The sequence below is a fragment of the Mastomys coucha genome, unplaced genomic scaffold (genome assembly GCF_008632895.1).
Source record: "Mastomys coucha isolate ucsf_1 unplaced genomic scaffold, UCSF_Mcou_1 pScaffold9, whole genome shotgun sequence".
NCBI lineage: Eukaryota > Metazoa > Chordata > Mammalia > Rodentia > Muridae > Mastomys > Mastomys coucha.
In genome coordinates, this window is record NW_022196915.1 from 76,712,069 (window position 1) to 76,784,157 (window position 72,089).

The following is a 72,089-nucleotide window of genomic DNA, read 5'->3' on the forward strand; positions in this document are numbered from 1 at the left end:
ATTCAATAACAAGAAGACAGAGGCAAACCTGACCTTGACAGGGAATGGACAAACCATCCATGTAAGGAGATAGGACAATAGACAACAGCAACACTAGAAGGAGGTGAAAATTTCATCATGGAAGAATGCACTCCTTAGCATGGAGCCTTCTCAATGGGAGCCTGCAAAGGAAGCTGTAAGAAGTCAGCTGCACCCAAGTCACAAGCCACATTGTTATGAGTCCACAGAGCACTAGCATGAGAAAAAAAACATGAATAGAAATGAAAGGAAAGCCAGGCAGTGATGGTGCACGCCTTTAATCGCAGCACTTGGGAGGCAGAGGTAGGTAGGTGGATTTCTGAGTTCGAGGCCAGCCTGGTCTACAGAGTGAGTTCCAGGACAGCCAGGGCTACACAGAGAAACCCTGTCTAAAAAAAAAAAAAAAAAAAAAAAAAAAAAAGAAGAAGAAGAAGAAGAAGAAGAAGAAGAAGAAGAAGAAGAAGAAGAAGAAGAAATGAAAGGAAAAAGAAAAATAGTAAAATTATCATTTTTGGAGAAAGAAAAGGATTTGTTCAAAAAATATAGTGACTATGAACACATGTGGACACATGATGAAAAATGTTTAGAGGTTTTAGCACACATTTCTCAAAAAAGTAACTATGGGAGACAGAAAGTAATTCAATTATTCACTAATTTTATAATAACCTACAATTAAGAGATATGCATTTTTATCAGCAATAGTGTGAATTCATTCTTTCTGAACACATTTGCAAATTACAGCCTAAGTAATCATCAGTACATAATGGTACAAAACATAATTCTCTATAGAGTTTCATGAATGTGTAGGAAAATATAAAAATATGTCATGCCAACATTGAAAAATAAATGCAAATCTCCCTATTGTGAAACTGTAACAACTTACAAAAGTGAAATTCACAAATTCATGCTTACAGGATGTGCAGGTGTAAAATAAGATGAGGGATGTGACTGGCCCAGCTTGAGACCCATGGCATAACAGAGAATGACCACCCCTGATGCTATTAATTATATTCTTCTATACTTGCAGATAGGTTCCTAGGATAACTGATGTTATAAAGGCTTCAGTCATCAACTCATAGAAACTGATTCAGAGACCTGAGTCGAACATTAAGTGGAGATTAGGGAATTTTGTGGAAGAGGAGAAGGGAGGACTGAAGAAGGCTGGCTCTTCATGTGGAATTCCTACAGCAGGTTCAGGGGCTGTCTCGGACTGCATTGCCTGGCTTTGTATTCCTTTCCAAAAAAATTGAGTTCCTTGTCTCTTCCAATAGAAGATATTCCTAGTCTTACTGCAAGTTGCTATGCCCTGGTTGGTAGATAGCTATAAGAGGCCTCCCATTTTCTCATGAGAAGGAGACGAGCAGCAGGTTGTTGGGTAGGGGAGGTGATATGGAGAGAACGAGAGTAGAGGAAAGAGGGAAGCTGAGATCTGAATGTAAAGTAAATAAATAACTTAATTACTAAAAATAATTACTAATCCCTAGATTAAAGGGAAGAAAATGGAAGCAAGAAAATATCTTTTCCTAATAATCAAACTGAAAATCAATTCCATGAGCAAGCAAACATTTAGAAATTTATCATATTTAATCACAGAGTTTTTTTTTTTTAAAAAAGTTTGAGCAAGATGTGCTTTGCTTCTCTGACAACAGCCAGCCTGCCTTTGGGTTTTTTATTCCTTCACAGCAATAGCATCTTCTCATCAGCTGTTAGGTTTTCTCAAGATTACTCTCAGACCCTGTTCTCCTTGTTCTACCTACTGCTTTCTTCCACATGCTCACCCACTTGAATGTTTTAATTTAATAACATTTATCTATTCTTATACTTCTATCCCACACACATCTCCTGATGCCTGCCCTTGAAATTCAACATTCTATTTGTCTTCTCTGCCTGATTGTCTAAAGATATGTCAAACAAAAATCTGTAAGATACGTTATGTACATTTTACACTAAACCTACCTCAGTATTTTGATTCTGATATATAAACGTGTGAGTTTTATTGTGTGATAGCTTCTACTCCTGTGCTTGAACTCTTCATCCCCACTTGTTGACACTGCTTTGGAAGGCTGATGAAGTCACATGGAGGCTAGCTGGAGGAAGCTGGTTTCTAGGAAAGATATTTGAGGCTTTGTCGGAGACCCATTTCTTCTTAGCACTCTGCGACAACAAAGACAATGTGACCAACATTTTCATACCCTTGCTGGTATGCTTTCTCTACCTTGATGACTTACAACCCCTCATAGTCTATGTTAAAATAGATCTTAGGTCTTTTTAAGTACTTTTGTACTTGAAATTTAGGCATAGCAACAAGAAAATCCACTAATAAAAATTCAAATACCTAATGTGTCAATATATTATATTAATATTTGAGATAAATCATAATAGGATCTAGCCAATATAGGCTGAGCATACTACTAGTAATATGCTTACATATCTAGCTATTTTAGATGAATATTTATTGTGATTCCAATATATATATTTTGAAAATAAAACAGAAGATATTTACTGTTCTTCCTTTAATAGCTATGAAGTCAATACGGTAAAGAATTAACCCATGTTATTTGCTTCTGTAGCTCTCTCTAAGTTCCTATTTGTTATACATCTGCCAGTATTAATACCAAGCTATTGTCTTATCCTTATCCTATCTGCTATATTCATTAAATATCTCTATAGGATTAATCTGATGAAGACCATACAAGAGTTCCACTTGTTCTGGAACAGAAAAGTGGTGCGCTGTGTAATTATTAAAAACAGTCCATGCTATCTCTTCAGCTGTGGCAGTCTCCCATGGTTAGCTGGGGGTACACTCTCACCTTTCCAGTCGTCTGTTCCCTGTGGCTAGTCTGCCACAACTTTCTCTAAACCCAGAGCCCCTTTTAAAGAAAACTCCAGGGCTTGTAATTTATCAGTCAGATTTATAACAGTAAATTCTAAACCCACAAAAGATCTGCACAATGAACTTAAAACTCAGTTGATACAAACACAAGCTGCATAGGTAGATGGGGTAAATGTACCTGACATATTATTTAACGATCTAACTAAGAAATCCCCAATGCTTATGGCTCCCAGGATCTGGTGGTTCTGGTACCTCTTCCTCTCCCATAGCTTCTATCTTGTCTCCTTCTCTCTGTCTCTCTCTCTATCTATCTCTCCATCTCTCTGTCCTCATCTCTAAAACTTTCAGCCTGCCTTCTTTTTCCACTGCCCAATCACAGGCTCTAGCCTTACCTTTCACCAGCCCTCACCTGCTTACATACAGGAATCTACAATTCACAAGATATCTGAAAGTTCACATATAAAATTATCCTATTTTCATAGGTAATTTTTATTTGTTTCTCATATATTTAAGGTGCTCCTGTGTATCTTTTAGTGAATGTTTATGAATTTCAAACATTATTTATAAAATAGTGAATTTAATTTTGTAATAAAATGATAGACTACAATTCAATGAGGGAACCAAGAGAGAAGGTGAATAAACGCCCAGAAAATGTATAATTATCTGTGAGGAATGAGCCTTCACTCTATAACTATGTATAAGGCATTCCTGAGTGTAGACAAAGCAGATTTTCCACGTTGAACTACACTCAGAGAACTATAATTCAATTTCCAGGAATGGCAAAGCCAATGACAGGGAAAATATTCATCACTTATGATCCTGAAGACATCTTTATCCCAAAGCTTTTATTTTCTTTTTTTCTACTCTCTGATATAACAGAATGAACAAGAAAATGTGGACTATCTGGGTGGACCATTTCTAAGAAACTTGGGAAGTTATGCTGTAAAAGTTATACTGTGTGCTCCAATAACATTGTGAATCTGTTCCCTGTTACTCATATACAATCAGCACTTTTCCAGCAATGTTTCAACCAACATAATTGAATGAAAGAGATAAGTATTTTTGTGAGGGAGAGTAATATACTTCTTGAATAACAAATATTTTTGTTGTTGTTCAAGTAGTAAAATCTAAGAAATTTCAGGGTACATAGAAATGTTAATGTAGTTTTTAAACTGATTATCTCTGGTCCATGAAAAATGTGAAAGTGATTTTTACTTTAAAAAACAATTTTGTATAAAATGAAACTATTCGTGGCTGGAGACATGGCTCAGTGGTTAAGAGCACCAATTGCTCTTCCATAGGTTCTGAGTTCTATTTCTAGCAACCACATGGTGGCTCACAACCATCTGTAATGAGATCTGATCCACTTTTCTGGAGTGTCTGAAGACAGCTACAGTGAACTCATATACATAAAAATAAACAAATCCATTTTAAAAAGGAAATGAAACTATTCAATTTGAATGTATTCTATATACCAAGATATAAGGGGAACAGCAGTGGTCGCCTCTAAGGAAATGCTGGGTAGGGAGGGGGGCTGAAAAGTCACCTCCTGCAGGAGGAACTAATTGAGTACTGCTGAGAGACCAAGGATTGCTGACACAGACAATGCCAGCCAATTGGGGGTTGCAGTTTTGTAGAGATGCTTACTTGAGACCAATGGGATGCAGGTGGAGGGTATTAAAGGAGCTCACAGCAGCTTTCAGATGAGCTTTCTGTGGTATTTCTCACCTGCTCCTGGAGTCTGTGTTGTTGACTCCAAGCAACCTCACCTCCAACCCCCAAGGGTAAGTAGGGTCTGGTGGCTAGTAGTCTAGGGCACAGGTAGCACCAAGATTCCATATTTGAAGATGTTGCTAACACCATGACCATGATATGCAACAAGACAAACTACACAGCATTTCTTATAATGCTGGTTTAGTATTTCTTTGACCACATTGTTTCTGAGAATGAACATGCCTTTCTTATATGCCTAAGTTTTGTTGCAATCCACTCATTTATAAAGAGACTGAGTATATAATGATGAAGTGTTCATAATAGGGCAAGGTGTCTGAAATCTCAGACGTCTTAATTGTCACTGTTTTTCATTAGAATGTTTCATATAAAAACAGAATTTCTTTAAACATAAAAAGCATTAATTTGCCAAATATTCAGTTATTAGTGAGTATATACCATATGTGTTCTTTTGAAATTGGGTTACCTCACTCAGGATGTTATTTTCTAGTTCCATCCATATGCCTAAGAATTTCATGAAGTCACTGTTTTTGATAGCTAAGTAGTACTCCATCGTGTAAATGTACCACATTTTCTGTATCCATTCCTCTGTTGGGGGACATCCGGGTTCTTTCTAGCTTCTGACTATTATAAGTAAGTCTTCTATGATCAAATTGGAGCATGTGTCCTTGTTATATGTTGGAGCATCTTTTGGATGTATGCCCACTAGTAGTACAGCTGGGTCCTCAGGTAGTCTGGGGAACTGCCAAACTGATTTCCAGAGTGGTTGTACCAGCTTGCAATCCCACCAGCAATGGAGAAGTGTTCCTCTTTCTGCATGTCCTTTCTGGCACCTGCTCTCACCTGAGTTTTTGATCTTAGTCATTTTGACTGGTGTGAGGTGGAATCTCAAGGTCATTTAGATTGCATTTCCTTTATGACTAAGGATGTTGAACATTAAAGCTAAGAATACCCATAATATAACTCATAGACTGTATAAAACACAAGAAGAATGAAAATCCACAAAGTGTGTATGCTTCAGTCTTTTTTAGAAGGAGGAACAAAATACTCACAGGAGGTAGAGACTTGGAAGAAAGGACAGAGGGGAGTGGGAAAAGGGGGAGCAGGATCAGGTATGGGAGGGAACAGAGATGATATACAGAGGGACAGGAAATTGAACAGAGGTTCGTAGCAATGAGAGAGAGGGTAGTCACAAGAAAGTTCCAGATGCCAGGAAAGCAAGAGTCTCCAAGGATACAACTGGGATGAGATTAACTGAAATGCCCACAAAGGGGAGGGAGAACTTGTAGAAACCATAGTCAGAGGTTAGGCACAGCCCCTGGTTGATAGATGGGACCATCCACTCACCCCAAAATATTTATCCCAGAATTGCTACTGTCTAAAGAAAATATGAGGACAATTTGTGGAGCAGAAGCTGAATCAAAGGCCATCCAGAGACTGTTCCCCCTGGGGATCCATTCCATACACAGACACCAAACCCAGACACTATTGTTGATGCCAAGAAGTGCTTGCTGGCAGGAGCCAGATATATCTGTCTCTTGACAGGATCTGCCAGATCCTGAAAAATACAGATGTGGATGCTCATAGCTAGTTATTGAACTGAGCCCAGAGACCCCAATGGAGGAGTTAGGGAAAGGACTGAAGGAGCTGAAGTGAAGTGCTTTGTAATCCCATAGAAGAACAACAATATTAACCAACCATCCACCCCAGAGTTCCTAGGGACTAAAGCACCAAACAAAGAGTATACATGAGGTAACCCATGGACCCAGCTGCATATATAGAAGAGGATGGCCTTGTATGGCATCAATGGGAGGAGAGGCCCTTGATCCTCTGAAGGCTTGATGCCTCAGTGTAGGGGAAGTCAAAGTGGTGAGGAGAGAGTTGGGTGGGTGGGTGGTGGAGCACCCTAGTAGAAGCAGGGGGAGGGGAGATGGGATAGAGGGCTTGTGGAGGGGAAACCAGGAAAGCAGATAACACTTAAATTGTGACTAATTAAAATATCCAATAAAAAAGTTTTAAAGAAGATATTAAAAAACCTATTAATTTGTGTCATTTTTTATTAAGTTATGAGCATCTACAAATGCCTGGAACTTAAAATGAAATGATAAGCTCCATGCCCTTCAACCACATTACTTAGCAAACAGGAGAGAAGAAAGAGTGTGCAAACAGTGGGGATTTCATAAGTACCAGTGGCAAAGGCTGTAGAAGAAAGTCCCAAGCAGATGCTGAAAGATGAGGTGAAATCAGAAAGCCACAGGCATTTGGACAGAAGGTGCTCCTAGCACAACACAAGACAATTTCACATAGTCACGGGTGTTTGGAAAGTGAAAGCAGCAGACAGACCACCCTGTGTGTGATCATCTGAGATGCATTGGCTCTATTTCAGCAAAACTGTCATGCAGCCTCAGGGAAAGAGCCATAAAAGTTAGAGCTGAAATTAGGAGATAGGTTTTAGTTTTCCAAATCGTGTTTGGAAAGCAGGGAGAAAAATGTAGACAAACATAAACAAGGGTGTATACAAAAGGACATTCAATGTGGTTTTTTTAAATATGTACAAAAGTGAAAGCATCAACATCTTTAAGAAAACAAAAGCTATAAAGGTGTTAATGTTAGCCTTTTCATCTTGCTTAGAGCTGACTGTTAGATTGTGCATTCAGTAGAGCCGGGCCATGAAAGTTTACATTTGACATTGGTCTAGAACAGATGTCATTCATTTCTTCAATGGTCTTAAAACAAATTTCTGCCTCTTTTGCACCACAGAGCAGGGAAACATTCTGTTACTGGACCATATATCCCAGCCCTAGCTGGGCACTCCTAAAGCTTCTATTTACCAAGTCAGTTTTGCCAGTTTTAAGTTTGCAATTATCTTTTAAGTGTTCTAAAACTATAAGGAGCTTTGTGTGTATGTGTGTGTGTGTGTGTGTGTGTGTGTGTATGTGTGCATGTGTGTGTGCTTGTCCGTATACTATTTGTATCAAAGATTGGAATTACTAAAATTCCAAAATTGGAATTACTAAATGCCTATATATGATATTATATATACATATATATTAAAATTAATACCTTTAAAGACAATTGATTAATTTTATAATTTCTTTTATTTTTCTACATATGTTTTGTCTATATGTATCTAAGTGCATCACGTACTTGAGTGCATAGAAGGTAGAAAGTGGATTTATAGCCAGTGGTATCCTACCATGTGAATACAAGAAATCCAACACATGTCCTTGAAGGAAGAGTGATGGCTTGTAACTACTGAGCCATCTTAGCAGCCAACAATAAAACTACCTTTTAATTTAATATTTTTATTTTAAATATATATGAGACAGAGAGAGACAGAGAGTGAGAGGAGAGACAAAGAAACAATGACAGACAGAAAGACAAAGACAGAGATGGTAAAAGACAGAGATTTCAAGGTTGTATGGCAAGAGGGCAGCACTAGAAAGTTCCAGACATCAGGGAAGCTAGAGGCTTCCAGGACCCAATGGACACTACATTAACCAAAATACCCAACAAAGGGGATATAGAATATGTAGAGACCATCGCCAGTGGATATTTGAGGGAAGAGGCTACCCACCCACCTCAAAATTTTTAACCCAGAATTGTTCTTTATAAATGAAAGAAAGGGACAAAAAATAGAGCAGAGAATAAAGAAAAGGCCATCCAGAGACTGCCCCACCTAGGGGTCCTTCCTAACTGTAGACAGCAAATCCCTACACTACTGCTGATGCCAAGAAGTGCTTGCTGACAGGAGCCTGGTATGGCTGTCCTCAGAGAGGCTCTGCTAGAGTCTGACCAACCCAGATGCAGATACTCACAGCTATCCATCTGAGCCAGGGAACCTCAATGGAAGAGGCATGGGAATGATAGAAGGAGTTAAAGGGTATTGCAACCCCTTAGAAAGACCAATATCAACTCACCAGACCGCCTATAGCGACTAAACCACCAACCATAGAGTACACATGGAGGAATCAATGGCTCTGGATACGTATGTAGCAGAAGATGTCCTTCTCTGGCATCAATGGGAGGGGGAGGCCTTTCATTCTGTGGAGGTTTGATGCCCCAGTGTAAGGAGATATTAGAGCAGTGAGGCAGAGGTGGGTGAGTGGCTAGAGGAGCACCCTCACAGAGGCAAAGGGGAGGAGGGATGGGATGGTGGTGTTTGTGGAGGGTAAACAGGAAGGAGGGATATCATTTGAAATGTAAATGAATAAATGATTAATAAAAAATAAGTGGAGGAGGAAGAGAGGAAGAAGAAGAAGAAGAAGAAGAAGAAGAAGAAGAAGAAGAAGAAGAAGAAGAAGAAGAAGAAGAAGAAGAAGGAGAAGAAGGAGAGAGAACCATACCAAGACACACTTCTGTAGAAGAGGAAAACTTTCCCTCAAGTTGAGGGTTATCTTTTATTATTATTGGTACATACATGTATATATACATACATAATGAATATATATATAATATAATATTCTAAGGTTTTCTTTAGTATATTTATACAACATAAGATCTGAGCCTTTGCATTGCATAACTAATTAGGAGCCTGGGGAAAATAATTCAATTTCAGCTATCATACTGTGTGTAGCTCTTTATCTAGAGATGGGGTCCATGCTCTACATTTTTCCAAGTTAGCCTATCTATTGATGTTAACACTAATTTGTGTTTTGATTTATTGAACATACATTTCTTAACTACTATCAAGCACTGAAGGTACAGAAGTAAATCATATATTTTCACTACTAAGATATTTAAATAAAATTTAATTTTACTTTATCTTTAATATGAAGAATTAGTGATATGGATATGTAATCTCACATGTACATATAAACCAATGACTGATTAAACATTATAAATTAGTATCTTTTTAATCTTAACACCCTAATTTCTCTTTAGCCAATGATAATTATGTTTTGATCACATGAGTTTTAATTAATGCATAAAATTACATTTGTTTTTATGTATAAAATACATTATATACAATATATATACCTAATATATATATATTGAATAAAGACAAAAATAAAGATATTTAGCATATGGATGACAGTCATTGTTAGTAATAACATTACTATAGGTTGTAATCTCACTGAGCCAGGAAGAAAAATACAATTTCAAAGGTGGGCAAATCTATTCAATATCTTTCATTTCAGCAGAGAGTGAAGTTCTGTCTTTAAAATGTCTCATAATTTTCAAAAACGTACGTGAATGAAATGAGAGCCTTTGTTTATCTTCCTTTCCCAATTAATGTTTAAAAAACTTTATTTCTTACATATATACATATGCTCGATGTATTTAATATTTTATCCCTTAATTACTAAGTAGTTTCTACATGTACTGATATTCCAAACGTTGTTTATCCATTTGCCTATTGATGAACATATGGCTATGCTCAATATTTTGGAACTACAAATCCTATTATGAACATTTTTATACAAGTTTTGTTATGGGCATATGCTTTTATTAATCTTGGATGAATGCATAGAGGCAGAATGCCATGGTTTGTTCTCCAAAGTAAATATTTCATTTGCAGTCACAGTAGCTGTCTATGAAAACTCTAGTATTCATCAGGCTTGTCTGTCATTGGGAACAGTAGCCAGCTTCCATGAGACCAGGGTATAGGTAGAAATGATTCATTGGGCTTTTCTTTTTCAATTATATTTTGTAAATTTTGATATTAAGACTCTTCCTAATATCTTCACTTGTAATAAAATTTCTTACTGTAATATTAATATCTTCATATATAATTAACATTGGCATTTTCTCAGGAAAATAGATTCTTATAGTATACTTTGTATTAATATTTGATTTTTATAATAAATTGTACATTTGAAGTACTTAACATAATGATATATACATGCAATGTGTAAAGATTACCATGTTCAAGCTAAAGAACATATTCATGCCTCACTGCACACCCTTGATTTTTTGTTCATTTTGGCCACTTTAGATACAATTTCCATGCTATATGCACAATGTCTTAGAAATACACTTGTCCTAGAACATGACTAGAACCTCCTTGCCTTAGACTGCCATTATTTTAGAGTCTCTAGCTTCACTCCCTTAGTATCCTTCATGCAATATATTTTCTCTGAAAATTTGACAGTGTGGACTTGGCATGTATATGAGCTAGAATATTTTCCTTTGTAAACTTATAAATACTTTTATTTTATGCATATTAGTGATTTCCTTGTCTGAGTATGTGCGTGTGTGCATGTGTCATGCCTACAAGAGAATTCAGATCCCCTAGAATGGAGTTGCAAATGATTATAAGCAACCATGTGCATTCTAGGAACTGAACCCAGTGCCTTTGCAAGGACAGCATGTACACTTAACCTATGAGCTATTTCTCAGCGTCCCATTTTTCCTCTATATGACTAACTTCATTTAGCATAATTTCACCAGTGTTATCCTTATTAACATAAATTTGTTTCATAGCCAATAAGAACTTCTTATAAATCCATGCATCATCTTTGTGTTCAAAATATTTACAAAGTAGGCACAGTGTGTTATTGACCTTCTCCTCTATATACAATTCATAGATTTCTTTTTTTATTTTTGAAAAATATTCATTTCTTTGACTTTGCCAAGCAGAAATTAAGAATTCCTGTTAAATTTTGACTCCATTTTTATCCTCTGTCATGTTATATAATTATGATTAGCGTTTCAATGTGATAAGAAATGGTGGACAGTATATTATTGCTATATTGTTTTCTGTTTTTCAAGCATTATTGAGAAATAGTTTTTGCCAAATTTAATTACTTTGACATATATTTAAAATATTTTTCACCAATAAATATGTGAGTTTTGGTATGATATATGTGGGCATTTCCATTATGGATTTATGGAGAGTTTTAAAACTTATTCTTTTTTGACTTTTTCAACTTTTTCAACTCTTCAACAAGCATAAGTAAGCATACACTGTGTAGCCTGGGATTAAGTCAAACACGTACTTCAATTTGAATATGACTGACATCTTAACCATTTTGAGCATTCTGACCCACTTACATTTATATACTTGATTTTATATAAGTTTGATCTTCCTTAGCAAATTTTAGTCAAAAGTGTGCAAGTCTTAAGTGTCTTTTGTTACTATATCTCACTATATTTATTTATCATAATCCAAGAAATTATAAAACATTTATTGCTAATTTACATATTTTCAATTTTCAACAGTTCATTTTCTCAACCAGCTCACTATTGTTTTCATAAAATTATAGTAATTTCAAGTTAATTTTATAGTGACCTAAGGTTTCTTTTAAATCTGAAAACATTTGTAATTTTATGTTTAATGATGTACATTTTGGGGATAATGTATATCTGAATAATAAATTTTAATACATTTGATAGTTGTCTTAGAATTTGCAGCATCAAGAATTTATTTATAAAATAGTTGATGTAGTTCTGCATAAATATGTCATAGTATTTTTATTCATTTTTATTTCCTTTTTAATTTTTAATGTTTATTGCTGTTTAATTAAGTATATTAATTAAAAAATGACATTAAACTTCTTGTATGTACCAACTTTATACATCTATTCTTGAATGATTTTTACTTTTTTTGTGTTTCTTTGACAAGGTTAAATAAAACTGGATATAGAGCAACTTTAAATTAATTATCTCTTCTTAATAAATATTATATAAATCAAAACAGAACTACTTGATTCTCTTGATTATTATGTGGATTCTTGTGTAATAGTTTACCCATGTGTTTTTCCAAAACAATAACTTGCAAATTTTTGCTGTTTAGTCCATTGGTTGAGAGCCTCAAAACCTGATAACTTCAAATCTGGATCCTGTTCCTTCTGGTATTCTCATATTACAGGCATTTACCAATAATAAAAGCTTATTTATGTTAAAGCTATTTTTAAAATAATTTGTATTAATGAAAAATGTTACAGTTCTAAGTTCTTCAACCTCATTTTTGCCCAGAATTTCAAATCTTTTTTCTTGTCTCTACGTCCTTGAAAAACATAGACAATCGTTTAATGAAGAATGGCAGTGGCTGAAGAATTGTGCATTTTAACTTTATACCATACAATGTTCTCACTAACTTTTGCAAGGTATAGTATTTTAAGTTCACAGTCCTAATAAATTGAGATTTGCTTCATTTTCCTCTGATGTGAATGTGTGTGTGTGAGTTTTGTGTGTGTATTATGTTTTCTAACTTGTGTTACTTATTTTAACTCTTCTACTACCTAGTTTCTCTTTTGGCACTTTTTAACATGGTACCTTTTAATGTGATTTTAATAATTGTCTTAAAGTATGTCGATGTTTTGTTTCACTTACAACTATCTTAGAATGTATTGAAATGAACCTCTTTCTCTCTGACTCCCTGTCCCTATCTTTCAATCTCTCTCTCTCTCTCTCTCTCTCTCTCTCTCTCTCTCTCTCTCTCTCTCTCTCTCTCTCTCTCTCTCTCTCTCTCTGTCTCTCTGTCTCTGTCTCTCTCTCCACACACACACACACACACACCCATCTAATTAAAAATATTGATTTCTGTCAGTTTAGTCTTTTTCTTCCAAACTTCTATTTAACATATTCCTTTTGGTCCAAGCTTTTGCAAATGTAATCCTTTCAAATTTATTACATTATTCCTTATTTCATCTACTTCCTTTACCCTCTAGAATAGTTTTAAACTTATCACTTGATGATATAAGCTATTCATAACAGCTACTTGGGAGGTTGAAGAAGCAGCATATCAAGTTCAAGGCTAAACTGGACTAGAACATATATTGTATATACATTGTATCAGGGCCAATGTGAAAAGCTTTCCTAGATCATTATTATAAAAGTAAGGATGGTGGAAAATTGCCCACACTGCATAATTCTATGATATCAGTTCCCAGAACTTTAAAACAACTTCTTTAATATTGTTAGTTTCTTAATTCTTTACCCATCCAATTATGGATTTAATCCTATTATGGATTTAATATTATTTGGGACATTCCAAAAAATAGCCATCAGGAAAAAAAAAAAACTTTGGCATGAAGAAACTGCTTATTTGGGGACTATACTTGCAGACAGTTCACATTCACATTCTGCTTGGCCTAAAACTTACTCTGGTAATTTGTTCTTATCTTCTGGCTTCTTCTAATTTTGTGGCTTTAGCTGCGTCTGCTGACCTGCACTGAACTGCATGAACTCACAAACAAACTCCACTCCAGTGCACTGCATTCACTGTATTGACTCCCAACTGTCTCTGAGCAGCTATATGAAGCTTCTTCTCTTTCTGTCCTCCTCAGTGTTGGCATATAGTATCTCCTCTCTTTTCTTTCTGTTCTCCTCATTGTTGGCATATCCTATCTCCAGTGCATGCCTTTAATCCCAGCACTTGGGAGGCAGAGGCAGGTGGATTTCTGAGTTCGAGGCCAGCCTGGTCTACAAAGTTGAGTTCCAGGACAGGCAGAACTATACAGAGAAACCCTGTCTGGAAAAACAAAAAAACAAATCAAAACAAAACAAACAAACAAACAAACAAAAACCCCAAAAACCTATAAGTACATCATAGTATTTTATTCCAAGAATGATCTTGAGAATCTGTTGAATCATAATCTAATGAATTCAAAGAATATTTTTTGCCAGGCTATTATGTTTGAACAATTCAGATTAATCTTAACTGTGAGACTATATTTTCCCCTCTACTGTGACAGTATATTTTGAAGTATGCTTCCTAATACCTCATTAATGAAGATATTCTGGCCATAATTGAAATAAGTATAAACAACATATTGTCTTCATTGAGGTTTCAATATTTTATATCATTTAAAGGGGGCTTCAGCCAAATATGTAGCAGAGGATGGCCTTGTCAGGGATTAATGGGCAGAGATGTCCTTCATCCTCTAAAGGCTCGATGCTCCAGTGGAGGGGAATGCCAGGACAGTGAGGTGAGCGTGGGTAGGTGTGTGGGGAAACAACCTCATAGAAGCAGGGGGTAGTGGGATGGTATAAGGGGGTTGTGGAGGGGAAACCGGGAAAGGTGATAACATTTGAAATGTAAAATAGCTAATAAAAGAAAGAGAAAAAAGATGTTGTTTTTCTAAATGTATGTTTTCTTTCTTCAACCCATATGCTTAACAATGTGATTAAGTGGGTCCTAAGCAGATTGTTTTCTATGGCTCTTTCATACTTGGCAGTAGACTTGTGGACTGTATTCATCTTGTTATTAGCAAAAAAATCAAACAAACCCTACTTTGTTTTTGTTGTTGTTGTTGTTGTTTGTTTGTTTTTTCTTCTTCTCTACATCCTTCTTGGCTTCTATGACCTATAAGTTTCTACCTGGAAACTCTGCAGATAGAAAGCTGACACAATCATACGTTTCACCTTGTTAACTTCTCCCTTCTTAATCGTCAGTATCCTAATGCTTAATGTACACTATCTTTAAAATCTAGTCTAGTATCAGATTATTCATGTCAGTGAACATGGTCACTATTACCGCATGTTCTAGAACAACTATTAGTTTATTTACTATGCTTAATTTTACATTTTTTCTTTTTTTGCATATAAACACATATATGCATATATTATAGATGGCTATTAATAGATATTGACATAAAATGTTTTATTATTAAGATATAAACTAAATAGAGATTAATATGGCCTATATTTATTTATTTTTATTTTTATACATATAGCTAGTAATTCTGGCTATGTGAGTCAATGTTGACGTTTATGAATAATCTGAGGGACTAGAGAGATGAATCAGTGGCTAATAGCTCCTACTTCTCTTGGAGAGAAACTATGTTCCATTCTCAAAACCTATATGCAAACCCACAACCTCCTATACCACCATTCCCAAGCATTATATTCCTTATGCATCTGATAAGCATATCACATACTCATATTAAAAAACAAATATAAATAATAAAAGGGAATAATCAAATGTAGATGGTATTTGATAAGATAACTCATCTCAAGTGAGGGAACATGTCTCTAAAATAATAAATCTATAATCTCCTTTAAATATATGTATGCACAACTATGCACCATATTTATAAAACAAATAAAATATCTAAGGATATATTTACATGATTGGTGGGGCCATAAACTAAGGTGATAAATATGGCTGAAATGTATAATTACTGGGCACTGTCAATCATCTAAATCAAAGAGCAAATCAGAGTGTTCTGGTTTCGTCTAAAATTCGTAAGTTGATGTCAGAAATCTAGGTTAGTTATAATACATAGAATTAAATCTTAGTATATGATGAAACTATCAAAGTGGACATAAAATGAAGACAAATTTAATATAATGGCATGATTTTTTGAAAACTAAAGTACATAGGCGCCAATTAGAAACTGAATCATGTAAGAAAAGAGAATGAGATAATGTTTCTAAAGTTTTATTGCATTATTGAATTATACAAAGCAAATTGAAAGTTATTCTACTAATGCAGACCATGGGAATGGAAGGACATATCTCTTTGTATGTCATGAAATACTTAAGGGCATTTAAATCAGTCTAGACAGTTAATAAATTTAATAGCTAATTATCAAATGCCACCTGCAGTGTTGTCATTGTTTTGATGACCAAAATAAATCAGTAAATGAAGAAAAATAATCTCTAAATGGATTGTTAGAAAAGACTTTAATTGCAAAGCTTGAGTGAAAAATGAATATACAGGAACTGCTTTAAAAAACACAATAAAAATATAGTGGCAGTATATTATTAAATTAAGCAACTTCACTTAATACACACACACGCACATACACACAAACAAATGCACACACAAAAAGACACATATTTTGAGAGATCAATACATGTGATCAAGGCATTTTGATCATACCTACTCTCCCCAACCAACCTTTCAAGGGCTCTTGTGTCAACCACACAAATATTCCCACTAAAGTTTATCATCTTTATTACATAAATGATTGAGTTCAATTAATGGAGCCCATAGGTTCATGGGGGCAAAACAAAAAACTTATCATGTAATGAAGTAAATTGAATTTTTTCTCCTTTAGCAGCCATCACCTGTATGCAGCTTCTGATCTAGGAGTAGGATCTTGGGATCCTTTCCTTCATTCAGGCTAGGATATTATGTGATATGGTCTAGTTTATTTACACAGATTATTGGTTGAATGTGGAGATATTTATCATTCCAATAAGATAAAGCCATTAAATTATTATATTATTGATATTGTTTCTATACAAACTATAAGAAAACTAATATATATTATATAATTCATTATGTATATTAGTATTATCTTTGCAAATGAAGGCATTATCTAAATTAATCTTATCTCATGAAATATGAATTTTAATTTACTTATAAACAGATAATATAAATATGTCTTTAAATTGGATATAGATATTTGATTACCTCTTTAAATGTAGATTTTCTTTAAAATAGTTAATTTATACATATATTGATTTACATGGTAATTAAATTCAAAGGGGATCACTCTATTTGCAGACATCTTTGTGTCAATTGTTTCTGCAAGGAAGAGAACACTGAGAACCATTTTACTTAATTAACAACCTATGTTTAGGACATGTCACAAAAATGTAACAGGCCATAAATAATGTTATGTGTTCTATGACATTTGACAAAATTTTGTTTGTGTGTCTACATATACGTTCATGGCTTTGTGTGTAGGCATATGCGTGGTCAGGTTTGTGAACATATGTACATGTTCACATTTGGAGGCTACAGATTAGTTCATTATCTCACTTAATTTTTCTTCATATTGTTTCAATAGACATAAATTTTAACTCAGCCTCAAACTCACTGATTCAGCTTATCCCAAGAATTTTACTTTCTCAATTACAAAACTTTGTTATAGACATATAGTGCATCGTTGTAATGTTTTAGAAAAGTGTTCCAGTTAGAAACAAGATTCTTGTTATTGGGTGGCAAGAATGCTACCAAATAAGCTAGCTCCGTAGCTAATTTGGTAATTCTTTAAAGGCAGATTTTCATGAATTATGGACATCCCGGAACTCTGTAAAACCTGACATGACCATGAACATCTAAGTCTGAGGCTTCTCCTTCCCAAATCATGGTATGTTCCTTATCACATATGACATTATTTAGCTGAATTTTCAAAGTTTTATAGCTATAAATTTAAACATACTGATCACATATAAAAAGGTGTCTACTTTTCTTAGCATTCTTTATAATTCATACAGTTTAACTTTAAATTTGACTGAAATTTCAGAATTTGAGTTTTTTTTAAGCAAAGCTGTAGGAAACATAATAAAAAGTGCAGTTTGTACTTTTAATCAAAAGTCTAGATAAGGTCTTTTCTTTTGTACCACTCTTGACCCATTTTGATCCAAGATCATTTTAAACAGTCCAGAGCACATGAGTTATATAAACACAATGCCCAGATCAAAGATTTACTGAGAGTAGACTATAAACAATTAAAATAATTATACTACATATAGTCTTTTTTATATCCAAAAAGAATAAAGCATGTGTGCAGATCCACGAGATGAATTATGTTTGTTTTACATATTGATTTAATATATGACTTGGAATATCATAGATTATGTTCAATATTTTCCAGAGCTAACTATTTTGATTTTATATATGTCAATGATAGAAACATCACTTGCATAACCAAAGTATGTTTACTCTCTTTTCAGAAAACTTTAATAATTTATTTCTATTTACGCAAACCAAAATTTGTTTTAAAATATCTTTTTTATTTCATCATTTTTATTTATTTTTATTAGACATTTTCTTTATTTACATGTCATACGATATTTCCTTTCCCAGTTTCCCTCCAACAAAAAGAAAAATAATAAAAATCAAAAAAATCAAAAATTAAAACAAACCCCTGTTTCCTCCCCCCTCCCCAGCTTGCCACTCCAACCTCTCCTGCTTCCTGGCACTGGCATTCCCCTACACCAGGGCATAGAACCTTCACAGGGCCAAGGGCCTTTCCTCCCATTGATGACCAACTTGGCCATCCTCTACTATACATATGCTACTGGAGCCATTAGTCCCACCACGTGTACTCTTTGGTTGGTGGTTTAGTCTCCGGAAACTCTAAGGCTACTAGTTAGTTCATATTGTTTATCGTCTTTAGGGGCTGCAAACATTTCAGCTCTTTGGGTCCTTTCTCTAGTGCCTTCATTGGGGACCCTGTGCTCAGTCCAATGGATGGCTGTGAGCCTCTACTTCTGTATTAGTCGGGTACTGTCAGAGCCTCTTAGGAGACAGCTATATGAAACTTTAGCAATCGATTCAAATAATATTTTTGATTGCACATACTACCAATAAAATCTATAGAAAATTAATTTTTTACTTAACAGTGGGATTGTTAAAGATAAGAGAACATTTTTGTTTTCAATAAGAAAACAATTATTCTTCACTAAAAATTCAACTTTTTACATACAGTAAAATATTATATTTCATAGCATACTGTAGAATTCAGTGGTACATAAGATACTTTTAGAAACCTTTAGCTGTTACTGTATAGTACAAAGTTTAACTAGTTTCTATAAGTTGCAAAGAATTCATACAATACACATAAATTGTTGATGTCAGAAACACCTCTGATTCATTATATATTTTTTTCTTGAAAAATATTTCATTATTGTAGGTTCAGAAAATCATTTGTTGGTACTAAATTTCTATAGCCTGACAATAAGTGATATGAGTCTATATGCAACCATGATCAAATTAAGAAATTAGGTCCTAGAGAAACATAATCATCAGCAGGTTTCTTAAATATATTTCATAGGTGTAGTTCTTTAGAACTACAAGTGCTAGGTACTCTAACAGTGGTATCTGTGTACTGGAGAAGTAGAAAAAAAAACATGACAACTCATTTGAAAAAAGGGACTCATGACTCCAGATGCATATGTAACAGAGGATGGCTTAGTTGGTCATCAATGGGAGGAGAGGCCCTCCTTCCTGTGAAGGCTTTATGCCCCAGTGTAGGGGAGCCAGTAAGCAGGAGAGGGTGGGTTAGTGAGCAGGGGAAGAGGGAGGGAATAAGTTTTTTTTTTTTTTCCAGAGGGGAAACTGGTAAGGGTATATCATTTGAAATGCAAATAAAAAATTCCAATAAAAAAAAGAAGTAACTAATGACTAAAAAAAAAAAAAAAAAAAAGAAAGAAAAAAAAAACTGAACATTTAGGTAAGCCCAGTCTAATGTTTAAGAAAACTTTGATGTTTTTCCAAAGACTTACTGGAATAAAGTTCCCATTAGATGGTCAAAGGACTAGGTACTGATGTCATTAGAGGACAGCAATAGCAGAAGAATCGTTTTAGTCAGGAAGCAGTAGTTATAGGCAACATGTTGAATGCAGCCAAGCATACTGTAAACAGAGCTTTAGCTCCCAGCTAATCATCTCAGAAAAAAATCTTCATAGACAAACACAAAGGCATGTTTCCAAGAACTCTCTACTGTTAGGCAAATTGACAATCAAAGCTTACTATCATATATTTCCTTTGCAACAAATTACAATTATTACTGTCCCTGCCTAAAGACTATACTATACAGCAGTAGTAATAAAAACTCAATGGTATTGGGAAAGAAACAGACAGGTTGATCAATGGAATCAAATTTTCTTTGTATATAATATGTAATTTCTCTTTTCATATTGAATAATTAATATCTATCATTTGAAACTTAAGTTCTAATAACATCAAACTGGAGGTTCTTCATATAATTTGAACTCTTATATGTAATATACAAAATATAATAATCATATCAGAATAATAAACATTGACCAAATATCTTATATTGGGGATATAATATTTAGGTCATATTTTTAAATAAGCAAAAAGGAGCACATTTTTATGGTATGTGGCAGTATGTACAGAAATATGGAGGCATTGATGCAGAACATATATTATATAATTAAATATCCTTTGCATTTGAAGTCAAAAAATGATTTAAACCAGTTCATCCTTGAAAATACAAGCTCATGCTTCCAGTTATTTTTAAATACTTGGTATGATATCCAGGAATTGCATTTGTATATATCATTGATCAAAGTTGAATGAATGTATTCTTCAATTAATATGTCTAGTCAAATCTGCCTTTTGAATATTCATTTAACCACCTTCATAATTTTCTCTTTGGGATAATATATTTGCAGCTTTTCCCAGTTAAACATATTCAACACTAAATTTTCAGCTCCTGAATTAGGAATATTTGATATAATCCCAACTATTGACAGGCTATATCCTCTCTTTGAAGAAATACCACTGATCACAGCATCAAAATATAATATATTCTATTTGTTTATAAAACATAATGGTTCTGCTGGGCACAGCAAGTGGAGGTAAGTTATACAGGGTTCCCTGACCTCCATTGTCTTGCTCTCAGCTTGCCCTTCAACCCTCAGGGGGCCAGTGGTACCCAAATAGAATTGAGCTTCCTCATGGAGGTCTGTGGTCAAGACTAACCAGCAGAAAACCATATCTCACCAATCTCTTCCCAGTGCGGTTCATCTGAGGCACAGCCAGCAGACGCAGGTACCCATACATGCATTGTCTGGCAAAAGTTTTCCCCTGCCATTCTGAGAAGTCTTCTTACCATCAGGATTATCCAGCCAAAACCAGAAAAACCTGGATGCCAGAAGGACAGCATCAAAACACAGTCAGTAAGGCCCAAGGCAATATTGCACCATCAGAGCCCAGCTATCCTACTACAGCAAACCCAGGATATTTTATTGAAACTGAACCTCAATTAAATGTTCATTAACCCAATCTTATAAAGATGATAGAGCCATTTAAAGAGGAAATGAATACAACCCTTAATATAATACTGGAAAATACATTCACACAAGTAGATGCATTAAAAGAAGAAGCTCATATATACAGAAAGTCAAGATAACACAATCGAACAGCTGCAGGATATGAATGAAACTTTCCAAAACCTGAACATGGAAGTAGAAGAAATAAAGGAACTATGAACTAAAGTAATCCTGAGGATGGAAAACCTAGGAAAGAGAAAAGGAAATATAGACATAAACACTACCAACAGAACACAAGTGATTGAAGACTGAATCTCAGGCAGAGAAGATATGATAGAAAAAATTAATACATTAGTTAAGAAAATGCAAACTCTAAAAAATATATATATAGAGAGAGAAGAGACAGGCTTACCAGAATTTCTCCCCATTTTTCAACTGAGACTCTAAAAATTAGAAGGGCCTGGGTAGAGGCATTGAAGACTGGAAGAGACCAAAGATGTCAGCCCAGACTACTATAACCAGTAAAATGTCAATCACTGTAGATGGAAAAACCTAGATATTCCATGACAAAACCAAATTTAAACAAAATCCTTCCACCAACCCAACCCTACAGAGGATGCTAGAACAGTTTCACAACATTAAATCCAATAGAAGACACACACACGCACCCACTATTACTACTACTACTACTACTACTACTACTACTACTACTACCATCAAAATAACCTGATATAACAATCATTGCTCATTTTAACTCTTCTCATCAATGGCCTCAAATATTTCAAAAAAAAAAAAAAAAAAAAAAAAAAAAAAAAGACACAAGCTACCATAATGGATTCATAAACAGAGACAATCATTCAACTCTACACAAGAAACACATGGTACAATAAATGATTGATATCCCAGAATAAAGGGCTGAGAAAACATCTTCTATAAAAATTATCTAAGAAAGGAGCTTGGGTAGCAATTTTAATATCTAATAAAATAGACTTTCAACCAAAAGTAAATGAGAGAGACAGGGAAGGACACTTTATACACATTAAAGTTACAGTCCATCAAGAGGACAATTCAATTCTGAGCACCTATGCCCCAAATGCAAGATCACTCATATTTATAAAAGAAACATTACTAAACCTTAAATTAAAGATAGAACCACACATATGAATAATGGGAGACTTCTCCAATTCACTCTCACCAAAGGCAAGTCATTAATAAAGAATCTTAATGGAAAAATATTGAAACATGTTATGGTTCCAATGTACCTAACAAATATCTCTAGAACACTTCACCCAAGCCCAAAAAGCATACTTTTAGCTCAGCACCTCATAGTACATTCTCCAAAACTGACCATGCAATTGGTCACAAAGCAAGCCTCAAAAGGAACAAGATAATTGAAATAACTTGTTGTCTTTTATCAGATTACTATGGATTAAAGTTGGCCTTCAACAGCAATAGTATCTTCAGAAAGCATACTTATTCAGGGAAACTGAATACTTCTCTACAAAAACATCACTGGGTCAGGGAAGAAGGAAAGAAAGAAAGTCAGAATGGACAAGATCAAAATCTCAGGTGACAGCAGATTCTGGAGAACATGTGGAGAAAGATGAAAACTCTTCCATTATTGGTGGGATTGCAAGGTGGTACAATCACTCTGATATTAGTCTGGCAGTTTCTAAGAAAATTGGTTGTAGTATTAACTAGGACTCAGCTATACCACTTCTAGGCTTATACCCAAAAGATGTTCTAACATATAACAAAGACACATGTTCCACCATGTTCATAGCAGCCTTACTTATATTAGCCAGACACTGGAAAGAACCCATACATCCTTCAACAGAGGAATGGATACAGAAAATGTGGTACATTTACACAATGGAGTACTACTCAACTATTAAAAACAATGACTTCATGAAAATTTAAGGCAAATGGATGGAACTAGAAAATATTATCCTAAGTGAGGAAACCCAATTACAAAAGACCACACATGGTGTGCACTCATTGATAAGTGGATATTAGCCCCAAAGCTCGGAATACCCAAGATACAATTCACAGGCCACATAAAACTCAAGAAGAAGAAAGACAAAAGTGTGGGTGCTTCATGTCATTCTTAGACAGGGGAACAAAGTACTCACAATGTGACAATGTGTGGAGCAGAGAATGAAGGAAAGGTCATCCAGAGATATCTCCCTGGGGATCCATCCCATATGCAGTCATCAAACACCAACACTGTTGTAGATGCCAAGAAGTGAATGCTGACAGGAGCCTGATATAGCTGTCTCCTGTGAAGCTATGCCAGAGCCCGACAAATATAGAGGTGGATGCTCACATCCAAGCATTGGACTGATCACAGGGTCCCCAATGGAGGAGTTAGAGAAAGGACTGAATGAGCAGAAGGGGTGTGCAACCCCATAGGAAGAACAACAATATCATACCAGCACACAATAAATACAATATACAACAAGCCAGTAGTCAACAATAAATTAAATGAAAAGAAAAAATAGGGATTTTACTAAAGTCAGGAGACAAGACACAAGGTAGTCTACTCTATCCCTATCCCTTCAATATAGAACTTCAAGTTCAAGCCAGAGCAATAAGACATTGAAAGGAGATCAATAGGCACAAATTGGAAAGGAAGAAGTCAAAATATTGGTACTCACAGAAGACATAATAGTATACATGAATGACCCCAAAAGTTCTACCACAGAACTTGTACAGTTGATAAACAACTTCATAGCAGTTGCTGGATATAAAATTAACTCTAGCCCAGCAGTGTTGGCACATGCCTTTAATCCTAGCATTTGGGAGGCAGAGACAGGCAGATTTCTGAGTTTGAGGCCAGCCTGATCTACAGAGTAAATTCCAGGAAAGCCAGGGCTACATAGAGGAAACCTTATCTTGAAAAAAACAAACAAACAAAAAAATTAACTCAAGACATTAATATCCCTCATTATACACGAATAAACAGACTGAGAAAGAAGTTAGGAACTCAATACCCATCATAGTAGCCATAAATAAAATAAAATAACTTGGTGTACCTCTAACAAAGCAAGTGAATGACCCATATAAGAATAACTTTAATGTCTGAAGAAAAAAATTGAGGAAGATATCAGAAGATGGAAAGATCTCCCATGCTCATGGATGGGTAGGATTAACATAATGAAAATGACCATGTTACCAAAAGCTTCAATGCAGTCCCCACCAGAATTCCAGCACAATGCTTTACAGATCTTGAAAGAGCAAATCTCACATTCATGTGGAAAAACAAAACAAAAAAGAAATCTATCTTGAACAATCCAGAACAATAAAACAACTGCTGGAGATAGTACTATCCCTGATCTCAGAACTATAGAACAGAAGTAATAAAAGGTGCATGGTATTGGGACAGCAAAAGACAAGTTGATCAACAGAATCAAATAAAAGAATAACAAATATGCCCACACCCTACAGAAACTTTAATTTTTATAAAGAAGCAAAAACTATATAATGGGTAAAAAAAAGGCTCTTCAACAAGTGGGTGCAGGTCTAACTGAATGTCTTCATGTAGAAGAATTAAAATAGATCCTGGCTTATAACCCTGATCCTCAAATCCAAGTGAATCAAGAACCTCAAAATAAAATTGGATACACTGAATAGAAGAGAAGAGAAAGTGGAAAATAGCCTTGAATGCATTGCTACAGGAGACAATTTCCTAGCAGTGAGGGATATGGATCCTGAAGTGGCTATTTCCTGTAATCAAGCAGGACTCGCAGTGGAGGGGTAAGGACAGCAACCCATCCACAAATCTGTGACCCAAAGTGTGCTCTGTTTAGAAGATGTGGAGGGAAAAAGACAGAGGAGAAGCGGAGGAAATGCCAACTAATGACTGTCTCAAATTGAGGCCCATCCTGTGGGTAAGAATCAGCCCTGTCACTGTTAGGCTTGCAAACAGAAACAGGCCTAACTGTCCTCTGAAAGGCTACACTCAGCTGCAATGGAAAGAGATTCAGAGCCCACAGCCAAACATTTTATGGATCTGGGGAATCTTATTTAAAATTTGGAGGGATCTGACCAGTACAGAACCTCTATAGTAATTTCAACGGAGTCGATGACACGTGAGGACTCCTAGAAACAGAATCACCAACCAAAGAGTGAGCAAGGGTTGAAACTAGGCTCCTACACATATATAGCAGATGAGCGGCATGGTCTTCATGTGGGGATGCCAACTATTTAAAATTCCTCCTGAATTTGTTGCCTGCCTGCCTGCCTGCCTGAGGATCCCATTTCCCAAAATTGGATGCCTTTTTTTGCCTCCATAGTAAAGAATGCACGTAGTCTTGCAGTAACTTGATGTGCCCGTAGAAGGGGATGAGGTCAGGGTGTGTGATGTTGGGGAGAAAGTAGGTGGGATAATACCTATAGGGGAGCTCCCTATTCTCAAGGGAAAAGAGGAAGGTGGAGTTTCTGGGTGAGGGTGTGCTGGAAGGAGAGGGGATGTGATATTAGGATGCAAAGCATAAATTTAATAAAACAGATAAACAATATGGACAAAAATAAATAAAATTATCTTAATTAAAAATACATAAATATTTTCTAGAAAAGCCCCATAAAATACATGAAAATGTATATATTCAAGGCAAGATGACATTAATATATAAGTAGAGCATAAGGAGTTAAGGTTCCAACAATAAACAATGAACACTTGTGATAATCTTTTTATTGCTTTTGTTGTTTCTCTGTTCCCTCTGTTTTATTTCTAGATGTGGTGATGACAAGGCATAGTGTGGAGAAGAGAAAGGAAAGGGGATGGGGTGGGAAGGGGAGAGACAAAGGGAGGAAAGGTAGGGGGGAAGAGAGAGAAAAGAAAAAGCAGAGATTCAACTAAAAAAATATTAAAATTCAAGTTTCGGTTTGTAAATTAAGCCAGGCTGCAAAAGAGAAAATCAAACAATTTTCCAGAAAAAGAAATGACATTTAGAGAAAAGGGAAAATGATATTGAATTTCTTACTTCAAATAATTAATGGCTCTATAAACTGACCATGGCAAGAAACTAAAAAGTTGTGCAGAGTGGCCTACAAATGCTCTGCAGTTCAAGATGGAGTGAGTAATCAGAATCATACTTATGTTGGAGTGAAAATGTCAGTTGCTCTTAAAGAGATGAAGAGATAATTTTCAAAAGTTCTTAGATTACATAGTTAATCTCTGATAATAATCATAGCTTCTATTTTACTTACTTTTCTGTTGCTATGGTAAAATGCCACACAGGGTTTATTTGAGGTCCTAGTCTAAGGCATTTGCCATAGTGATATGGAAGTCAAAGCATAGGGAGCTTACAAAAGCTGCTCACACTGTATCCATATAAGGAGTAAGAAAGGAATGAATGATTTAAAGAGCTATATTTTCCTCTTTGTACAGTTCATGATCCAGCCCAGAATAAATAATGCTGTTTACCTAGGGATAGTCTTCCATATTAATTAAACAAATTAAGAAGCTCTCCGTAAGTTGACCAAAATCCTATCTTATGGGTGATTCAAAGTTTTAACACTGAGTTTAGCCATTACAATTTACTCATCTATATACATGGGACAAATTATTGCTGTACTTTTGTTCCCTATGGCTGATAACAATTTTCTCTCAACTCTTAATTTATATTTATGGCCCTCTTATCATTTCATTTTAAAATACTAGATAGTAATGAAGTGCCTCCATTGTATAATCTTCCCTTGAAATCACTATCACTACTTAATAAATATTGTTGGGTTATATATATATATACATATATATATACTTGTATGTATGTATGTATGTATATATATATTTGTAAAGGGTTGGCTTAAAAGGGTTCTTAGATATTGTACATGGGTTGAAGTACCATTGTCCTTAGGCATTGTGAGCAGCTGAATAGAGGACTGACTCACAAATGCTATGGTAAAGGTCTACATGTATGTGAACACCACTGACTAACTCTGTGTTCAGCTTTGTTCACATGTGTAAGATCACCACTTCTTCAATACTGTTTTTTATGAATTTTAAACATATAATTATAAGCTTAGCTAAATATTTCATTCTTTAAAACTTAGAAATAACAATAGATGACAAATGAATCTTGTCTATTTTGCACATAGAATTATGCTATATTGGCATGTAAAGTAATTCAAAATTGATATTTAAGTTTAAATAGGAAATACCTGAAAATTTCTAACGGTATTATTTCAATAGGTGTCCTTGGTATTTCATATAATGGACATCAAATATCCTAGAAAACAGCCTACTGCATTTGTTTACAAATAAGAGGCCTATTTTCTCACCTTGTGGAATGTTTAAGATAGAGGAAGCCAAAAGAAATCTCTATTACAAGCTCAAAAATGAGACATTCTTTCTAAATCTATTCCATTGTACTATACTTTGCTTACTTTATTATTATATATCCATAAATGTATAAGATGACAAAAGTACAATTTTGAACCTTATAATATTAATACCTAAATATGAATGAAGTTGAACTATTATATCTCTATAAGATACAATCAAAAGAAAATTAATATGTTAAATATAAAATGTATAAGTATAATAAAACTCTATACATTAAGCCTTCAGTCATCATAATTATAACTAGGTTATATACTAATCACAGGGAAAAAGTATGTATTTTTCATTTAGTTGGATGTAATTCAATGTTTACTTCTGATTCTTATATCATAATATAAATGAGATAGCCATGGACATATCCTTTTCCAGATGAAGAAATCACCAAAATGTTAGAAAGTCATATGGAGGTTGTGAAGAACAAAAGTAAATATAAGTTGATATGAGAATGTTAAAATAAGTAATTATGGAATAAGAAAGTATTACTAACTGAATCGTACATGTGAGAAGTCTTTTATACTATTTTCAACTTTTAAAAATAATTATGTAAGAAGTTCATGCAGTAGAAAAGAGACATTGACAACTAGAAGAGATAAAAATGTTGAAATAAAAGTCATTGATGCCAGAAGAAATCAGGGCTTAGAACATCTAAGTATAGTTCTCAAACTACTCCTTGAGGTTAGGATGAGAATCTAAGTTCAGGCAGCTTTCAGATTCTATATGAGCATTTCATCCTGTATAAACTTACAAAGGCAATGCTATGTTGAACATTTTTGGAGCTCCATCTGTGAGAATACATCATAAATCTGTAGTTTCTCATATCAGAAAAGGGAAGAGAGAATGATGTAATATTGTAATCTTAAATTTTTTAAATATTATTTTTTAATTACTCAATTCTTTGCTGTTTGATGTTCATGACCCAATGAATTTTTATCATTTTACAATCATATATCTATATATTTATAAATACAGCCTATTGAGTTTCTATAGACATAAATGCACTAGATAATTTAAAAGAGCTATTTAATAAAATCTGAAGTTCAAGTCTAGTCTATCAAACAGCATGTCTCACAACACTAAAAGCCATTATGATTTTAAATATAAAGACTTGAGGTTGTGCCTTCTAGTCTGAGCTAGTGCCCTGAGCAGATCATGGGTTGTAGATCCTCACCCATTCTCACAAAGTCCAGAAAAAGCTTGACTCCCAGGTGCTCTAACATGCCACAATATCTGCCCCAACACCCCAACACTGGGAATAACTGGGACCAGTGGGATCCAGGGATGTGGGAATCTCAAGTTGGCCAGTGGCATGGGTACCTAAAGGTCTGAGCCTGTGTCCTTAATAGACCTTGGACACTAGCTCCACAACCAGTCCCACAACATCCAGAAGAAGCTTGACTCTTAGCTGCTCTAACACACCCAGGATCATAGGATCTCAGGAGCTTTGTCACACCAGAATTTCAGGGTCCCAGAGGCAGTTTGACTCTCAGGAGCTCTGACATACCCAGGATCTCAGGATCACTGAATCCCAGAATCACAGGATCACAGAAACAGTTGGTCTCTGAAAAGTTCTGACACAGCCAGGATCATGGGAGAGAAAGAATCCAGTCAGAGACATCAAGGTCAGGTAGCACTAGAAGTAACCAGATGGTGAGAGGAAAGCATAAGAGCATAAGCGACAGAAACAAAGGTTACATGGCATCATCAGCACCCAGTTCTCCTAACATAGCACCATCACACAGGAAAAGCAAGATTCAGATATAAACTCACTTCTCATGATGATGATAGAGGACGTTAAAAGGTCATAAGCAACTCTCTTAAAAAAAAAATACAGGAAAACTGAGGTAAACAGGTAGAAGCCCTTAAAGAGGAAACACAAAAACATCCCTTAAAGAATTACAGGAAAACACAACCAAACAAGACAGGGAATTGAACAAGACCATTCAGGATCTAAAATCAGAAATAGAAACAGTAAAGAAAACACAAAAGGAGACAACTCTGGAGATAGAAAACATAGGAAACAGATTGGGAGTCATAGTTGCAAGCATCACCAACAGAATACAAGAGATAGAAGAGAGAATCTCAGGGGCAGAAGACACCATAAAAAACATTGGCACAACAGTCAAAGAAAATACAAAAAGCAAAAAGCTCTTAATGCAAAACATCCAGAGAATCCTAGACACAATGAGAAGATAAAAACCTAAGGATAAAAGGTAAAGAAGAGAGCCAAGATTCCCAGCATAAAGGGCCAGCAAATATCTTCAACTAAATCATAGAAGAAAACTTCCCTAACCTAAAGAAAAATATGCCCATAAACATAGAAGAAGCCTACATAACTACAAATAGACAGGACCAGAAAAGAAATTCCCCCTGTCGCATAATAATCAAAACACAAAATGCACCAAATAAAAACTGAATATTAAAAACAGTAAGGGAAAAATGTCAAGTAATATACAGAGGCAGACCTATCAGAATTACACCAGACTTCTCACCAGAGACTATGAAATGAAAGCTAGAAAATCCTGGGCAGATATTATACAGACCCTAAGAGAACACAAATACCAGCCCAGGCTCCTATATCCAGCAAAACTCTAAACCACCATAGATGGAGAAAAAAAGATATTCTATGACAAGTTGAAATTTACACAATATAGTTCCACAAGTCCAGCTCTACAAAGGACAATAGATGGAAAACTCCAACATAAGGAGGGAAACCAAAAGCTAGAAAAAGCAAGAAAGAAATCCTCTTTCAACAAACCCAAAAGAAGATAGCCACACAAGCATAATTCTACCTCTAAAAACAAAAATAACAGAAAGCAACAGTCACTTTTCCTTAATACCTCTTAACATTCGTTGACTCAATTTCCCAATAAAAAGGCAGAGACTAAAAGATTGGATACATAAACAGGTCCCAGCATTTTGCTGCATACAGGAAAACATGTTAGTGACAAAGACAGACCCTACCTCAGAGTAAAAGGCTAGAAAAAATATTTTCTAAGCAAATGGTCCCAAGAAACAAATTGTAGTAGCCATTCTAATATCAAATAAAATTGACATTCAACCAAGTGTTATCAAAATAGATAAGAAAGTATACTTCAAATTCATCAAAGGAAAAATCTACCAAGATGAGCTGTCAATTCTGAACATCTTTTCTCCAAATGCAAGGGCACCCACATTCATAAAAGAAACTTTACTAAAGCTTAAAACACACATTGCACCTCACACAATAAAAGTAGGAGACTTTAATACCCCACTCTCAGCAATGGACATATTAGGTGAAGAGAAACTAAAGCGAAACACATTGAAACTAACACAAGATATGAAACAAATGGGTTTGACATCATTCTAAAACAAAAGAACATATCTTCTTCTTAGCACCTCATAGTACCTTCTCCAAAACTGACCATATAATTGATCACAAAACAGGGCTCAAGGAATGCAAGAAGATTGAAGTAATTCCATGCATTTTATCAGATCACCAGGGACTAAATCTAGTCTTCAATAATAAGAGAAATAATGGAAAGCAAATATAAACATGGAAGCTGAAGAATGTACTACTCAATGGTAACTTGGTCAATGAAGAAATAAAGAAAGAAATGAATGACCTTATAGAGTTTAATGAAAATGGAGCCACAACATACCTAATCTTGTGGGGCACTATGAAAGCAGTCCAAAGAGGAAAACTCATAGCTCTGAGTGTCTTAAAAAAGAAACTGGAGACAGCATACACAAGCATCTTGACAGCACATCTGAAAACATAGTACAAAAAGAAGCAAATTCACCCAAGAAGAATAGACCATAGGAAATAATCGAATTCAGGTCTGAAATCCACCAAGTAGAAACAAAAAGAACTATACAAAGAATCAACCAAATAAAGACCTGGTTCTTTGAGAAAATCATCAAAATAAATAAACCCTTAGCCAGACTAACTACAGGGCAAAGAGGTAGTATCCAAATTAATAAAATCAGAAATGAAAAGGGAGACATAATAACAGAAACTGAGGAAAAATTAAAAAATCATCAGATCCTACTACAAAAACCTATATTCAACAAAATTGAAAAATTGGGTTGAAATGGCCAATTTTCTAGATAGATACCAGGTACCAAAGTTAAATTAGGATCAGATAAATCATCTAAACTGTCCTATATCCTATAAAGAATTAGAAACAGTCATTAATAGTCTCCCAAACAAAAGAAGCCCAGGACCAGATGGGATTAGTGTAGAATTTTATCAGACCTTCAAAGTAAACCTAATACCAATACTCTTCAAACTGTTCACAAAACAAAAACAGAAGGAACACTAAGCAATTCTTTCTATGAAGCCACAATTATGCTTACCTAAAATCCACAAAGACACAAAAAAAGAGAACTTCAGACTAATTTCCCTTATGAATATTGATGCAAAAATTCTCAGTACAATCCTCACAAATTGAATCCAAGAATACATCAAAATGATCATCCACCATGATCAAGTAGGATTCATCCCAGGGAAGCAGGGATGGTTCAATACATGGAAATCCACCAATGTAATCCACTATATAAACAAACTCAAAGAAAAGAACATATAATCATTTCAAGAGATGCTGAGAAAACATTTGACAAAATCCAACACCCCTTCATGATAAAAGTCATGAAAAGACCAGGAATTCAAGGTCCAGAACTAAACATAGTAAAAGTAATATACAGGAAACCAGTAGCTGACATCAAACTAAATGGAAAGAAACTTGAAGCAATCCTGTTAAAACCAGGGACTAGACAAGGCTGCCCACTCTCTTTTTATTTATTTTCATCAATGAGAGGAGGCCCTTGGTCCTGTAAAGGCTTGATGCCCCAGTGTAGTGTAAGTTGAGGGCGGGAAACAGGAGTGGGTGGGTGGTTGTTTGGGGAAATACCCTCATAGAAGTAGGGGAGAAGAGGTGGGGTAGAGGGTTTTGTGTGTGTGGGGGGGGACCAGGAAATCAGATAAAATTTTAAATGTAATTAAAGAGAATATCCAATAAGAAATAAAGAAAAGACTTGAGGTTATAAATCCAAATTTCTTCACAAAATCTTAGCAATAGACAATCTCTCTTTCTGTCTCTGTCTGTCTGTCTGTCTGTCTTTCTGTCTCTGTCTCTTTCTGTCAACAGATCTTTTCAACAGACCATTTATGCTGTTCTGACTGTCCTGTGATTGAACCTGCTATACAGTGAAGGCTAATCTAAAATTCAATTACAGAAAATATATAAATCTGCACTCTGAAAGCAAGATGGTAAATCCAAAGATTCTACTTCATGAGATAATACATTAGCAGAAACTAGAGATCTTATATCAACAACTTGAAATTCTTGAAAACTATATGCCAAGAAGGAATGATAAAAACTGTTCCATATCTGTGGACTCAACCTGGCGTCATTTGCCTGGGAATAACTATGAGCATAATTATAATAATAATTGAAATTTTACATGTGTATGTATGGATGCGTTTAACAAATTGTGTGTAACCAATGCTAAGTGTTATATTCAGTGAATTTGCAACAAGATATTTTTACTAGATAAAAGAAGGCTGAAGTAAAAATATGAAAATAGATCTAGAGACTAAAGTGTTCTAGATAAGCAAATTTTTATCTGGTAATTTCTAAGGGTATTTATTGTTTATAAAATACCTTGATAGGCTTGTGACTTCATCCTGCATTTGATCATTATAATCAGTCACACAATTTTACTCTTCACTTTGAGGACTGAACTGAGCCATCAACACAGATGTCTGACCATTAGAATACTCAATGAACATAATGGTCCTCGTTTACTAGATCAATGATCTGTGACCAGAAAAAATTATTTAAATCTATGTTGACAGCATTTATCCCATGAATAATTTCCTTTAGCCATTATTTTTTCTTAAATGATAAAGAACTAAAGAAAATGGAACATCTTTTCAAAGCTTTGCTTATACTGTAATTACTGGATAGGCAGTAAAATAAATAATTACCCATTTACGGTAAGTCACTAGCTAATAATTGTTTGATGACACAGAAATTAATTTCGGGTCATAAGGTACTTCAAACTGCTCATTGCTTAGATTTTTGTAAGAGAATATAATATGCCTGCTTACAAGTAAAAACAAAAAAAACATGCAACTGAGAGTACGCAACATAAATATTTCATACATGTATACATACTTGAGATTTGCTTTCTGTCTAAAACATAATATGTAAGAAAATACTGAGAAAGGATACTAGTCAACTAAATGCTTAATTAAATTGGACAAATGAAATTTAATTAAGATATTTGAACGTTTTTGATAATGTCACAATTTTTTGTATTGTACATAATGCAATTTGAGTTATTTTAAGTGCAAATTATATATAGAACTAACATAGGAATTCTAAGTGTTTATTATATGAAAACACTAGATCCAAATTGAACAGTATATTACTACCCAAATTTAGTAGTTCATAAGCTTGAATATCCTAATTCCTTTTAGAAGAATTCAAGGACTTCTTTATTAGTATAATTTTTATATGACAGTTTTCACATATATCAAAATTGGCAGGAGAGTTTAGGAAGACATCTTAGTGAAGTTCATACTTATAAATAAGAAGATGTGAACTTATGTACCATAACGCACGTGAAAGAAATGCAGACAGAGATGTTTGTTTGTCATCCAAATACTAGGGAGAAGGGAACATGACCTAGGGTAGAATCATAGGCCAGCTCACTATCCAATTCATCTTCCTTGATGAGATTCAGACCAGTGAGATATTGACTCCAAATATAATTGAACCCAGTGTTTGAGAAATGACACCTGAGAATTCTGTCTCTAAATGTATACATACACTTCATTATGCACAGAACACACATACACAAATCAGAAAATTATTCTGTTTTGCTTGTTTTGTTTTCTTCAAAGACAATGTTTTTCAGTGTAATGCTGGATATCCAGGAACAGGCTCTGTAGACCAGGCTAGTCACAAATTCAGAGATCTCCTTCCCTCTACCTCCTGAGTACTGGGATTAGTGTGTGCTAGGATTAGCTAGGTGCATGGCTCAGAGGACTCTTTTTTATGATTGGAGCAAGAAAAAGATGATGACCTATACTATACTAGCTTTGTCACTGAAGACTGTAATCAGTTAAATAGGTAAAGTAAAGAAGAGGAAGAAAATTATGGAAGATTTTGGCTGATGGCAATTATTAGATTTTAGCCAATTACAGTATGTTTGAATGTGCTATATTACAGGACAGGAACAACTTTATTCATATAAGTCAGAATTTACCAGAATTGTATTAGGGAATTTATGACTATTTTAGTGGGGCAAACGAAATCATATAAACTCTCCAAAGCAAATGTTAAGAAGAGCATCAACAGTGATTAGGGCAGTGTGTGCGTATACTGGCTTGATTGTGGAGGAGCATGTGGAGAGATATTGGCAGCTTTATCCCTTATGGTGTGGAAGCCTTATTACCACTATCATACAAAGTAGATTTATGCTAACCGATGAAATGAGATTGGCAATACATCCTTTCCATGCAGCCTCCAGATCACACCTGAGGCTCCATTTCACTGTGACTTCGGCATTCAGAGACTCAAAGCATACATATGAGAACCCTACACTCATGATCTATATGGATGTAAGGTAAAGAGTAGTGAGTATTATTCTCAAACGTGGTGGGAATAGCCGGGTGGTGGTGGCGCACACCTTTAATCCTAGCACTTGGGAGGCAAGGGAAGGCAGATTTCTGAAATTGAGGCCAGCCTGGTCTACAGAGTGAGTTCCAGGACAGCCAAGGCTATACAGAGAAAACCCTGTCTCAAAAAACCACACACACAAAAAGGTGGTGGGAATAGAATGACTATTTGGAAAAAAGAGGAAAGGAGTTGCAGTGTTAGAAAATGAAGAACAAACAGATAATAAGAGTGAATAGGGCCAGAAATTATTATATGCTAAAGTATAATAAAAGACATTTGAATAAATAATACATTAATAATTTATTCAAGGGTTTTTAATATTAAACTGAAGTTGTAATGATATTACATATAAATATATACATTCTAAAAAAATCACAAAAATATGATGAGTTAATTAATATTTTAAATTAAAAATTAATATCAACATATATTCTATTGCAACAGTGGTCAGATATAAATAATATACCACTGCCTCAGTTTAAGGGCATGCTTGTAGTCCAAAGACTATTTATAGCAACTAGAATTACTCACAAAGAAAATGGCTGGACACCTTAGCCACATTCATAAAATTTGATCTGTTTAAAAACAATATAGTTTATTCTTCATGCTTCTAATATGCAGCATGTTAATCCATATATATAAAACCAAAGAAATTATATAATAAATAAAATAAACATAGCTGTCATCTAACCTCACTGTCTCATCTGCTGTGTCAGGAGAAAATTACAGTGTAACATTTGGTGAGAATTCGGAACATGATGCAGAAGTATTAACTATAGTCCTTGAGTAGTATGATATATCTTTTGAATATTTCATCCTATATATTTGCAAATGTTTTGTCCAGTGATTAACATCTCTTCATTTTCTCCACACTTCATGACTCTAATACCCAGTTATTTTACATTTATGTTATTATTTTTATAACATTATATATGAGTATTATACTGAGTATAATTTCCACCCATCACTCCCTCTCAAGTTCATGATCACTTCTTCTCAATTATTGTTAGTACAAACTTATGTATACATCACAGAATATCTAAAAGCTACCTGACTTCCTGAGTCCATTTAGTGTCTCTCCTAGGTGTCTATACCTGACCTTGTATAACTAGGTAACTTATTGGAGGTGGGTTTCTCTTCTGGAGACAATCCTTCCTTGCTTAATTGATTACAGCTCTTTATCTATGGCTGGAAGCTTCTGTGAGATTTTCCACATCCACTATAGAATGCCAACTGGTCATATAAGACAGACCTTATTTATGTGACAACTTTCTTAATATTTAAGTCATGAAACTCCTTGTAACATACAGATGACACTAATTTTGCAGATTTCATTATACTCCAGATCTTACATTCTTTCCATGGCTACAGTTGTGTTTTTTACTTCTGTGTAGTTGGCTTTTTTTTCAGATTCCAATGTAGGTGAGATTGCATAGCATTTTTCTTTCTGTGTTAGGCTTATATTTCTCAGAATAATGTCTATCTTTAGGAACATGCTTTCCGCATCAAGAAACAAAATTTACGGAAGCTAATCTTTCTTTACCGTGCCTTCATAGAGTTGACCACACTTAACTTCATTTATGGTCTGAATTGTTTTTCTAGCTTGTGTAATATGCTTGAAATGTGGGGGCTTAAATTGAAAGACAAACCATAGCAAGGATTGGAAAGTTTTTGTAGAGTATTTCTTCTTTACATTTGCCAGAACATTGCAGAGATTCTGGAGGGCGTTTTGAAGGATAGTATAAGTGATATATTAAATATGCTAGCTTCATATTCCAATATATACCCTATAGTTTGCTTTGTTAACTACTTTATAATGTTAAATGATGATAATTTCCGCACCAAGAAGAGTGATAAGTTCTTGACAGCCTTATTTGTCATGACTTGGGTTGGTGCCTAAACTCTAAAGACTTGGCTGTCGCTAGTGTGTATCCAAATCTGTATAACAAATAAACTGCTCAAATTTGTACTTAGAGCCAAGGTCAAGGCGAGGACTTTCACCTAGGTGAGAACACATATGGCGAGCAATGTGATTTCTGTTCCCAGAACAGAAAAAAATTTTCCAGTAATATATTCAGTGTCAATGATAGCTTCAAATATGTACATAATGCTCATAAAAGAAATTTATTTTGTCAATTTTCAATCATTTAACAATAAATGATTTTCTCTGGCAAATTATATGATTAATTTTTCAAAAGTCTGAAACTTTGGGTTACTTATATAAAAATCTTTTATTTTGTGAATTTGAAATATATTGATGAAAATATAATTAGGTTATTGGTTTTGTTAGTAAGTATTGAGTTAATGTTTTCCTTATAAATCCAAATTTCCTTATTTGGGTGGAAATGGGTATTTACAGTCATAGCAATAGTGACAGATAGAAGGAAGAACTGCTGATATTTCTGACTATCAAAAAACTTAATAGAGGAAGTAAAATAAATTGTATTATTTTACTATTCTTTGGATTATTTTTCCTGCACTCATGAAAAAACAACATGAACTTTATAAACCAACAATTACAGAATTGAAAATGAGGGCTTGTTCATTGATGGCTCATTAGAAAAAATAAAATCCAAACTCCTAATTGAGTATTATCTCTTAGCCTCCTACATATTTACTTGTTTGATTATGCTTTTATTTTGTGTGATATTATGCTGTTGTGTTGTCTTGATTTGACATAAATCCATTCAATTTTAGGACATTTTAACTATCTATTGTAATATTGTTGAATACATTTAAATAAATAATAGAGTATAACCAGTAACACACTTTAGACTTGAGTAGAAATCCTTCTCTTCCAATTAGTAGGAATATGACTTTTTTCTACAACTTTATCCACAAAGAGACAGAGAAGAACAAGTTATTAGATTTTAAATATGGAACTAGAAGTTTAACTGTAATACAATTGAAGCTAAAATAAAACATACAATATACTAGAGCACAGAAGAACGTATTTATATTTCAATATATGTGTTTTCTTTTCCTGATGTGTTAATGTGAGCAAGATGGTAATTGTGAAGTCTAATGTTTATTGTTTTTATTAATTAGTAGTAAATATTACATAGAATATTAGAGAAGCACCAATACAGTCAATTCTTGATGGATTGACTACTTCAGACCTGCTTTGTATCAATGTAGTAACATTATAGTAGTACAATTATACGTTTTTTATACATGCAGTTATTTTATTTAACTTTCCAACTATTCAATGCTGTTACATAAAGGAAGGTAGATTTAATCAGCCTGTGTCCCATGATCTTACTGAACTTGGTAGGAGCTTTTGTGGTTGTCCAAGGATGCTTTAGGAATCTTTTTCTTTTTTTTTTTTTCTTTCTTATTAGATGTTTTCTTTGGGCTCACAGCCATCCATAGGACTGAGTACAGGGTCCCCAATGAACCAGCTAGAGAAAGGACCCAAGGAGCTAAAGGGTTTGCAGCCTCTTAGGACGAACAACAATATGAACTGACTAGTACCCTCAGAGCTCCCAGGGACTAAAACTCCAATCAAAGAGTACAAATGGGGCGACTCATGGCTCCAGCAACATGTGTATAGCGGAGGATGGCCAAGTCGGTCATCAATAGGAGGAGAGTAACTTGGCCAGGTGAAGGTTTTATACCCCAGTGTAGGGGAATGCCAGGGCCAGTAAGCAGGAGAGGGTGGGACAGTGAACAGGGAGGAGGGAGGAGGGAGGAGGGAACAGCAGATTGTTTTAGGTTTTGTTTATTTTATTTTATTTTATTTTATTTTATTTTTTTATTTTTGGAGGGGAACCTGGGAAAGGAAATAATGTAAATAAAGAAAACAGTTATACATATTTTGTTGTTATTTTTGCTTTGTTTACATGGACTGCAACAATGTAGCTAGAATTTATAAAATATCTGGATTAATACGTCAGAACCTACAAAGACTTCAGGACATGAAGGTTCAATTTGAGAATATTTTAAAAGAAAAGAAAAGAGCTGTGATTCAAAAAGTCTCAAAAATTAAAAGTTTATCATTAATCTTGCATGTAGCAGGGACGGTTTATATTTTTATTAAGACATTGAAAAACTTCATGATCTAAGATCAATTTGAATATATACCAAAGGTGTACATGTGTATGTATTACAATATCACACTTATAGCATACAAAACTATATAATCTGATTAAAATACTGAAAATTGTTAACATTTGTCTTATTGTAGACAACTTAAGGTTATTCCCATTAAAACACTTCATATATATATATAAATGCATATTCTGTGGTGATCATTTAGTAATTACAGATGAGCATACTGTTGTTATAACTCAGGTTGTCGGCTTAAAGAGAAGAAAGGGAGGAAGCAACACAGGAAGAATGACTTGATCTATAGCAAAAAGAGAAGAGCATATAGAATTCTTAATTCTCAATAAATTGTGGTTATTTCTAAATGTATTTATAATTTAATAAATGTGAGCTGATAAAAGTAGAAATTTATTTTAGATATTATCACAATACATATATTTTAAATATGTCATTTATGCTCATGGACTCAAATATTAATATATTTTCCAATTGATTTAGTTTTAGTACACAAAATTATAAATTTTGTTAGTTTGTAGACCTATCCCCAAACTAAGTATATTAAAATAGCTCTTCTTTAAAATTGAAAGTTAAAATATATCAGTTAGAAACTTTCTAAATAATTGCCATTATAGTAGAGCAAATGACAATAAACATGGTAAATTTTGGCAATTAATTGATATCCAATCAACTCACTAATGGTGTTTTGTTAAATACCAGTTAATTGTTTGAATCTTTTCAAGTTTAACATATTAACTAAGGTAATAAAACACATTTATTGTTTTCTTTGTTGACATAATTATATGGCAACTAAATTAACTCATTGTTATTCATTTAAGTTTATTACAATATCATGTATTTAGTGTACAATAACTGTGTAATCTAATTAAATACTGAAAATGTGTTAATGTTTATGTTATTCTAGACTAGTTAAGAATAGTCTCATTAAAAAGTTTCCTAGAAAGAATGGTGTGATCTTTTTCATTATATTTAATTTATGTATGTATATCCCTGCATATGAAGATATATTTACAATAGTACATTTTGTATATTATATCTTCTATAAATTTTAAAGTCTTAAATTGATTTGAACTGTTTAGTCATGAATTTAAAAATAAACAGCATAGTCCATGCTAGTAAATTTAGAAATTCACCCATGAAATACATAGGTTCACTTTCTTTATAAAGTATACTCATCTAGATTTTCATAAGTGACCTTCAATAAACTATGTATTGCTTTAAGCTTATTACCACAAAAGAGTGATTAAAATTTAAAAAGTCTGGCATAGTAACATGTCCATAACTCTACTTCTGCCATTACTGATGAGGGCAGTGGAAAGAGGGATCTCAGAGCTTACTGGCCCAGCAGTCTAACCAGTCAGTGAGCTACAGGTTCATTGGGAAACCTTGTGTCAAAAAATAACTGGAGGAAACTGGCATTTGTTTCTGGACCCTACTCAAAATGACACACATGTTCCCACATATTATACATATGCACATATGCATCATACATAAAAGAGAAAAAACTTAGATGTTAAACATATATCAACATTAAAGGAATAGTCTCTTCTTTTTTAATTTTTGAATGTATATTTTCAAAGTTCTTTTAAGAAGACCTTTTTCTTTCCTTTTAAACTTTATTTAATCTTTTTTTTTTACACTCCAGATTTTATCCTCCTCCCAGTCCACCCTCTGACTGTTCCACATCCCATACTTCCCCTTTACACTGTCACCGCAATGATGGATAATGTCCCCATGCCCCCCACACCCTACCAGACTTGCTGCTCCCTGGGGCCTCCAGTCTCTTGAGGGTTAAATTCATCTTCTCTGCGTAAACCCAGACCCAGTTGTCTTCTGCTGTATATGCATTGGGGGCCTCATATCAGCTGGTGTTTGCTGCCTGATTGGTGGCCCAGTGTCTGAGAGATCTAGGGGGTCCAGGTTAGTTGAGACTACTGGACCTCCTACAGGGTTGCCCTCCTCAGTTTCTTCCAGTTTTTCCATAATTCAATTACAGGTGTCACCAGCTTCTGTCCATTGATTGGGTGTATATCTGTATCTACAGCTTGTTGGGTCTTTAAGACCTTTTGTTTTGTTTGCTTGTTTGATTTTGATTCTTTATATTTTTAGTTCCTGAACTTTTTGACCTAAGACCAAATTGAATAGTAAACCTTTTTGTAATGGCTCCTTTTGGACTTTTGATTCATTTATTTGCTTCTTTGAAGTACCACACATACAAACAAAAACCCTAACAATGACATCATCTCTACACAGTCATTCTATTTTAACATTGCTTAATCAATAGACCCCTATGTAATTTATAATATAAATATTCAAGATTTTAACATTATTTTACAAATCATGCCTATAAATATAGCTTTATCTTAGTTCATTAAGAGTCCACATCAGGGCCTGCAAAGGTGATGACAAGCACTTTAAAGATGTACTGCTCTTGAAGACGAGAGTTCAATTCTCAGCACCTGCTTTTGCCATTCACAATAATCTTAAGTATTGCATTCAGAGTTCTGACATACTCTTCTTCCCAGGGAGAGTAAGAACAAGCAAAGAGGAGCAAACGCTTCTCCATGTCCTTTGCTGTGGCTTCCAGCATGGCTCAGATTTAAGGTTGGAATTCTCACTTCAAAGATGGTATCAAGAAAAATCCACAACAGGTGCTTTGATTTCAGTTGTTTGATTAACCTTAGCGTGTGTATTTGTATGGATTAACAACCTTTGCATTTATTAATAATTATATACAGTCTTTGTTACTTTTATGTCATGGAACATTGGTATGCATTGCCTTCTGTAGTGATAAAATATTGATCAAACTAAGAAGGTAAGGGTTTATTTCATCTTACAGCTTATAGTTCATTGCAGAAAGAAACGAGGTAGGAACCTAGAAGAAAGAACAAAGATGTAAAGCAAAAATAGAAGCAAAGACTAGATGGTAATTTTGTATTTTTTTTTTGCTCGTGTTTTGCTTATACCACCCAAGATCAGTTGTCCAGTTGTGACACTTTTCTTCCAATCATTCTGATGCTAATAGTATTGTCTGCAGTGATAGACTCTATCATCTCAGTTTGCATGCTTAAGTTTTCTACACCATTGACTGGGGCTGCTAGGGAGAGAAACACAAGGCCCTCAGTACAGTTAACTCTTTGCCACTGGCCATTTCCAGGTAGTGAATTGGAAAAAAATATATAAGCTAATGTTAAGATATGAAAACACTGTGTTTGACAAGCAAACATTGGAATATGGTCAGAGAACACATAGAGGGTGTACTTTAGACATAAAACCTGCCAAAACATTGACTGAATGATGATAGTATTGTGATATACTGATAACAGTTCTTAGAAGTATGATGTGGAACTTATTTTGTGTAAAGTTTCATTGTCTCTAAAATGCTATTTCAACTATTCTGTAGGAATAAACTAACAATATATCAAAAAAATCACTTAACAGATAAAATAAGTTATTAGGAATATTTACGTGAACTTAACTGTCATAGTGTTAGATTGACTAACAAAAAGAAGAGGCTATGCTATAATGATGATACAGCTTTTAAAAATGCACATTAAGACACAGAGGCTTGTCTCATGCCATATCATAAGGTTCTGGGGAGAGAAACTGTACAGAGACCAGCCTGCCTCCACATCACAAGAAGTTACTCAGGGACAGGAGGTCTCCCAAGGATCCACAAGTTGCCTTAGTGACATCCTCTATGATGTGCAAGTATGTGGTGGACAGAAAGGAGAGAAAGAGAAGCAGAACAATTTGAGCACTGTGAAGAGAGATGGAACTGAAGACATATGGGTAGAGAAAAATAGCCTGATGTAATTAGCTTGCCCTGATCGCTGAGGTCATGGTGAAATCCCAGCCCATGGTACCACTGAAGGCCATGTCTATATCCATGACTATGTAGTGACTGGGGTCTGCATTACTTTTTGGCTTATATTGTTACTAGAAACCCTGATCAGGGCAGCTACTTGGGGCCATGAAGAGGTCTAAGAACTGCTCAGAACTGCCCTGCTCCTGTACATTTGTAGTCTGGCCACCAGCACCTCTCATTTAATGGGAGCACTGATATTAGGCACTGCACCTCACAAGGGCAATATAGTAAAGCTGGTTCTGGTAGCAATGGTGCAGTTGAGCCAGCCTTAGGGGCTTGAGCATGAGAGAGCCTGTCCTGCTCTTTGTAGGTTTAAGCACTCAGGATAGAAGGGCCTCTCCTTTCTTAGTCAATACAATGGAGCTGGTCTTGATGGTGAAGTTACAGGTGAGCCAGCCCTGAGAGTGTGAGACCTGAAGATCTGGCCCAGCCTCTCACTAGCTGTAGCACTTGGGAGAGTAGGCTTCATGATTCCACTGGAGAGCAGAGTAGAGCTGCCTCTGGTAATGTGGATGAGCTGGATGTGACATCATGAGAGCTAGAAAGCTCTCTCTGCCTCTTAATTGTTGCAGTATTTGGTGTTCTCATCCTGAGAATGCTGGAGAGCTCGCCCTCATGGTGTAGGTGTGGGTGAGCCAGTGGTGGGATATTGATAATTTCAAATAGCAAATTTAAATGTATGTGTGTTTTTCTCTACACTATGACCTTACCTATTTGCATTGTTTGTTTACTTAAATATGAAAATGAAGATAAGATATAAAAAACAGATAAATAGAAATAAAAGAATCTACCCTATAATAAAAGCAAGAGTGATATTTTAATTTCTTGGCTCTTTATCAACACTAAATGAGAAAAGTATGATGATATTTTTACAAATATATCAGAAATACATCATATGGAATAGTCCAATAAAATGTCACATATATTAACTAATTAATTTTTATTTCTTCTAAACAGTTTTGTTCCACTATTGTGAAATTATGAAACTTAAAATCCTCAATGTAAATAAAATGTTATTGAATACTAGATATAAACCTAGAGGGAAGGCAGACAAGCATGATGATGACTGTTAGTGTAGAGCTCTATAGGAGGAGGTCCGTAAGAAGAGATGGGAGAAAGTTACACTGGAGAACCAACTCAAAATACACAAGGTATCAAGGGATGAAAATATTAACACCTCCTTAAAAGTTAGCAGGATAGAGAGGATATTTTTTTAAACTGCTTCCTCAGACATGGATGAACATAAGTCCCAACTGAATGTTTAAGTAACAGGACAAAATTCCCTGTATAGAATTTGTTTTCCCATGATTACTAGTCTAGAATTCTATATTTATAAAATTGACAATGAGGCATGCTATGATTTTTTTTCAAGAATTCTAATATTGTTTGCAGCCATGCCCCCTACATTCACCCAAACAAAGTTTGGCAAGCATTATTTTATTCCTCAGTCTCTTGAATGTGCCTTTAAGCAACAAACGTCCATGAGGTAGCAAGTATTCTCTTGTATCTGGGATTTGCTTTGTGTTCTTTTCATTGGTACATTGAGAAGATTTCTTTGATGAGAAGATTCTTTGAAACAGGAAGATTTTAGGTATCTTCTCTTATGTGATCTTTAACTTACAACATTTATCAAGGCTCGTGCTTGACTATTGTAAAATTTTCATTTTACATTCACATAATTCCATACAATATTTATACTGCTTTTCAAGTTAAATTCACTGTCCAGAAACCTTTATATTTCAGAACCATAGATTCAAATACTCAGTGATTATCCCCAGTAGGTACCTTTGCCGACATGATTAGAGATACCCTCTCAATATTTTCACTTCTCTTACTTTGAATTGAAGAAAAATTATATATGTCTCTTGACATTGTCATTATTTTGGTCTAGTTTACTAGAAGGGATAATTTTAACTCAGACTTTCAGGAATTCTCTCTTACAGCCTTTCTATTCCATCTTCTATGATATCCCTGAGCCATAACTGCTATATAGATGTTATATAGTTGTATACATTCGAGCTAGTCATCCTGTACCTCATTGATCTTTTCATTGCCTTTGGATGCTGCTTTCTCTAATGTTCTCCATTTGCTGTAAAGAGAAGCTTCTTTGATGAGAAATGGTACCTACAGTTACTTCTGAGTATATGGATAATATTTGGGATATAGTAAGGAATTATACTGTCCTATCAAGGTGACAATAGCAGATTATTGCTAATGTCTATGACCTCTCTTACCCTAGGAAGTTGCCTATGTTTTCAGTATCAGGCATGATTTACCATCTGTTGAGTGATACTTAATTTTTTTGGACAGCTTTGGTTATCACAACTAGTGAGTACCAATTATTGAGCCTTTGCAGATATCCAATGTAGAGGGGTCATCCTTGAAATCACATACATGAAAATAATAAGAATAACCTCTGTAGATTGGGTTTTATATCTGTACCTGAATCCAAACATGCACACACACACATAGCAATAATAATCAAACATAAAGAAGGAAAAACTATCAACTTGAGATTAGGGGGAGTACAGGAGGAATACATGGGGGTTTGGAGGGAGAGCATCTGAGAAGGAGTAGAGAAGTGAAATGTCATGGGGAATTGCCATACTTGAATTAAAAACACATTTTAAAATATGTTGCATAGAACCCAACTGAATTTTGGTTCTAGAAACTAGAAATTACTTTGAAAGCTCAATGTTCCTCTAGTGTTCATTGTCATTGCTAGGTAATTATGATGCAAGTATTCACACAAATTAAATTTCTACGATTTCTACTTCCTACTGTTTTATTGTTTGGATTTTCATATATGTTTAAATTAATTTCTGTCTTTACTACTCCCAACCTGAAAAACAAATCAAATATTTTTTCTTCAATATCTTGAATAGATTTTGTTTACTGTTATCATCATTTATCTTTAACTGATAATTATTTCTCTATTTTAATAGAAACATAAAATCTTTATTCTTTAATACTTTCTCTGTTTTGTGTGAGTAATAAGTTGTTTTTTTTATGACACTGAATTAGTCTTTCTAAAAACATGCTTATTCTCATCTTCCTTGTAAATGACTGCTAATGTTACAAGTGTCACTAAAGAATTATTTCTTAAAATACCTGTTTATCAGTACAATATAAATTCACAAACCTCACTCAAGTTTTTAACAAAATCTGCAAAATCATGAGATATTAGTGCATATACTATCAAATGGACAGTGACAGGGTGCTGCTCTTAAGACATTTGCATATGTTAGTGTTTTACTCATAGAGTTATCTTGAATCCAGCATCTTCAAAAATATTTTTCTTTTATTTTTTGAGAATTTTACACATATATACAATGAAATATAGCCATATCTACTCCTGATTATCTTCTTCAACTCCCCTCAAACCCTGCCGTTATACCTCCTACCAATTTTTCTATTTGTTTTCGATAACTTTTGAACTCCAGTTAATATTGCTCATATTCACCATCTGTGGAACTGGAGTGTAACTATTTAGCAAAATGACAATAAGAAGCCCTGCTTTTGTTTTTTTGACCTCTAATCTATTGACTTTGACCACGAATATATTACCAGGAATGGAATCTTCTCCAGTGAATCAGGCCTCAAATCCAATAAGAATGCAGTTAATTTTGCTCAAACAGTCATGCTAATGATGTAAAAGTAGGGAAATTGTGCCTGGAAGAGAGGACTTGAAGCATGCATGCCTAAGCTCAAAATAAGTTTATTCTCCAAGAACAGAGTTTATAGAATCTTCTAATTTAACTCCAATTTCTTAAACTATGATTCACAACATTTAAAGTGTCACATGCCTGAATGTGGGTTTGGATAAAACTCAAAATAATGCTAGGTTTCTGAATGTATAATGACCAAATATGAACTAAAGCTTAACTATGAAATGAATTTGAACCTGACATTCTTCTGGAAGAACAAATCCATCATTTGTTGTGTGATTTCATTGCAAGCTTGATTAAGAACACACAGCATACAGAATTAGCACCACTCACTGGCTATGAGTGCCACTGAGCTTTACTGAAACACCTACGCTTCTGTATGTTTGAATTACAGTTTCAACAGGACACATACAATTTTTGCTCTAAGAGAAAATAAATAGTATGTTATGGAAAGCAAAATATTAATGATCTTCTATCACCATTCTACAACCTATAAATATTAAATAATTATACAGTTGAAGTATATTATATTAGAATGATTACTTTTTTAAAATTGCAATATCTGATCTTGACCTGAGTTTCTAAAGTGATGATAAACATTCTTCTGTCATAGTGGATATTTACATGAGAAAATGTTCTCAGCATGTATGATTATAAAACCTAAATAATTAAAATGCTAAAGATGCCCAGTACACCAAGTATTAAAGATTCAGCCAATATTTAATTATGTATGTAAAATATATATCTATATCATTTGCTTTTATCTTTAATAAATGATAAATATGATTTGTATATTAAAGAATAATTTTAAATTATTTTATTTATTATCAATAATCTGAAACTTGTATTTCAGTCTTATATATAAGGGGTCTCCTAAACCATTCTTTGGCATAAAGCATTAACAGCTGAAAATATTTTAAGCAGTTTATTTGGAAATACTACATTGTCAAAATAATGGTAAGATCCTTATAATATTAAATTAGTGTTATTCAAATTTCTTCATAAAAATACTTCTATAACATGTTTCGCTTATTTTTCGCAGATAAAAATACAGTAATGTATGATAATTTAATAACTTGTCACTAAAGAATTTTTAGTGTTTTCTTTTCTCAGAGGACAAAAATAAATAGATCCAAATCCTAATGTTATGTGCATCATGTAAAAAGCTTCAGAGTTATATTTTCTACATTACCTATAATTTAGGTCACTTTTAATTTCACTTCATTTTTTTTTTAAACAGACATGGTCTTTCTACATAGCTCAAGCTGTCCTTAGGCGTGCTCTTCCACCTCAGTCTCCAGAGTTCTAGGGTGTAGCACCATCTTGAAGACTTTCAAAAAGTAAGGTCAGAATGAGAGAGAGAGAGAAAGAGAGAGAGAGAGAAAGAGAGAGAGAGACAGAGAGACAGAGAGACAGAGAGACAGAGAGACAGAGACAGAGAGACAGAGACAGAGATGGAGACAGACAAAGTCAGAGATAGAGGGATATATATAGAGAGAGGGACAGACAGAGAAAAAAAACAGGGAGACTGTATGTGTGCATATATTTGTGTATGTTAGTGTGTGTATGAGTATGCACAAGTGTGTGTGTGTGTGTGTGTGTGTATCTTGGATATAAACAAAGCAGAACCACCACACATGATAAATCTGTGCCTGTGTCACTTTATTTCAGCTTCTGTCTCTACCAACATCTGTATCATCTATCTGATGCAAACATGCTTTCCCTTACTTAAAGGTATCTTCAAGTTAGAGAAATGGAAACCCATCCAGGAATGACAACCACTGGAAAGTCATTCAATCTATGAGATCATATGAATTTGTAAGCTTTAGAAGTACAGAAAATGGTAACCAGTAATTATGAGTAAAGTGGAGTGTTCTTTATTCATAAGAAGGACTGAAGCTAATTTGAAGCACATTGAGTTTATTTGAGGAAAGTTATGATTATTATTATTGAATCATTTTGTGTTTTGACAAGATAAAAATAATAATAAACTATTAGTGGCAGAAATTAGACTTAAAATTAAAATTATTATTATTATTATTTTGAGAAAGGGTTTCCTCTGTGTAGTCCTGGCTGTGCTGGACTCACTCTGTAGACCAGGCTGGCCTCAAACTCAAAAATCTGCCTGCCTCTGCCTCCCAAGAGCTGGGATTAAAGGCGTGTGCCACCACCGCCCAGCAAAATTAAAATTCTTATTTGCTTTTATTTTCTACTAAAGTTTTTCTGAATTCTTATTTGGTCACTAATTGGAGAGCACAAATTACTTACAGTAGCAAAATAAAACTAATAATACTATTTGAAACAGCTACTTATTACTGCTTTACTACATTTTACAACCTATTATAACTTTTAACTCTCTTACCAGTTATATCTAAAAACATATAATCTTACATAGGAGTCCAAACATTATATCCATTAACATTTTTTGTCAACTCCTCTGAAGAATGATTGCATATATATTTTCTTAACATGAAATAAAAATCCTTTCTGACACCAAAAAAATGTATTGAGGTAAACACAGTATAATAACTGCAACAACTAATGAACTGTATTACCATATTTCCTTCAATGTTCTGCATGTTACTGCTAACAATTTCACAGCTGAACTCAATTGACTTTAAGATATTATTTTACTGTAATCTTTTCTGTCATCTGTCAGTTGGTTGTCTCTCTTTTACGATACTCTCCATCCATCTGTTTCTTCTCCTACATTTATGGCTGTTAAATCTCGGTGGATCCCTTTTTGGTTTGTCTTAAACTGAAATCCCTGTGCTATCTCTATCAGGTTGTTTGTACTGTTCTTTTGTAATTTGTCTAACAGCACCAAATATTCTCTCTAGGAGATATCATCAATTTTCTTGATCATGTCTCAAAGATTTCTAAATTTTTTTTTTTTTTTTTTTTGGTTTGAACATGTGTTGTAACTAGGCAAACATTGAACAAAGTCAGGAGAAGACCAAGATGATGTCTTAGCCATCACAAAGATTGTATTCCTTAATGTCTAAGGATGTCTTGAGTCCCCTTGAATGTATTGCAACCTTAACTTCTATTTCTATTTTTCTGTCACGAATCCTCACAAGTGCTCTGAAAAAACTCATGGCAAATATGGAGACGCTTGTTGAAAGTTCATCACCAATATTTAACATAATCATCACTTGTGTGTAGTGAATGATCTAGAAAGTAGTTACAGTGTGGCTAGTGCAACTGAAAAGCTGAATCTCCCATTTTATCGTATTTGAATTTTAACAAATTTACATGTGTGATGTAGTAGCACATGCCTTAACTCCAGTAATGGGAAGGCAGGCACAGGCAGATCTCTGTGAGTTTAGGACCATTCTACTAAACTCCAGACCAGCCAGGACTACTGAGAAACACCTTACCGCAAATCTCTCTCTCTCTCTCTCTCTCTCTCTCTCTCTCTCTCTCTCTCTCTCTCTCTGTCTCTCTCTCTCTCTCTCTCTCTCTCTCTCTCTCTCTCTCTCTCTTTCTCTCTCTGCTGTAGTAACCTGTGGCAAATCTCTACATAAAAAATTATACTAAACTTCTTTTTTAGTAGAGGGTAAAGATTGTTAATATGTGATAAGATATTTTGTTTCTGTACATTTTTTTAAATTTTATTAGATATTTTCTTTATTTACATGTCATATGATTTCTCCTTTCCCAGTTTTCCCTCCAAAACAAAAAAACAGAAAGCAACAAGAATAAACCCCTGTTCCATCTCTCCTCCCCCTGCTCACCACCCCATCCTTTCCTGCTTACTAGCCATGGCATTTCCCTACACTGGGGCATAGAACCTTCACAGGGCCAAGAGCCTCTCCTTCCATTGATGACTGACTTGGCCATCCTCTACTATACATATGAACATATTCATTTTCCCCAAGTGAATTTGTTTATTTGGTTATAGCACAGAAGGTTTAGGAGACTATAATTCAATTAAAACCCTCTTCTCTGCTATTTCTATAGTGGCCCAGATTTATCTTCAGTACAGATAAAACTAGAAAAATCACTAGGTTTTTCTCACACCTCAAAAAGTTGATAATAAATCTTCGAGAATGCCATTTAACCTTTGGCTGCTAGAAGACAAATTGATATAGGTTGTCACTTTTTGTTAAGTATGTGTCTTAAAAACACCAAAGTAATATTTTGAAGTATAAGATTTTGTTATATATATATCCTGCCTTTTTTTCATTTGCATAAAACATTTCACTAAAAATCACACTGTATTTCCTTTGTTATAATATTATAATTCTCTTTAGTTAACTGTAATATTTATTATAGTATATAGTATAGCTATTTTAGATAAAATATGATAATCACTACTTAATAGATTACGGTTATATCAAATACAACCATGAAAACAATTTGTCATCCAACATCCTGAATGTTTCCTTCAAGAAAATGTTTTGTTTCTAATTTCCAAATTTGCATTATTGTTTTATATCACCATTCTGTATAGAAAAAAATAGATTCATAAGAAATATTCAAAGTTGAAATTTTAAAATTATTTTTATTCTGTAAGAAGTTCTATAATAAAGATCATGTCTGTTGTTTCCTTTAATGATTGAAGTTTAGTCCAATAGTTTTTAGGGGGTTGTTTTTGTCTGTTTTGGTTTAATTTTGCATGTATCATACTTGCAAGGACTTAGTCAAGGACAGTATTTATTTGAATTCGTTACCTCTCAGTGGCGAGCAAAGTCTATGCTCTTCTGTCTTCATCTCTCCCAGCTGGCAGCTTGCCTTTAATTTTCCTCAGCTTTGTCATTCCCATTCTTTTAACTACATTTGGGCTTAGACATCTTTTTAAGATGTATTGATTTTTGTCCTTATTTAAATATTATAAAAATTACTATTGATTGTTTCAAGAGTAGTTTTGGTGCATTTCCTACCTCTGCAACTTACTCATTACCAGAATCTTCATGCTAAATAGTTTGGGTGACTTTGGGAGTGACCTAAATGAAAATGAGGTGGTATTCTTCTGTCTCTGGAAGACTTTGGCTGCAGTGTTCTGCATTTTCCCCTTGTTTGTCCTGAACACCTCACCAGCAACTTTTTCAAATACATGGCTGGCTACATCATATTCAGCTCAGTATCTATGGCAGTAATTTCCGTCCTAGTTTTTATCTGACTTTTCATTTATTTCTTCTCAAAGGGCAAATATGCCTTTGTAGAAGAAGCTAATGAGCTACTGGTATCTGAGCCCTAGTTCTTTGGTGCCAAAAACAGCATCTTGCAAAACTGTAAGACATATGACCTTGGGAAGTTAGTCTTATTGAGAAATTTTGCATTTGGACTATGTCTAACAATGACCTCTAATATCAGGGTTTTGTAAAGCTCAGGTATTAGAATGGAATTCTATTGAATATCATCATTATTAAAACCAAATATATATTTCTTCTTTTCTAGCTATGTTTTTAATATTACTTAATTTTTAAAAAATGATGCATATATAACTTCCCCTGAATACAGTATGAGAACTAGCACTGCTATTTGTGGTCAAGAAGAGTGTGGCTTTTTACAAATTCTAATATTTTTTCACAGCCTTTGATATGTATGATAATTGAATAATCAGCTTATAAAATTTAGTATTCCAATACTAATCATTAAACAGTAATTTAGATGAATAACACATGGGAGGGGTTACAAAAACGACAAAATGATTTTATATTTTTATCTGTAACTAAATATATTTACTAATAATTAGCTCAGCTTCATTGTTTCATAGGTAAATAGGTATAACAAATTAATTACAGTTAGAGTTATTATATTTTCTATAAGGTAGTAAAAATTACTAACTACACTACAACTTCACCTTTTGACCAGGAATCACAACACAAAGGCATAACTGAAAAATTTAGAAATAAAAGAAGAAATAATCCCTCAAAAAATTAGATGACAATAAATAATCAAACTCAGGGCTAAAACAAATAAAACATAAAAATAAAAAGAATCAATAGTTTGCTTTGAGAAAATCAACAATATTGACAAACCCTTAGCCAAATTAGCTATACAGAAGAGGAAAACTACCCATATTAAAACCTGGAAAATAAAAGGGGAAAATTATGAAAGGTACTGAAAATTTTCAGAGAATCATAGAGATGTACTAACCTATACTCCATCAAAATGGGATTAATAAGAAAAGACAAGGTTCTTGAAAGATACCATGCACCAAAGTAAAATTAAATTCAGATAAACAATTTAAGCAGTCCTGTAACTTCAGTAAATTAGAAACAGTAATTAAATCTCCAAACCAAAAATAAATAAATAAGTAAGTAAACAAATAAATAAATAATTTTAAAAAAATAGGCCTGGACTAGATGTTTTTGGCCACAGAAACATAGAAATCTACCCATCTTTCAAAGAAAACTGAATGCCAAAACTCCTCAAATTAGTCTACAAAGAGGAAATAGAAGAAATATGTATCACTGCTTTATATGAACCCCAGTTACTTTGGTAACTGAGTTACATAAAAATCCAACAAAGGAAGAGAATTGTAGGATAAAATTCACAAGAATAAACACAACTGATAAACACTTTCAGCAAAGTAACAACATGCAAAATTAATACAGAAAATAAATAGCCTTCTTCAATACAAATGACATAGGGACTGAGGAAATCAGCAAAAAAATAATATGCCTCATATTAATATATATACACATATGTAAATGTGTATATATATTAATAAAGGATGTAATCAATTTATGTAAGCTAATAAGTATAATCTAACATGTAAACAGATAAAAAATAAATTATCGATTCATTAGAAGATTAAAGTCCTTTGACAAAGTTCAATACTCCATCATTATAAAGATTACTGGAGACATAAGAGATACAAGGGACATGTCTCCACATAATAAAGGTGATATAGAGAAGCTGTAGACAACTTAATATAACTGGAGACAAACTCCAGGTACTCCCATTAAATCAAGAAGAACACAAGGTCAATATAACAAAAAAAAAGTCATAACTAGATCAGTAGGACAATTGAAAGAGATAAAGGAAACATGAATGTGAACATATCAAGATATCTTTATTTGCAGATGGTATGGATAACATACATAAATAATTCTAAAATTCACAAGAATAAACACAACTGATAAACACTTTCAGCAAAGTAACAAGATGCAAAATTAATACAAAAAATAAATAGCCTTCTTCAATACAAATGACATAGGGACTGAGGAAATCAGCAAGAAAATAATATGCCTCATACTAATATATATACACATATGTAAATGTGTTCATATATGGGTAGCTCTAACCAAACAATAAAAAGACCTATACAATAAAAAACTATAAGACACTGAACAAATAAAACATGCCATAATTTATAATAAAATTGGCCACTCTACCAAAGCTCTCTATGGCTTTAATGAAATCACATTCAAAATCCCAACACAAATTTTCAAAGAAATTGAAAGTTCATTTTTTCAGTTTCATATACAAACTCAATAGGCCAGAGTAGCTAAAATGATATTGAATTTAATTAATAGATTGTTAAAGCCCTGACAATTCCAAATTTCAAGTTGTATCACAGGGCTATAGTAATAACTTTAAAAGCCTATTATTAGAATAAAAAGAGACAGTTTTGGTCATTGGAATCAAATTCAAGTCCCAGACATAAGTGCAGATATTTTTAGATACATGCTTTCTAAGAAGCTAGAAATACACACTGCCAAAAATATATTGTCTTCAACAATGGTGCTGGTCAGAGTTGATGGCTGCATATAGAAAAGTGTGAATAGATCCATACTTATAACCCTGAACAAAAATCCACTCCAAATGGATCAAATGTCAACAACAGGGTAGATGCACTGATTCTGATAGAGCTAACTGGCACAGGAAATGTTTCTGAACAGAATTCCAAAACCACAGGCACTAAATACAGCAACTAATAGTCAGTACTTTATGAAACTGAAGCCTTTATGTAAGGGAAAAGAGAGTATCATTTGGACAAATCAACCAGCTACGGAATAAGAAAAGATTTTTATCAACTGCACATCTGTTAGAAGGATAATATCCAAAAGAAAGTCCGTAAAAATACCTGAACATAGTACAGGGTCCTCAATGAAGGAGTTAGAGAAAAGACCAAAGGAGCTGAAGGGTTTGCAGCTCCTTAGGAGGAACAACAATATGAACTAAGTAGTACCCTCAGAGCTCCCAGGGTCTCAACCACCAACCACATGGTGGGACAGATGGCTCTAGCAGCATGTGTATAGTAGAGGATTGCAAAGTCGGTCATCAATGGGAGGAGAGGTCCTTGGTCCTGTGAAGGTTCTGTGCCCCAGTGTAGGGGAATGCCAGGGCCAATAGGTGGGAGAGGGTGGAGTGGCAAGCAGGGGGAGGGGAGAGGCAATAGGGGTTTGTTTTGCTTTTTATTTTTTCTTATTTTTTTTTGAGGGGAAACTGGGAAAGGAGGAATCCTAAGACATGTAAATAAAGAAAATATATATATAAAAAAATACCTGAACATTAAGAAAACAAATAACTCCATTAAAAATGGGGTAAAAAAATCTAAAAAGAATTCAAAGAGAGGAGACTCAAATGTCTGAGTAACATGTAAAAAAAGTATTCAAATTTTTATTCCTTAGAAAATTGCAAATCAAAAATATGTTATTTCATTTTTTAAAAAGGTTTTTACACTTTTTTAAATGAATTTACTTATTTTGTGTATGTGAGTAACTATAGCTATTCTCAGACACACCAGAAGAGGGCATCAGATCCCATTACAGATGGTTGTGAACCACCATGTGGTTGCTGGGAATTGAACTCCGGACCTCTGGAAGAGCAATCAGTGCTCTTAACCACTGAGCCATCTCTATAGCCCTTATTATTTCATCTTACACCAGTCAAAATGACTAAGAATAACAAAACAAATGACAGCTCCTGCTGGTAAGGATGTGGGACATTCATCTCTTTCTGGTGAGAGTGCAGATTTGTACAGGCATTAAGGCTATCAGTGTGGTGGTTCTCCAGTAAGTTAGGAATTGATCTACCTCAAGATCTGGTTATTCTACTTCTGGCATATACCCAAAGGGATACTTGCTCCATCATATTCATTGCTGCTCTATTCTTAAAAGCCTTGATTTGTAAATAACATAGCTGTCCATCAAAGGAAGAATAACACCAACCCAACTACAAACCTGTTGATCTATAATAGTAAACTGCATACCAGATGCATTAGTGTAATTTTTTCACAAAAAAATATGGAGTCATCAACCAATACCTCATTCAATTTAGAATCAATTATGTGAGATGGAACCCACTAGTAATATTGTATAATTGTCCTATAACCAGACCTGAGATAACCCAAGGACTTGTGAGAATACCAAATACTATTGTTCTAAAGGAACATAGCAAGAAAATGACTCTTAATGATATTCTGTTATACTCGAGGATCAGTGCAGTGATCAGCCATCAACCCAAACATTTCCTGCTGTAGTCGATGGGCTGAACAACATACAGAAAGAGAGACCTTAAAATACTCAGACCCAAATTAATCCCTCCATTCACGCCTCAGGGAACCCGCAGAAGAGTTGGGCAAATTATTGCAATAGCCAGAGAACCTAAAGGATGCCAAAGTGAAAAGACCTAAGCACAGCAGGGCTAACACACATGAGTTCACAGAGACAGTAATAGCATGTACAATGTATACACAAGGCTGGGCCAAATGGGATGGTAGGGCTCAGAGTTGAAGTATATGCAAGGCCCCATTCTAAACCAGAAAATATCTCCAGCTGATAATTACTCACAAGTCAAAAATTAATTTTCTCCAACATAGTCTCACTGGGAATACAAACCACTCATAAGGAAAGTACTGTGTATCAGTAAGTAGATAGCCACAGAAAACCAGCCCAGTTCTTCCTCTCAGAATGCTTTAGTGGAGATTACAAAGCAAAACAAAACAAACTTAAAAGACCCTCTGTGTATATTATTATGGTTTCTGCTTTCCTGAATATGGGATCTCTGTTCATGCAAACCCTTGTCTTTATATGTGATTCTAGAGCTTTTTCTTTGCTCTTTTTCTTTGGTTTATTTCTATGTTGCATTATTCTGGTTTGTTTGTTGTTATTTTATATAATTTTATTTTATCATTAATTTATTTTAGATGCCGATTTGTATTTGAATGCAAAAAGAAAACAAAAGATGGGGATTTGATTGGGTGAAAGTGGGAAATAACTGGGTAGAGTTGGGGGAAGAAAAATGAAGTCAGAATAAATTGTATGAAAAAAAGTTTGCCTTTAGTAGAAATTTTGACATAAAAAAATTCAACACTTCTCATTTTCATTCTCTGCGTTCTGGTTGTCATTGTGGATGCAATCTCCAGGCGCTTTATCTTACAGCTATTACGCCTGTGTCTGGGACTGTGGACTCTTATCCCTCTGGAGAAAAAAATTCAAATAAGCTCTTCACCACTGATCTTAGAGGGTAAAATAGATATTACTGATCTCTCAATTTTTTTCCACAGGGAAAAGGTTACTAATAAACTTATGTTCTTCCATTAGTTGTAAGAGTTTGAAAGAAATTAAACATACACAAATATATGTTAACAGAAAATATATGTCGAGGTTTGAATCATGATACTTTTATTTTAATTTCTGCATAATATTTTTATTAAATTTTCATATTTTAAGTTATTTTCTTAAATTATGTGCTTAATAAATAAAAATGTGTACATTAAATACTTGTAACTACTCTGAGAACAATTGTTAACAAAAGAATAGCATTAAACTTGATAAGAATTAATTTACATGATAAAATGAGCACTAACTATTTCATCTTTTGAATATCCACAAAAAGTAATTTGACATTAGGAAATATCACTAAATTTTTCTTCTAGAAGGAAACAAACTTAAATTTTAATGTGAATTAAATTTTCCCAATTTGAGTGATTTTTTAAATCATAATCTCTTACTTTCTATCTGATAACATGGAGGAAGAAAAACTTGCACACTTAGTAATGAGATATGCTCAAATGTAATAGGGGGTAATATCTTTAGCAGAATAAATTTAAAGAGTATTTTTAAACCAATTATGCAATTGATGCATTAAAGTTAACTAGCAACCAGAGAAGGAGAAAAAAATTAGTGATAAGAAAAAAAAGAGTAATTCTGATATAAAGTTATGAAGGATTAGTTTTCAAAGACAGGTAATTGTTAAGTTTAATATAAAATACTTTAGAAAACTTTGGACTAGATAGTTAAAATTATATCTCTAATGTTAACTCATAAAACTGTAATTGTTAAGATAATTTCTAGGCGACAGGATGTGTCATGACAGAAATCATCCTGATGCTGACATGCTTCTATTCTCAGTGTCGATCAGTAAACCTAGTCTCATTTGGTAAATACGTTCCAAGAAAGTTTTTAAACCATTGAATCACTTTCAGCTCAAATTTTGACATTTGGTTCTGTCTCGTTGCAACATTGCACACATGTTCTCTAAGATTCTCCAGAGAGCTCCAGGACACCATCGGGAGGACTATTCACCCACTATAGTATGCTCAAGTGTACAAAAAAAAGTTTGTAGCCATTTAAACAGACTTCTGTTGATTCTATTCTCTCTTTTACATTTGTGTCTCTCATGACTTCTCTGGTGATGCACCTGTCTAATGTTGAGTTTACGGGTACAGACTCCCAAGTTTATCTTATTCTTTAATTTTTAAAACTCATGCATGTTTGAGAAATTCTATTTTATATTTATGGTTTCTTTTTAATTGTTATTATATGCACATTTAATAACTAAAAATATCTTGCTTGGTCTGTATGTTACTTGTATGCATGTTTTCAGGTTTGAGATCCAACTGAAGTGCTTATAACTAGAGAAGACTAAATTTTACTAAAAAACACATACAGGTAATGTTATACAGGCTAAGCAGATTTCTATGTTCCTACATAAATCATATATTCCTCTAGACACACATGTGTATAAAAAAATTAATGAGGAGAGACCATGAATTTGGAAGAAAGCAAAAGGGAATAGAAAAAAAAAGTGCAACTAATATGTCCAAATTTACATGTATTTTGCTTTGACTAGAAGTCACAATTTATATTCTGTGCAGTTGAATCTGTCTTTGCATCATAAACATAATTGAACCTTTGCATTAAATTTCTGATCATTCCTTCATTCTCTTTATACTTAATTATCCCTGAATATTCTGAATGCATGCCTACATAATTTCAAGCTCCGAGCTAATTTTAAGTACTTCCATTAGACACTATTAGATGTGAAGATACTTTCTTCTAGCGTTCACATTTGCCTTTCAATTTATAGTATTAATACATGAATATAAAACACTCAGGCTGATGCTTCCATAACCTTATAATGAATCCTTCTTGTTTCCATGAGCCTGCTTTTGTGTATTTCTTCATTAAATAATTTCAATAAAAACAAATAATGAATTCACCATCAAATAATTTAAAAATAAAATATTCCTAAAAATAATAAAATCCAGGTTTAGTGTCAATAAAGAAGCTGAAAGAGCTAAAGTTTTATAGGAAAGGAACTACATAAAAATGAGACAGAATTGTGTACAAGGCTGAATTTTGTTGATTTTCAAATGTTTCAACACTTATCTATATAATTTAAGTTAAATTTTCTATAATCAGCAATTTTACCTAGTAACAATCGACTCCCTTTGTGTTTGTCCTGATTTTTGCATTCATTTCTCCCTCATTTTATTTCTTAAATATTTCATGATATCATTTACTAATCCTTTCCTTTCTGTGTTCTTTATGTTTTCCAAACTGTTTTTTTTTTTTCCTAAGGAGAACAAAAAACTATGCCCCAGCTGCAGTTTAATCCCATTTTATGATTTAAATTCATATCTCTGGTTGTATATCTAGCTGTTGAATTTTTTATCACTTTATGACAAAATCTATCCTGTGTCTATAGCTCTTCTGTGACAGTGATTCACTCACTGTTTTACATCTGGATGCTTATTGTCCCTTTATCTCAATCCAGCGTATACATCTGAAATAATGTGCATAACTGCATGGTTCAATTATGCATATATATACTGGATGTTGCAGGACTTACAACACATGATTGGAAATCTTCCAAATGCAAAAGAGAAGTCTGCTTAAATTCTAATTTAAATTTGGTTCTTTCTACCCTGACAAATATGCTAACACTGACTTGAATCCTTTGCCCATTCTATTAATTTCCAGATCTTATTGAATCTTTAATCTTCAAACATTGTATTTGCTTTTCCTCTCAATTTTGGATCATCTGCTTCTCAGCACTCTCTCCAGATTGTTAATAAATATGTTAAATAGCTAAGGGCCTGAAACTGATCCTAGAGGGCCTTACTAGGTGTTTTATTTTGAAAGCCCAATATGTTCTATTAATAACACCTATGCATTTTAATGTGGTTTTCTTTTTGCTATCCATCATACATTATTGTACTGCATAGATGTTATTAAAACGTGAATGTTAATAAACTTTATGTATACTCTATTTTAAAATATTATCAGCTCAAATTCTAAAGAATTATATTCTTCATGCCCACATCAAATATAATATGTAAAGGTATTTTTGCCTAAACCTATTTTAAATGAATATACAGTAAAAATGTACATTAATACAGCACGATGGAGTAGGAAACCTTGGACCATACACAAACAATTACAAAATAGTTTGAGCTTTCTTTGAGGTCCACCATTTCCCACAACAGGGGCTCTGAACGCTTAAACTGATTACTTTGAAACTTCCATTTCATGGCTCTCAAAGTGTTAAATTTATATATTGAAAATGATTTGCCTCTATAAAACCAACAGAGCTTAGTAAAATCAATACCACAAAGAGTGTTCACAGTAAACACATTCCTCTTGAAGTTAAGGTTTTTATCATAGAAGATGCTGGCTTCTTAGAGGCCTTCATTGTCATAATGGGTTCATATACTCTCTGAGGTGAGATTCCCTGGAATTTAAGTAGCTATAGATAAAAAAAATCACCTCGAAAAATCCTATCTAGATATTTATATGATTTCCTCTTTCCCCTATACATAGCTTTACTTTGTGTATTTTAAAGTATAAACAATCTTGACTTTTTACTAATTAGCTTTTTCTAATTAATAAGCAAATGGGATACATTACTATAAAACAAACATTCTTTGGGTGTGAAGAGACATAGATGAATATTCTGACAGAACAATCAAAGGTAACAATAAAAATTAATGTTTTATTTTTATTTGTAATTTTTTCTCTACTTTTTAAAAGGAATGTCTACATCTGAAAACAAAATGTAGTTCTACTATACTACATAATTACAAAGAAAAGCAGAATTAAAATAAAGTCTTTATTTCTTTACACTTACATTTTTGCATGGCATATTCATTAAGTATATATATCCAAATAATTGAGTCATTATTCAATAGTAAAATAAAGCACTGTTATTTTATTTAAAATACAATATATTTATTCATACAAATTACATGTATTTTCAATAGAGGGCTGTATTGAAGGCTTTTGACCAAACTGTTACATCATCTCTAAACAAAGAAGAAAAAGAAAAAAAAAGAGAGAAAGAAGAAGCAAAAAATTAGATAATGTTATATTACAAAATACAAACATATGAGATCAAATAATTAATGTTGAATCTTAAAAAAACAAATGTCTTCTATAGTGTATCAAACCTAATTTCAATGCCTGATGTAGGAGACATACCTTCAAGTTATTGTTTGGGTATCTTAGACTCTCAAAACAATATAGTTTCAAAAAATGCTATGCAGAAAATTACATTAGCAGTATTTCCTGACTGTGATTCCTTCAAGCTACAAACATGACTGTGTTTTGAGGAAATAATATTTATTGCAGTAGTAGCACAAATGTTCTAATGATAAACACCGATTTTCTATACTGACTTAAGACCTGTTTCATGAGAGGGAATCCATGCCTGAATCTAAAAATGTAGCCTGGAATGTGTGGATGAAGAAATCATAGTCTATAGGAGAGAATATACTAATATTTTTTCATAAAGGAATAAAATAAAATTACCATCACGAAATACATCCTTATACCTATATTTTGCTCTAATTCTCATTTCTCATCAGAGCTTCTTTATTAAGGTGATAACATTTATTACAAAAACTCATAAATATCTGTTCAAATACAGGTAGCAGGTGACTATGAAGTCTTCATTTCCAAATAGGACACCTATAATACATTCTCTTCTATTTAAGGCTCATGAACATCATGAGAAATGTATGAAATATTTTAAGAGGAGGAGCTTTTTGAGAGATGCTGCAAAATAATCTCTAATGGATAAAGTGAAGATGTTACACTTACAAACTCACAGAAAGTGCAATTGCTTACACATATCTTAAAAAGGTCAAGTCAGTAAACAATTTAGTTTGTAGTAGTATTTATGTGGTTCTATACACACAGGAGTTTTTGGGAAATGATGGTTGATAAAGAAGAGATTATCACTGTTTTTCAGTGATATCACAAGTGGTAGACTGATCATGATCCAGGAAATGAACATTCATTTGTGTACATATAGGGATCACTAATCGAACTCTTTGTGTTATAACAAAATAGAAGTTTAAAGTTAGAAGGAAAATGTAAGATCTAGAAATTGGTGACAGCATAGGAGGGAGAAGTCATCTAAATATATTGTACACTTATACAAAATTACAAAGAAAATTAAAAATTAACCAAAAGAAGAAACACATCTGGATTGAGACACTGGAAAGAAAAGATAGTAAGAGAATGAAAGAGATAAAAGTGTAAAGAACTAAAAGGTAAAGAATGGTGCTGTTTATCTATGTATAGCACAAAGATAGAGCATTAATTCTGATAATTACATCACTCCAGTTCTGAAGTACTTTCATGTTATGAATAAGAGAATAAACTAAGTTAGAACATATTTTGTTCAAAGACCCAGAGTCTAATCACTTGGATTACTGAAATTCTGTGAATGTGCCTTATACATTAATGTTAAGGAATCCATTTAACACATATTTATATTGAGGTTATTTAGTTTATTTCCTTTCTTTATGTTTTATGTATGTGAATTTTATCTGCATTTATGTCTACATACTATATATATGTTTGGTACTCATGTAGATCAGAAAATGTTGGACCTCTTGTAACAGATTTCCAGACAGATGTGAGCTGTGATATGGGTGCTGTTATTCAAGCCAGGATCCAGTTAAAGAATGGCCAATCTTTAAAACAGCTAAGCCATCTCTTCAGCTCATATATTAACTTCTTAAAGTAAATAATATTCCAACCTCAAAATGATATTCCTATTTATGTATTATAAATTCATTATCAATAAGGTCTTTTAAATGGGTTACTAAATATCTTGTCAGTAAAAAGTCTATCAGTAATTAATTTAATAAAGACTTTGGTATTTCTTTATGATTCTATATAAAAGAACTTGACTTCTAATCTGAAGAATTATATCATGGAATACTACAAAATAGTAATGAATAAATTAAGACTAAAAGGTAAAGTATCTGATATGTGTTTTAAAATAACTTGTATATATTCACATCTTTAAGTACTTGAATTAGTAGATTGTAGTTTTATACTTTAATGTATTATTTTCTACATTTATCAGAGCAGTTTAATCCTTGAGCTTAGGGACCATAATTACTGGTTTTAAATATCTGATTTGAGAAGTTGTCAGCAGATTTCTGTGGCAGAGAATTGACCTAGTGTGAATGAAGCACTAGGTGTGATACCCTGTCATATAAGTAATACAGTCTGGAGCTATAATTTCTCACCATCTCCCTAACAGACCATCTATAAGCTACTTAATATTTCTACATTTAAATTTCCCATTATTTAATGAAAATATGTATTAATGACACCCTAACTTAGGTTATTTCAATGAAAAACTAAAGTATCTTTGTAACATTTTTGTTTAGCCCATGAAATAAATTTTATAAAAATATGTCAAATTATGGTGTATATAGCAAACATATGTACCCATACAATACAGACACATATAAGCACACCATATTTTTAACTGATTTTTTCTTTTATTTAAGTGAAAAATTTAATTTGATGTTTACTGATTCACATCTGTAAAGGAATGCAAGCAAGACAGAGTATCAGTCAATTTTCAAGTTTTGAGACAGGAATTTGTAAAATGAAACCTATTAGAGAAAACAACAACAACAAAATATTGTATATAAGCTAAAAGAAAACTTTTATCAATCCATACATCTAAATAGAATGAAAAAGGCCAATGAGCATCCTGTCAGGAAGAATTTTGTTAGCTAGAAAGATACAGAAGTACATGACTTAATCTTAAAAGTTTGAACTTAAAAGTTCAATCAATGTTGAATTTATATATGATTTTTGATGGAAATTTTCCTTATTCAACTGGTTTTAAATATTTTAATTTATCTTCATTTCTTATTCCCTCATCTTTTCAATGAGTTCTCATTTTATAAAATGACCATGGGTAAGTGATAGCTTAAGGTAATGAAGAGATATATGATAGATATATAATTTTGATCAATTTTGATTTACAGAAAATTATGACATGCTATTGTTGCTCAATAGTATGATTTGAACTGTATTGCAAAAAAATTCACAATGACACTCTGTAAACATACAAAATGTTTGTTTCTATAATTAAGTCCTTTAATAAATCTCAAATTGTATATAACTTGACATTTATAAAATATGATGTTTAAAATGTTATATTCAATTCTTCCCCAAACTCTTGCATAAGGGTCTCCGACCTCCACCCAATGTTTACCTGTGTATATATCCATTTGTTGTGCCTAACCCTACAGAGACATGATCAACCAGACTTGGGGGTATCCAGGGAGACTACAATCACTCAGAGGAGAAGGGGATAGGGGTGCAGAGAATGATTCTAAGGGGAAAGACTTGGAAAGGGGAGACTGTTTAGGATGTAAATAAATAATTAAATTTTTACAAATGTAATCAGATAGTGTTTTAAATTCTATATACTCTTTATATATATATATATTTATATATATGCTATGATACATACATATTTATTATATACTCTACATATAAATGTATATACTAAATACATATATTCTTTGTACCTGTATAATATGTACTATGTATACATTTTGTGTTTATGTGATTTATGTATGTATATTCATCACATGCTATGATAATTTTGTATACTGTACTTATATATTTTAATTTCTGGTCTAAAACTTCAATCTGGAATTTTTTAGAATTTACTTACTTCTGTATCTGCCCTTTTCTACAGAATTTCATCTAATAACAAATGCATCCTAAGGATTTTGCAAGGTTGAAAAGCTATAAAATGAGATTGGCAATTATTGAGCACTGAATAAAAATTGGCTATTCTTACATCAATTTTCATTAGATATAATCTTATTTTCACCACAATTTAAATCCAAAAATTCATTAATGCCCTCCTAGTCCTGTTTTGAAATGCTGATTACAGTCCTGTGAAAATCAATCAATCAAGATGTAATAAATAGTCTGACCTTTCAATAATAAATAATAAGAATAATAAAACAAAATAGTTATCAAATAATATCAAGCATAGACTTGTTAAAAATATCTTCCATGAAGTATACATTTCATATATATATATATATATATATATATTGAATTTTTCTTCTACAACTTCAAACCTCTTAAATACTAAATTTCTATTGTACTGCAAAATTTTTATGGTTATGAAGTATTTATCCTCAGTGATTAAAAATATCCTATCTAGTTAGCTTACTACTGCTGTAATAAGATACCATGACCAAGGAAAATTATTGTAAAAATGCATTTATTTCAGGATCAATTAAGAACAGTAAAATCTATGATATCAATTGTATAAAGCAAGGCAGCCTTAAGAAAGACATGCCCTTGGCCTTACAGAAGCTTTATAATTTTAAGAGTTCCCATTTGTCAAATCTTGGTCTTAGACCATAAGCTATTGGTGTTCTGTTCAGGAAGTTTTTCCCCTGTGACAATATGCTCCAGGCTGTTCCCCAGTTTTCTATTAGTTTCAGTGTATATGGCTTTATGTGGAGGTCCTTGATCCACTTGGACTTGAGCCTTGTACAAGGAGATAGGAATGGATTGATTTGCATTCTTCTACATGCTAACCTCCAGTTGAGCCAGCACCATTTGTTGAAAATGCTTTTTCTACTGAATGGTTTTAGCTCCTTTGTCAAAGGTCTAATGACCATAGGTGTGTGGGTTCATTTCTGGGTCTTCAATTCTATTCCATTGATCCACCTGCCTGTCACTGTACCAATACCATGCAGTTTTGTTGTTGTTGTTGTTTGTTTTTTTGTTTTTAATCACAATTGCTCTGTAGAACATACAGCTTAAGGTCAGGGATGGTGATTCTACCAGAGGTTCTTTTATTGTTGAGAATAGTTTTCGCTATCCTAGGTTTCTTGTTATTCCAGATGAATTTGCAAATTGCTCTTTCCAAGTCTGTGAAGACTTGAGTTGGAATTTTGATAGGGATTGCATTGAATCTGTACATTGCTTTTGGCAAGATGACCATTTTTACTATGTTAATCCTTCCAATCCATGAGCATGGGAGATCTTCCCATCTTCTGAGATCTTCGATTTCCTTCTTCAGAAACTTGAAGTTCTTGTCAAACAGATCTTTTACTTGCTTAGTTAGAGTCATACCAAGTTATTTTATATTATTTGTGACTATTGTGAAACGTGTTGTCTCCTTAATTTTTTCTCAGCCTGTTCATCTTTTGTGTAGAGGAAGGCCACTGATTTGCTTGAGCTAATTTTATATCCAGCTAATTTGCTGAAGTTGTTTATCATGGTCAGAAGTTTTCTGGTGAAATTTTTGTGGTCGCTTAAGTATACTATCATATCATCTGCAAATAGTGATAATTTAATTTCTTCCTTTGTAATCTGTATCCCTTTGATCTCCTTTTGTTGTCTAATTGCTCGGGCTAAGACTTCAAGTACAATATTGAAAAGGTAGGGAGAGAGTGGGCAGCCTGATTTTAGTGGGATTTCTTCAAGTTTTTTTCTATTTAGCTTGATGTTGGCTACTTGTTTGCTGTATATTGCTTTTACTATGATTATGCATATGGCTTGAATTCCTGATCTTTCCAATACTTTTATTATAAAGGGGTGCTGGATTTTGTCAAATGCTATCTCAACATCCAATTAGATAATCATATGATTTTTTTCTTTGAGTTTGTTTATGTAGTGGATTACATTGATGGATATGGGACAAAACAGCAACCTGTTTTGTGAAAAATCTTTACCGATCTTATATCCAATAGAGGGATAATATCCAATATATACAAACAACTCAAGAAGTTAGACTCCAGGTAATCAAATAACCCTATTAAAAATGGGGTACAGACCTAAACAAAGAATTTTCAAGTGAGGAATGCCAAATGACTGAGAAGGACCTAAAGAAATGTTCAACATCCTTAGTCATCACGGAAATGCAAATTAAACAATCCTGAGATTCCACCTCACACCAGTCAGAATGGCTAAGATCTAAAACTCAGGTGACAGCAGATGATGGCAAGGTTGTAGAGAAAGAGGAACACTCCTTCATTGCTGGTAGAATTTCAAGCTGGTACAACCACTCTGGAAATCAGTTTGGTGGCTCCTCAGGAAATTGGACACAGTACTACCAGAGGACCTAGCTATATCACTCCTGGGCATATACCCAGAAGATGCTCCAACTTGTAATAAGGACATATGCTCCAATATGTTCATAGAAGCCTTATTTATAATAGCCAGAAACTGGAAACAACCCAGATGTCCCTCAACAGAAGAATGGATACAGAAAATGAGGTACATCTACACAATGGAGTACTATTAAGCTATTAAAAACAATGAATTTATCAAATTCTTAGGGAAATGAATGGATCTGGAGAATATTATCCTGAGTGAGGTGACCCCATCACAAAAGAACACACATGGCATGCACTCTTTGAAAAGTGGACATTAGCCCAGAAGCTCGGAATACACAAAGTACAAACCACAAACCACAAAAATCTCAAGAAGAAGGAAGACCAAAGTATGGATGTTTCATTCCTTCTTAGAAGGGAGAACAAAATAACCATAGAAGGTGTTGCAGAGGCAAACTATGGAGCAGAGACTGAAAAAAGGACAATCCAGAGACTTCTCCATTTGGGATTCCTTTCCATAGTCAATCATCAAACCTAGATACTATTGTGGACGTCAGCAAGTACTGGTTGACAAGAGCCTGATTTAGCTGTCTCCTGAGAGGCTCTGCCAGCGCGCTACTAATACAGAAGTAGAGACTCACAACCATCCATTGTACTGAGCCTAGGGTACCCAATGAAGAAGCTAGAGAAAGGACCTAAGAGCTGAAGGGTTTACAGCCCCTTAGGATGAACAACAATATGAACTAACTAGTACCCTCAGAGCCTCCAGGGACCAAACCATCAACCAAAGAGCACTCATGACTCCAGTTGCATATGTAGCAGAGGATGGCCTAGTCGGTCATCAATGCAAAGATCCTATGAAAGCTCTATGCCCCAGTGTAGGAGAATGCCAGGGCCAGGAATTGGGAGAAGATGGGTTGGTGAGCAGAGGGTAGGGGGAGAAAATAGGGGTTGTTTTAGGTTTTGTTTTTGATATTTTTTTCGAAGGGGTAACCAGGAGAGGAGATATAATTTGAAATGTAAATAGAGAAAATATCTAATTAAAAAAAATAGAACAAAAAAGAAAGACATGTCACTGAAGCCAAAGCTGAGAACTTACATCTTAGGACACAATCAGAGGCACATAGATCTATTTGTAAATGCATGGGCTTTTTGATGCAAACACTTCCCCCACTGACATCTTCTCCAAGAAGTCAAAACCTCCTAATTTTCCCAAAATGTTTCACTAACTAAAGAAAATAATACAGACCTATGAGCCTATGTAAGGGGAATTTTCATTCAAAGAATCATGAATGCTATACTAAATTCTGTTTTCCTTAAGAATGTAAGAAATAATCCATTGAAAGTTATGTCTAAATGTAATAATCTATTTTCACAATAAGAACATAATATAGTTATCACTAGTAAGTGCATGGAGCATTTCTTTATAAAATGAATTCAAGTCCAGACTTCTTAACCTTTCCCACTCAGCATGGCTTTTTGCCTATTAAATTTTTATGATACTCTAGGCACTCAGTAAATGAGGCAGGTATACTTAGGGAAACTATCTCCTGATAATATATCTATATACACATATTTTAACACTTAGTATATACATAATTTCACAATATTATATATTATTAATGGTAAAAGCAAATTTAAGTGGTAATGAGATGCATGTGATTATTTATACCTACTTAAATAATTAAACATTTGAAGACTATTTGATCCTGTGGGCAGTGTTTTAATTAGGACTTTTGTTGCTATGATGAAACAACATGCCCAAAGAAACTTGGGGAGGAAAAAAGTGAGTTGACTTACATTTCCTGAATCTTTGTCTACTAGAAGAAATCAAGGCTGGAATTCTAATCTTGTGGGAACTTGGAAGCAGGAATTACACAGACAAGGCAGAAGAGCATAGCTTATTGGATTGCTCCTCATGGATTGATTGGTCTGCATTCATATACATTCAGTATCTCCACCTCAGAGTGACAAGATGTATGAGCACATTAATCACAAAATAAGAAATTTCCCAACAGTCTTACCTACAACTTGCTGTATAGTTTCAAATTCTCAATTGAGGTTTCCTTCTCTCAAATCATTCCTTGTTTCAAGTTGACATAAGGCAAGCAAATACAAGCAACCCCTTGTTGACTTGACAAACACACCATTGTTAAGCCATAATCTTTCCATTCTTGTTCATCCCTATGATCATACATTAATATCAAGATCCCAATATAAAATACTGTAAGTTTTTTTAGTCCCTACAGTTCTTTTAGACGGGATCAATTTTGAGTCAGAATTTTGACTCTAGGATGGCAACCCCATCCATTCACTTGATGCCCAGTCTTTCTACTGCAGGTAGACTCTACAAGTTTCCCCTCTCCACTGTAAAGTACTTCATCCAAGGTCCTTCCCTCTGAGAACTGAGAGTCTCTCAATTCCCAGGTCTCTGGAACATTCTAGACTCCAACCCCTCTACCTCCTACCTTCCAGGTTGTAAATATCCATTCATTTTGCTGGTCCTCAGGGCTTCTCTCCTGTCTATCCACCAAACTTAATCATGTTCCCCTTTTCCTCTCCCCATCCCCTCTTCCATCAAGGTGTCCCCTTCCTCTCCCTCTTTTGATTGTTTTCTTCTCCCTCTCAAGTAGGATTGAAACATCTGCTTGTTAACCTTCTTGATATCTGCTGATTGAATCTTAAGTATTCTGTACTATTTTGGCTACTATCCACTTATTAGGAAGTTCATACCATGCATGTTCTTCTGGGTCTGAGTTTTCTCACTCAGGATCATATTTTCTAGTTTCATACATTTGCCTACAAAACTCATGATCTCATTCTTAATAGCTGAATAGTATTGCATTGTGTAAATGAACCACATTTTCTGTATCTATTCTTCCATTGTGGGGCATCTTGGTTGTTTTCAGGGTCAATGACTGGAATGTAAAAAATGAGAGTAATTTTTAAAACAATCCCACTAAGCTCAGGAACAAAGAAAAGCTATCTGTTCTCTATCATGAATATGGAATATTTGTTCATCTTCTGATATCTTCTTCAATTTCTTTCTTCAGAATTGAAGTTCTTGTCATAGAGGTCTTTCACTTGCTTGTTTACAGTTATAATATGCTATTTTATCGTACTCGTGGCTATTGAGAGGGTTGTTGCTTCCCTATTTTTTCCTCAGCCCATTTATTGTTTATATATAGAAAAGCTACTTATTTATTTGAATTAAATTTTATGAAGATACTTTGCTGAAGGTGTTTATCAGCTGCAGGAGTTTCCTAGTAGAATTTTGGAGTTTATTTATGTACTACCATATAATCCACAAATAGCAATACTTGACTTTTTTTTTTCTAATTGGTATACCCTTGATCTTCTTTAGTTGTTTCATTGCTCTAACTAGAACATCAAGTACTATATAGATAGATATTGAGAAAACAGACAGGGTTAACATCATGAAAATGATCATTTTTTTCACAAGGAATCTGCAGATTCAATGCAATTTCAACATTCAATCAAAGTTCATCAACACAGTTCTTACAGACAATTTCAGAACAATTTTCAGCTTCATATGGACTCAGGATTGCTAAGGCAATCTTATACAATAATAAAAAGTAAAAACAAAAAACAAAAGGAAAGAAAACTTCTGTAGGTATTAATACAGAGTAATAGTAGTAAAACTACATGATATCAGCAAGAAATTGAAAAGTAGATAAATGGGATTGAATCAAAGACAGAGAAATAAACACATACATACCAATGAACTCTTGATATTTGACAAGGAATCCAAAACTATACAATGGAAAACAGAAAGCATCTTATAAATGCTACTGGAATAACTGGATATCTGCATGTAGAAGAATGTAAATAGATCTATATCTATCACCCTGCACAATATTCAAGTCCAAGTGGACCATAGAACTAAATATTAAGCCAGTTACTCTAAATATGATAGAAGAGAAATTAGAACCTTGAATGCATTGGTGTAGGAGACAACTTCATGAACAGCTCAGGGACTAGGATCAGCAACTAATAATGGGACATGAAACTGAAAATCTTCTGCAATTTGCCATACATCATCAAAAGGACAAAAGAATAACCTAGTTATGGGAAGAGATCTTCATCAACTCTACATCTGACATAGGGTTGATATTCAAGAGATGTAAAGAACTCAATGAATTAGACATCAACAAATCAAATAACCCGATTAAACGCGGAGTGTAAATCTAAACAGGGAATTCTCAGCAGAGGAAGTTCTAATGGCTGAGAAGCACTTAGAGAAATGTTCGACATCCATAGTCATAAGAGAAATGCAAATCAAAATAATTATGAGATTCCATTTTACACTTGTAAGAATGGCCAAGTACGAAAAATCAAGTGACTTCACATGCTAGTGAGGATTTGGAGGTTTCTCAGAAAATCTGAAATAATTCTTTCTACCTCAGTACCCAGCTATATCACTGCTGGGTATATTCCAAAAATATGTTCCAGCATACCACAAGGACTCTTGTCCATCTAAGCTCATATCAGACTCATTATAGCCAGAAATTGAAAACACTCTGGATGTCTGTCAATGGATAAAGAAATGCATGGACAGACTCGTGTTTCCAACCACATATGTAGCAGAGGATGGCTTTGTCTGATATTAATGGGAGGAGAGGCCCTAGGTCC